Source organism: Natator depressus, chromosome 1, assembly GCF_965152275.1.
Source record: "Natator depressus isolate rNatDep1 chromosome 1, rNatDep2.hap1, whole genome shotgun sequence".
NCBI classification, from domain to species: Eukaryota; Metazoa; Chordata; order Testudines; family Cheloniidae; genus Natator; species Natator depressus.
In genome coordinates, this window is record NC_134234.1 from 252971643 (window position 1) to 253043731 (window position 72089).

Consider the following 72089-nt stretch of genomic DNA (forward strand, 5'->3'; position numbering starts at 1 on the left):
AGCCATTCCAGCTGTAGCTCGCTCGGTTTAAAATGGAGGCAGCTGAAGGAAGGCACTATCACAACCCAGTTTGTTTGAAACAGCCCAGATGTGTTGCCCTACAGGACATATGGCAAAGCCCATCAATTCTCTCCAGCTTTGGTAGGAAGTGAGGGGAAAGCAGTGAAGTTTAAGTCATGAGAGAGGGGGACCTTCTCTCTCGCATGGTCATTTCTGGCCATGGGGGGTTAGAAGATATTGAATTTGTCATTGATTAAAAAGTGAATTTTTAAATACTTGACAAGGGTATGTAGCTATCTACACACTTACATGGCTTTCCTCACCACAGTATCTGAGACAGGATCCCGGAACTGTGCTCTTTTACTTTTTGTATAAATCAGAAGGAGGAAATAAAAACATTGCATATTAGCAGGGCCCTCGGATCTCACGCAGACATCAAAGGGAACATATGGTTCTCCACCCCCACAAAATCTCTCTGGAATATCAAAAGGATGCCATCTCTTCCTCACCCCCACCCCTCCCCAGATTTCACATGAATATCAGAAGGCTCTTATGCCGCTGGATCTCATGCAAAAGAGAGAAACATCTCACAGCTTAGGATCTTATGTGAATATATCAGAGGGAGCCTTGCACACCTGGATCACACATGACTATCAAACAGATAGTCCCCTCATCCTCCCCCAGTCACATACTGCTATCAGAGGTACATTCCCTGTCCCCCTCACTCCTCCACCACGTGAATCCCTTTGATTTCATATGGATATCAGAAAGTGTCCCATACTTCTGGAAGTCATATGGCCCCTGGAAGGCTTCCCATCCTCAACATCTCAAGTTTATAACAGAGAAAAATCAAATCTTTAGTTAAAGGGAGCCTGAGGCATGGATCACAAATGGATCTAGAAGAGGATAGCCCATGGATTTCACAAAGTCACCAGCGTGATTCCTCTAGATCTCAGTGAGCAGATGCAGTCCCCTGAACATCACATGACCATCAGAGGTATCCTCCTTGGAACTCACATGACTGTCATAGGCATACCCCGCTCCACCCCCAAATCTCCATACCAGAGCTTACCAGGAAGCCTGGAAAATGCACCCTGCCTTGACTTCTCCCTGTCTCCGGTGATTGTCAATATACCCTTTGTGCTGAGTTTTATAATCTCTCCAAAGCCCAGGTTCTCGCTGAAATGATTATTCAATAAAGGCGAAGGTAAACATGGGTGACGCTCAAAATTACTTCATCTAATACTTCAAGAGTCCTTTCTTTTCAGCTAAATCCTTCCTATAGAATGTACCATTCTACCAGCCCCAGAAGCCCATTCTGAAGTCACAGACATAGTCACGCATTAACAATCTATAAATAGAACAAGCACTGTTTGTTCAACCAGTTAGACTCTCTAGCACCTTTACAAGGGATTAGCCCTCATAAAGAGTGCACCAATAAGAACAGGTTTGGGCAGGCATTCCGTGACAGGGATGAGAGCAGAATCTATTTGCCACAGTGTTTGCCCAGCCCTATGTAAAATAACAGTGGTTGGAAAGAAATGGAATATACCAAATGCTAGTTTGGCTGAGAAGTAAATGACCAAAGTTGGGCGGTGTTATACTTTGGATGTGATGCTAACTTTTGACACAGCCTTCAGCTTATCTGGCAGTGGTGACAGAAGTTGAAGGTCACATAATGGCTGCGCTGTTTGCCTTCACGGTTGCTTAACAACCAGTACCTAAATTATTGCTTGAGAAAATCTAGCACATGAAAGACGCAGCATAAGCAAAATCCTAACATGGTAAGTAAGCGGATTCTGAACAGCTGCCTAAAGCACTGGGAAGAAGACCATGGTTGAGAGCTCCGTTTCTCTGGCACAATGGAAATTTCTGCCATAAGGGTAAAGCTCATCAGTGCAGGAGGTTCTGAGGGCCATCACAAACCTCACCCTCCTCCACTCCCAGTGCAAGGCGCACGTCTTCAACCTGCCTTCTCTAACATAAACACACAGCAGCACTCACATTTAAAAAAAAAAAATCCTACCACACCAAAACATTTCCCTGCATGTACAATTCTCCCCCTGGGGAGAGGGTGAAACACACGTGACAGACGTGAGTCATGTTGCTTAATGCACCAATAGAAAGCGCTCAGAGGCTACAGTGACGAGGGAGATATAAGAACTGGACTAGAAGAGACATTTTTATTGTGTCTGTACTAGGGCTGTGCAAATAACAGATGTTTTGGATCACTGGCAAGTCCAAAAAACTGAGGTGGAGGGGGGATTCATTTTGGGTCAAACTGAAAATGAAATGTTTTGAGATTTTTGGTGAATCAAAAAGTTGAAAATAAAGTTCATTTCTGGTGAAACAAAATCTTTGGCTTCAACAATCCTGAAACATTTCATTTTGATTTGGAGCATTTGAAAATGTTGCTGATATTTTTAAAGGAAATTTGGAAATGAAAAGTTGTTTCAAACCAAGCAATCAAAACTTTCCATTTCAAAAATATCAAAATGAAATGTTGCAATTTTTTCACGGTTTTTTTTTCTTAACATAAACAATTTGACGAAACTGACATGAGTGCCTAGACGTTTCAGTCACTGAAACTTTTTGCCAAGAAAGAGGTTTGGACAAAATTGTAGCCCAGCTCTACACTGTAAAGCCCCTAGCAGAATGGGGCCCTGATCTTTGATTGGTACCCATCAGTGCGGCTGCAATACAAACAATAACAATGACAGCACAGCACAACGGGTCTGGTGGCTGGAGGGGCTGAATGTCCCCTCCACATCTGGGTGATGCAGCATTGCTCCAGAACATGGAAAGCTTATTTGCTTGCATAACTAAACACATTTATTCACTACCAACCTGAGGCCACATAGTTTAGTCTCCTGAAGACTGAAATGCTCTAGTCTAGCTAAAGTCTTTGGGCTTAATACAGGGGTATCCCGGTGAAATTTAATTGCCCTGTCCTAGATGATTTAATCATGCCTTCTGGCCTTAAACTTTATGACACTATGAAATAATAAGTTAGAGGCGATATGCTCCCTCTTTGATTCTATTATCAATCCCCTGGGCCATTACCTTCGAGGATTCCATTGTTACCATACATAGAGCCTCCATATCATAACAAAAGACAGATGTGTGTTCTCCATACTACTGCAAGGAGAGCTCGTGTTAATCAAATATGTTCTTATTTATGACAGGTTTCAGAGTAGCAGCTGTGTTAGTCTGTATCCGCAAAAAGAAAAGGAGTACTTGTGGCACCTTGGAGACTAACAAATTTATTTGCGCATAAGCCTGATGAAGTGAGCTGTAGCTCACAAAAGCTTATGCTCAAATAAATTTGTTAGTCTCTAAGGTGCCACAAGTACTCCTGTTCTTATTTATATAACTTTGCATTTACCTAACAGCACAAAAACCAGACCCGGCTTCTACCTGCAGCAGGCAGCTCTGTGTTCTGATCAGCATTCAAAGCCCTGCACTACCACGGAAAGGGTGACCCTTTGAACTCTCCAGCTATACCCACCCATACATAACAACAGCAGCTGTGCAGCACAAAAAGGCGCCTGAACTCAAGCAGCAGGTTAAATAAAGTTGTGTGGATTTCTACTAGGTTTTTTCCCCAGTGGAAAACATTTATAAAGTTTTTAGGGGAAAAAAACTCCTCAGCATTACAAAGGGTGAGAATAAATTCAACTTGAACTGAAATTGTTAAAGCCCATCCCCAAACTGTATAATCAACGTCCTAGATTCAATCTATTTGCTCTTCTCTTTCTTCCAATCCCTTTGTTGTTGTTACTATTTATTTATTTACTCACTCACTTCCTTACCTTGGAACAATAGCTCTCTGAGACCATTTCACCTCAAGGACAGGTGATGCCATCTCCAAGGTCAGTCGATGATCATTGTGTCGTAAAATAAAACATCATAAATGTTATCAGTTCAAACCCACAGGGCTGCTTTATTAACATTTCTAATGTACGGGCTCATTGGGATAGCTACAGAGATGACAGGGCCATGTACACAGGAGTTCAGTTATTCCTGGGGCCAGATCCTCAGGTGCTATAAATACCAATGGAGTGATGCCACCTGACGATCTGACCTCTTGTCCTGCCAAAAAAGTGTATTGAACTAAATTGGCTGAGGAGAGGGACCAGTGGGTGGGCCATTTGTTGTCCTGAAATAATCCTAGCTCACACAGCTGTTGTCCTCTGTATTAACAGACCCTTTGAGAAGGCATTTTGTGATGAATCATGCATCCCTGCAATTCCCCACCTTTCTCACACCTCCAAAGATCAGCCCTTTAGGAAGCAAAGAGGGATGTATGCAGCTACAAACCCAGGACAAAGCTTGCCAGAGCCCTGGAAGGAAGCCCTGGGCTTCTCCCAGCAACTACAGGAGGTAGGCAAATCCATTGGAGTGTGCTTTGATCTTTGCTGCTCCAGTTCAGAGAGTCCTTGATAAAGGTGGAGGGAGACCTGGCGCAAAGAACAATATTAAGAGCATGTCTACTTTGCAATTCAACATGCGCAGCTGGCTTGTGTCAGCTGACTCTGCGCGGCAGGGCTCGGGCTACTGGGATTTTTAAAGCAGTATAGAGGTTTGGGCATAGGCTGGAGCCTGGACTCTGGGACCCCATGGGAAGGGAGAGTCCTTCAGCCCGGGGCTCCAGCCCAAGTCTAAATTTACACAGCAATTTTCAGCCCCACAGCCGCAAATAAGCTGACTCAGGGCCACCTGCAGCCATGCCGCAGGTCTTTTATTCCAGTGTAGATGTACCCTAAGGCTACTGAAGCATGAGCCATTGCCCTGTGTCTGATAAAACTGGCAGAGTAGACATCAAAGTGTCACTGACTGCACCAATGGAGCATTTATACTGCATTTGCCCTTTCTCCCGAAACAGAATCCGTTCAAACTGGTTTCCCGTTTACAGGTCAAGAATCCCAGGGGAAAGAGCAAGCACACTCTATATGGGGTAGCAAGACCGGGTCCAGAGATGTAAGGTGCTCTCCCCATCCCCCTGCACAAACACACTCCCACCCCTGCCCACAAAGACAAGACTACCCTGAATCACAAAGCGCTGTTCTAGTTAAACACTGAGCTGAAATGAAACCCCATGCTCAGTGTGCCCAGGCAGAGCTACTGATGGAGCTAGTGTGCTGGACTGGGCAGACGCATTCACCCAACCTTCCAAAAGGCAGGTCAGAAAGACATGGCAACGCCCTTAAGCAAAGTGGTTAACAAGCAAAGACGGCTAGGATGTTAGAGTACTCTCCAGGAGAATGGCTAAGGCACCTTCCTTCGAGGTTTTTAAGGTCAGGCTTGACAAAGCCCTGGCTGGGATGATTTCGTTGGGGATTGGTCCTGCTTTGAGCAGGGGGTTGGACTAGATGACCTCCTGAGGCCTCTTCCAACCCTGATATTCTATGATTCTATGATCTCTTACCTACAGAGGTATCCCATATGAGGTACCCCTTACACTGAAAGAAATCCAAGGGTTCCCTTAACCAGAGAGCTGTCTCATATGAGGAGGGCTAGATTTTCCCTTGCCCAGGAAGAAGTAGGGGCATCTTTTTACAAGAACAGATCCGGTGATACAGTAGAGAGAAGGATGTGCGGGAAGAAAGACAAACACTACCCGTTTTCAACTCCTCCCTTTTTTATCAGTATGCAAGAGTTGCTTGCTCACCCTCCTGTGGAGAAATTTGATAATAAAGTCAGGTCACTAAATATGCTTCAGTGTGACTCACTGCAGCATTCTCAGTCTTTCCACCACCCTTTTCCCTCCTGCCCTCGCTGCTTGCCCAGTCTCCAGAATCCCTGGAAAAAGCAAGTCTTTCATCTTATCAGGCGTGTTTTATTGCCCCCTGGTTACACAGTAATTTTGGTCTTAGCTCCACCAAGGGATCGCATGATGGGAAATCAGCTCAAGGATTGTCAGTTCATTGGACAAATAAGGAAGGGCCTGTGGATACAATTATAGGAGACAGATAAGGAAAGCACAAAAGGGGAACAAGCAGAAAAAGGGAGCCAGACCTGGAAAAATGTAGAAGGCAAGGGGAAATCCCAAGGGGTTTTACCAAGGTTAAAGCAAAAAGGTTCAACCAATTGCTTGTTCTTCCTTAAATAAAGGTTAATGAGAACAAAGAAGTGGGGCAGAGAGGAATAACTGGAACTCTTCAGTGTTATCCAAGGAATTTTCCCCCTGGTTTAGACACCCCAGCTGGAAGGAGGAGACAACTCGTGGGAGGTTCCTCAACCAAGCCTGCTGCAGAGCTAAGAAAAAGGGGAGCACTTTTGTGCAGGCGGATTGACAGGGATTTTTCCTTCTGGCATGACTGGTTTGAAAGGAAGACGCTGAAAAGGCCTATGTGCAAGTTTCAAAGGGTTCTGTGTTTGGAAGAGGAGAAAACCTGACTCAAAGATTGTGGCTGAAGGGGCAGCGGTAAACCTGCGAGTTTCAGGCTGGGGAAGGTCCTTTTCTCTCTGCATCAAACAGTCTAATATTTTTGGAAAGTTTACATTGTGCCCTTCCTGCTAGTAACTGGGCACAAAGGAATGTATTAACTTAGCATTCGGTTATTTTCTCACATCATATTAGTACAAGAAAAAAGATACTGGGACTTCTAACGGATTCTTGCGGAAAAGCAAAAAGGAAGATCATCACCCCACAAACATTATTCACCTAAGTGAAGCGACTCTTTCCTGGGCAGTTTTGCCTTGACTCTGCAGGGAACACTCCTCCTCCTGGGATTACAGTGAGATTGTGCAGAGCCCTTTAAAGCTGCAGTGGTTTGGGCGCTGTTCAGATTTTTTTCCCCATTGTCACTGGTGTTACTTTGCTAGATACTAAGGAGCTATTCTTGGGCTTGAAGTGGGCTCCTGGGATCAGAAAGAGAAGGTGTGGGCTCTCTCACACACCAGTGGTCTCTATTGCTCCCTCTGCCACTGATTTAGTTCAGGAGGGTGCCCGTAAGGAGAGGAATACACCCACTCACCTGTATTGCTCTTGGAGTAAGCAAGCAGCAGAGAGCGCTCCAGTGGTGAGGATTTTTCTTCCCTTTTTCACCCAAAAAGAGATTTGGAGTTGGTCTTCTTTCCTCCTAGTGGGATGAAGATGAGTGACTCTGGGGAATGTGACAGTCGGGGGAAGCCTGTTCTGTCTTTTTCTATTGAGGAGATCTTAAAGAAACCCTCTGCTAGGACCTGCCTAAACAGTACACCAAGGACTAGCCGTAGCCATGCCAAAGCAGCTCCAGCCATGGGATCAGGGCCACAGCTGCAACTTGCCCTGGGTAAGCACCACTTCTACTACTTAATGAAAACTTTCCCTCTTTCCAAGTCTGTTTGGTGTGACCAAGTAGAATTTGTACCAGTTGCGCCCTTTCAGGAATCTGGGAATTCATTGGTCGGGAGAGTATTGGGCCCAGCACATTCGATACACACATATGAATATAATCTTAACTTGAAACCAAAAAGATTTTGAGAATTACTTTGCTTATAGCCATGGCCATCTACTGCCACCCCTTTTGGGGATTCAGTAGGCCACAAAGGCTCCAGAGCCCCAGGGCAGAGAGATGCGCTATTCGAACAGGCAAGAAACAATGACCCAGATCCTCAGAGGTATTTAGGTGCCTGACTCCCATTGATCAGAAGCCTCACCTGATTTCAATGGGAGTTAGGCATGCAAATACCTTTGAGGACCTGGGTCCATGTGACCTGTGCGTAGCAACAGTGTGAAGTCCAAGAACATCTGGAAATTACAACCAAATAAAATATCCTGAGACCGTTCACCTAAAAAAAAATATCCTTATTATTTACTTGACATAAACATCTCCTCCTCCTGTAAAAAAGGCCTGAGGGCCAAATTCAGTCCTAATGCAACCAGGTGCATAGCGAGACCAGAGCCAAATTCTATGCAGATGCCTTGCCATGATAAATTCAACTTCCCAGATTCAAACAGAAACAGGACCAATGGACTGTAAGGAAAAGGTAGCTGAGTGGTGTTGGAAGTCAATTACTAGAACTCAGGAAGAAAGAGCACTTTTTCTTTAAAATCTCTCTTTATCATGGGAGACAGAAGGGCTCCTTCATAAACTCCTGGAGTGAGCTAGTTAGCAGCAAACACGAGCATACTTCCAGTGCTACAGAACAGCGAGTGTGTTGGCCTTCTTAACGCTCATTTCCTTGACTTTGGTCAGTTTGGCATAGAGCTCATCAGAAATTATTTTGTTCCTGCAGAAAATTTCAACTTTTTGTTGCAAAGATTGAAGAGCAATATTTTTGATCAGGTTTTTGACAAAAAGTTGAAATTTTCTGCAGAAAGCAGCCACTTTCCACCAAAATAAATAAATACCCAATTCTCTGTCAAAAAACAACTCATTTTTGACCAGCCATGGTTTAGCCCCATTGACCCGCCTTACAATGGAGTTTAATAATTATCATTTATTATTTGTAATGCAACAGCACACAGAGATACCAGTCATGGGCCAGGACTCTGTTGCACTAAGCACTGTACAGACACGTAGTAAGAGACAGTCCGTGCCCCCAAAGAACTTATAGTCTAAGTAAGAACTGGGCTCCAGCATGATTTCCACTCTTTTGGGTCCAAAGTAGGTTCTAATACGGCTTGGATGGCCAGTATGAACAGGACCAAACCAAGGCAGCACAACTGGCTTAGGTGGGGATTCAGAATGATTTTCACAAAATATGTTCTACCTAGCACACTTTGCCTCTGTCCACGCTGGTTGACCAACTGCGTTGGAATCCAGTTTGGCCGCAGCTGAGTGTAAACCATACTTAGCATGGTTAAACCACACTTAGCACAATGGTTAAACTCAATCGTACACTGGAATTTTGGCTCCTTTTACACAAAAATATCTATCATGTCTGGACCTGGTTAAAACTTGGTCTGCTCTTTCAGGCTGTATCTTTGCGGACAGTGTCTGAGACGTCCTCTGTCATGGCTGTAGCACCAGTGCAGCTCCACCAGTGATGGTGGAAACACTAGTGTCAATCAGCCACCAATTTTTTAATCATTGTCATCGATGGTGGTAAAATCTCAAGTGGCCCATCTCCATTAGCATTCCCACCATCCATACCACTGGCTGTAGTGCAATGGTGGGAGATTTCCTAAGAATTGCCAGCATAGATGAAGCCTCAGCATTGGCAGCACCATACCCTGTTCTAACCATAGTCCTGAATCATGCTAAAGCCTGTTCTTTAGCTCAGTTCTGAAACACGCTTAAAAACCAATGCCGTCCCATCCGTACAGCCGGACTGAACTCCATTTTAACAATGTTGGGCTCTTCTGTGTTGTAAGTGGGACTTGCACTCAGTCCATTTCCACAGTGTAGACTGGACCTTTATGTCTTAACTGTGGCGTCTGGAATTGAGGCAGACGTTGGAGTAACCTAGCTCTGTTTCAATTTGCATCCCTGTTGAGCTTGTCAAATCCTGGTACTAGCTCTGACAAGTCCTTGCACGGGACTCCAAGGATGTCAGGGATTCCATTACTGCATGTCACTACAAACACATTTTCACCCCAAACGGTTCCAGCTGAGAGCCCAGTCAGTTGTTCAACTTGTAAATGATGCGGCCAGCACAGCAAGGCCCTTGACTTGATGAACTGTAATTTGTTTTTCCTTTTTGTTTAAAAAAAAAAAATCGAGCACAAGCGGAGGAAATTGTATCAGCTCAGAAACCAAATGTGGCTGAAGAGAGAGAATGTGATGTCTCTTCAACCCATTACTGAAAAGCAATAATAGAGTCTGCCCATCTGTTGTGTGCTAAATTAATGGCATTACCCATATGTTTATGGCAATATAAAATACATACTTTAAATAATGATACTACTTAATACTTTAGATACACACACAAGCTAATTAATCACTGAAACATGGACAAGCTATGTAAATTATATAGATGTCCCCTCCTCTACACAAACATATCAAGTGGGTTTGTTGTTGTTTCTTGTTCCACTTCATTGCCATCCTTGATCAAGGGGCTTTAAAAGTCAGGACAAAAATGAAGCTTTTGGTTGGCAGGCAGTGACATTGCATGCATGTTAACAACACCAAGGAGATACATGAGTTAATTGCTCTTCCACTTCTCCAGCAGAACCACCAGTTTTTTCTGTGTAAGGTTTAGTTCATAACAGCAGTGACACCCACAGCTGTACATTTCAGGATAATTACTGTGTTTCATCAAAGTCACTCAGCCTTATGCCACATAACACTGGCCTGGGGCATGTTACATAATGACCCAGCCCACTCCTGATTTGAGTTACTGCTGGTCAGGCGGGAACTGCAGTGCACTGAGAAACTTGTGGGAGACTCCAGGACTGGAAGAGCAGTGGGGTTTGCAGGTCAGCATAATGAGTATTTGCAGAGCCGGCCTGCAATGGCAGGAGAGGGGAAGGTCAGGAATCAGTGGCATTAACAGAACCGTGTGAGAGCCTAGGAGTGGAACAGTAAGAAGTGCTGCAGGTCAGAGGGCAGCTGCACAGAGAAAGGAGCTGGAGGGGCAAGCAGGACCAGAATAACACAGCATACAGTAGATCAGAAATAAGGTGCATTAGCAGATCTGATGTGGGAACCCTTCTCTGGGAGAGAAACGGAAGTTGCAGCTCAGGCGTGAAATCCATCGCCAGGGCCTTTTGAAAAGTTTCCACAGCCCCTGCCCACAGCATGCTAGCTCTGTGGGTCTGAGTCAAAGCTCAGTGGAGTTAATGGGAATCTTTCAGTTGACTTCTATGGGATTTGGATCAGGCAACATCTGCTTTTCATCCCTCAGGTTCCTCGGTGCTTAGATTTAATGAATTTACTTTGCAAAAATTCCCACCAGATGGCCTGTTAACTGCAGCATGGGATCCAAAGCACATTAGAATTGGCCATAGCATGTGTTTGAAAGAGTCCTACGGCGTTAAAGATGCAGGACTTTGAAGTAGAAGCCAATTTCATCCTGTTTACCGCGTTTTTGTCTGTAGCTTCTCCCTCCCCATCCTCCCACTGGGCCGGATGGAGTAATCATCACCTTTTGTAGGGGCACCAAATGACACCAGGCATTAGCCCTATGTTCCCCTATGACCCACTCCTCCACTTCCCCAAACAGCTCTGGGTGCCATCTGCAAAGCAGACTCCCACGAGTCAGACAACTTTTCCTGGCCAAGAACGACTGGTGTGTTGGATCCTTTTAATTCAGAAAGAGGGAGCCCTGTTACCTCTTATGGTGGGTGAGCTGATTAGCGGCCTGACTTTTCTACTGCTGACATTCAAAGGAGCTTGATTGCAATAGGCGGGGAAGCAGGCCTGAAATAAAAAGTTTGGCCTATACTTCTGGCAGCAGCATTCCAACATCAGGATCCTTTTTGTCTTGCCAGGACAGTTCGGGCTGGAGAGTTTGGGTCTGGGGAATTAGTAATAGTAGCGGAAACGGTAATATTGGTATCATGCTTGTATTGTTACAGTGCCCAAAGTCCCCAGTAAAAAGAACAGGAGGACTTGTGGCACCTTAGAGACTAACCAATTTATTTGAGCATAAGCTTTCATGAGCTACAGTTCACTTCATCGGATGCATTACTGAATGCATCCGATAAAGTGAGCTGTAGCTCACGAAAGCTTATGCTCAAATAAATTGGTTAGTCTCTAAGGTGCCACAAGTCCTCCTTTTCTTTTTGCGAATACAGACTAACACGGCTGCTACTCTGAAAAAAATCCCCAGTCTGGATCAAGTAACTCACTGCCCCTGTCCTGAGAAACTTGTATATGTTGGTTGTTTTATGTCACCCATAACTGCACTCCACCCAGTTTATTGCAGAGGAGAGGCTAGATTAAGGCATGTAACTGAGTAGCTACCATCTGTTCAACATTGCCAAATCACCCAATCCATAAAAAACACTTTTTTATATAGTTAGATATAGAATCAGGGGGGAAAAAAAGCCACAACCCTCTCGCCACAGTTAGCAATACTGCTGACAAAAATCATTTCCCGACGATATTTCACCACCACTTGCTGTGAGAATGAAAGCCAGGACAGAGAGGCTGTTTTGAGCCAGCTGTCAAGGCCATTTCTCTGCACATGACTAATGCTCCTCTCGGGTTGTGCCAGGCTGAAATGTCACCATCCCTGTAGCAAAAAGCTGCATTTGCCAAAGAAAATTTCTCCCTGGCTCAAATTCATAAATACTTTTTAAAATTCTCTCATGAATATTCCCTACAAAAATTGGCCATTCTGAATGCCGCCGCCACCTCAGCCAGACTGCTCACTCCTTCTAGGAAGTGTGACCAAATAATAGGCACGTCAAAGTCACAGTGGAAGTTTCAGCAGAGGTGGGAACAGAACCCAGGTCTTTTTACTGCCAGCTCCATTCCCTACAGACAAAATATCAGCCTTCTTCCCTCCACCCTTCTTTTCCTAGTAACTTCCTCTCCATTTTCAATCCTACTGCAAAACTACTCTCTTGATTTTTCCAAACTCTCGGTATGCTTAATTCCACCCCATTCTGCCTCTCTGATCTCATAACTGCCTGCTCCCTGCCTGCTCAGTCTTTTCCTTCAGTCTCCACAGGTATAGGTGTTCTTCCACCTGTCTGTCACTCTCTTCCTCTGAGTCTTTCTCCTCTTTGGCCTATGATTATTCTATTGAGGTCCATATATCATGCCCATCTCTGTGGTATCTGAGTACTTCAGTGAAGTGCTTTGTGATCTTTTGTGTGAGAAAGACTTAAAGGATGGGACAGCATATGAAATACAAGTTTACTGTATTATGTTAGTTATAAAATGTTTTAACTGCTCCCCCCTCAAGTGAATCGCTCTCTCTTAGATACTTCTAGTTGGAACAGCTCACAATCTTTAAAGGATTTCTCCTCACAACACCCATGTGAAGTAGAGAAGCGGTATTATCCCCATTTTACAGATGGGAAAGAGAGGCTCTGGATCAGTGGTTCTCAAGTAGGAGTATGTGTACCCTGAGGGGTATGCAGAGGTCTTCCAGGGGGTATATCAACTCATCTAGTTATTTGCCTAGTTTTACAACAGGCTACATAAAAAGCATTAGCGATGTCAGTATAAACTAAAATGTCATACTTGTTTATACTGCTCTATGTACTATACACTGAAATGTAAGTACAATATTTATGTTCCAATTGATTTATTTTATAATGATATGGTAAAAATGAGAAAGTGAGCCATTTTTCAGTAACAGCGTGCTGTGACACTTTTGTAAGCAAGAAGTTTTTAAGTGAGGTGAAACTTGGGAGGTACACAAGACAAATCAGACTCCTGAAAGGGGTACAGTAGTCTGGAAAGGTTGAGAGCCACTGGGCTAGACGACTTGCCCAAGGTCACTAGGAAGTCTTTGGCAGGGCAGAGACTTTGAAGCAGATCTTCTATGTCCTAGGGCCCTAGCCACTGGACCATCCCTCCTGTTTGCATAAAATTACTTTAAAAAATAAGGGGGACAAGGTGGGTGAGGTAATATCCTTTACTGGACCAACTTCTGTTGTTGAGAGAAACAAGCTGTTGAGCAGCACAGAGCTCTTCTTCTTAATTAGTCTATTTAAAAAAAGACTAATTTTAATCACCAATGTCAAGAACTTCAGACTCCTCCAAGGCCCAGAAAGGAATGAAGTAAACATCAACCCACACAGTGCTCCCCCTTCCCTCCCTACCATGTTTGAGAGAAGAAGAGGGACCTTGCACCAGGGTCTAAAGGTCAACACGCTTGGGCTGTATTCGATTGTCTGTAGAAGTCTCTCCAAAGACTTGTGATAATTAGAAAAGATAACATTTGAACAATTGTCCCTTATTGCTAAGAAGCTTTGAGTAATTTCCAAAGCTTTTTCTGACTGTATTTTCTTTGGATCAGTTTCTGCCCTCTGATACTTTTGTGCAACTCACATTGAAGTCATTGTGTCTTGGCCTTTTGTCTCAAGGTAATATAATTATCGCCACTATGTGGGTGATTATCAATAGAACAGAGTAAAATGTGTTCAAAAATGAAACTCCACAAAACCTAAAGCGTTAGGTACTTTGTCAAGGCCAGAAATAAAATACATATTAAAAGCCAAATTTTCTTTCCATGCAAATAGTCAGGTGAAAAGTATATTGCTATGGGAACAGCCTCACCTAGCTAGACCAGATTAAAATTCAGCACAACCTCATTTTACTGTCAGCTCAGATGCTGAGACAGGAAAGGAACAATACCCAGGGGCAGCTTGATAATAGGACAAAATCTTGACCAGAATCCAGAGTTATGGGCTACCAGTAATGTAGGGGGAATGTAAGTTCCAGACTCACGCTCAGTTCAAGGCTGCCAGAGGTGCGTGGATGAGGAGCAGTGAGGTCAAAGACAAAACTTACACAGCTCTACAGCATCCCTTCTAGACCAATGAGGCATGGTGTTGACAGACTGTGCAGGTAGCTACATCCAATCCTTGTAAATCAGGAAGATGCTCATATAATGTGCATTTGGAGTTTCCAAAGAGTTCAGGGCCTGGTGTTCAAGTGCACAGCACCCCCAATTGGAAGCAGATTTTCAAATGAGCCCCGCTCCCATTTAGGTACCTAATTAAGGTTTATTGAAACTACTTGGCATCCAACAGCCCCCTTTATGATCCCAGTTTTTCAAAACAGCACCGCCTCCAGCATGCTGACCTCTTTTGAAAATCTGGCCACCTATTTAGGTTCCTCACTGGGAGCTGAGATCTAGTGACCACCTAGCGCTAACGCAGGGCGCTCTTTTGAAAATCTTGCCCATGGGGCCTGGAAAGTGGAAGGGGTGGAGTATAGTAGAAAAGAGCAGTTGGCTCCTTGGGGCTCAAAGCTTCACCTGAACCTGTATTCACAACGAAAATGTCAATGGAACATGTCATTCTAGCATTGCTCCACAGTTCAGCAGCTACAAGCCCATCCCCACCAATGTCCACCTTGACTAGTTCAGACTTCTCACCTCTCTCCCTGCCCGCATGCTGGTCTGAACTAGGTGCCCATGTTTCTGGCTTTCGCTGCAACAGAAGTGGAGGGTGCCCATCCCTGACACAAAGCACTCATGTACCATGCTCTTCACAGATTCCAGCAGCATGTGGAAATCAGACAATGCCTTACCTTCAGCAAAGATGCTTCGCTCAGCCTCACCCTCTGCACTTGTGGCCAAGGCCAGTGCAATGCGGCCAGTTCACTGCAAAAGACCCACTGCCCTGGGTACAAGCCCAACTGCCTTTCTCAGTGAGGATGAGGTACATGAGCACCTAGGAGGCAAGAGAAAACATGAGGAAGATCAGCTGTGTGATTTCCCAGCAGACTATCCACTCCATGGTGAGTACACTCAGGTCCTACCTCTTGGAAGGGTGCTTGAAATCACAATGGTTATGGTGCCTTACATACAGGGGTCACCATTAAATGTCAGCCATTACTAGCCATCACAATAGTTTTTTCCATAACATCAGCCCCTGTGTGGGTCAGAACCTAGAACCTTTTGTTTCCAAGAGCAGAGCTCTACCACTCAAGCTAAAGGAGCGACCTCAGTGGCCACGGGCAACAGCAAGGAGCAATCTGTGACTCTGCAATAACAGGGTGACCCTGTGCGTTACACATATTTTGTAGGCGGTAGCTGTGTGGAAACATTGACCTTCTTAATAAACAAGTTGCAATTTCCTCCTAGCGCACTAGGTGGTGCGTGACCAGAAAGATGAGATCCACATATAATAGAGAAGGAAGGGCTGGTTCTTGGCAGCAGCAATGAGAAATTCAGGGGTGGTGTGTGGATAGTCTTAAAAAGTCAGTGCAGTGTTTTTAAAATGCCAGTGCAGGGGACTATGCATTTTTTTAGTTCCTGTGTGTGAACAAGTGAAGCCAAGGAAGTTGTAGGACGCGGGATTGTGAGGCTGGCATCGCTGAAAGAAAATTCCACTCGTTTTTCTCGGCCCATATTCTAATGTTTATAAGGTAAATGCTTCTCACTGAATAAACTGTGACCTGCCGTTGAGGAAAGGGCTGGCTCCTGTTGTCATTCCGTTAAACGGGAGCTTTGCCATGGACTGTGGCACACAGCAGAATCAGGCCCACAGTTTGTAGTGAACCCCCTGCCAGAGGAGGCCATTTTGCTGTAATGGGGCGGCGTAGGGAGAGCCCAGTGGTGGAAGCTGTGAGCCAGTTTCTGTCTCACTAGCACTATTTTATGCCCACAGGAAGAACTCACTATGAGTGGTTAAAAATAAACACTTCAGTAGGTTAGAGGGAAAGCTAAATTGCAATGTCTAGATGCTGAGCCGGAGCACAATTTCCGCAAAGCTAATGGGGGGTTCTGGTCCAGCGTTCCAGTCCAGCACCATCTCTAGTTTAGTCACACAAGATGAGCGTTCTTCTGCTGACATTAAACCACTATTAAAGTAGGAAACTGATTGCTGCCAGTGTCAGAAACGGTTAGGGCTAGTCAGATACTTTAGATGAAAGTCGGTGTGGGTTATCCTTGTGGGAATTCCTGATGGAGATTTTAAACTAATGCCTTCTGATCCCAGCTGTAACTGGGTTTTGAAGCAGAGCGGTGGGTCTACTGATCTGCCACTTCCTGGGACTAGTGGTTCCTGCAGCTGCTGATCCTCCTGTAGAAACCCACCACAGGCAGCGAAAGGATTCTAATGGAGGCCACTGGAATGTCTGGTGCACACAAATTAGGCTCGACAGGATCTATTTCACCGGGGATGGCACTACATCAGCCTCAGCAGGTTCGCTTGGGGGGTTGGATTTTGTAGAAAATCCCACTCTAACTGTACACACACCCCCAAAGGTCCCAGGAACTCTTCCTTCACTTAGCTGTATAGTCTTTAAGGAAGAGGGGCTGGTGGCCTTCTCCCATCTTCTCCTGCCCTCAACTATGGTCTAGAAGCTCCCTCTTTAGAGGTGGTGGCTCCCCTATGCAGTAACAGTGTCTCTAGGAAAGGCAGACAGGCAAGGGCCACTAAGTGTAGACCCACCCTCCTTGGAGTCGGATCCAGTGTCCATTGCACTGCCATTGACTTCAACTTCTATTGACGTCAGCGGGCTTTGGAGCAGGCTTTTGATGCAGTAGGTAGGCAGCCACTAGGGATTACCTCACAATGCAGTAGCTGGTACACCCAATAATCCCCAGAGTGTGGTAGGTAGGGAATCCCCAGGGGTTCCCTAGCTACAATGCCAAGGATTCTGAATCATCTCTGCATCTCAACTCATTGCAACAGCACTGGTAGCAGGAATGCAGGGGGGAGGGAGGTCCTCTGGTCCTGCTGCCCTGTGGGAGTGGGCATGCACTTCCTGCCCCACGAAGAGCCTTTGCACTGGGAGACACTAATCCTTACCTGGAACCCCGCCTCAAAGACCCTATTTCCCAGAACTCCCGGATAATCTGGGAAGGATGCCACCAGGCCCCAGAAAGCAACTCTGTGTGTGTGTGCACGCGTGAGAGAGCGATATCAAGCCACTTGTAAAGGTAAGCTGTGGGGCATTGAGGGAGAAAGAGGACAATGGGGTTGTATGATCAGTATCACATTCACAGACTAGAGGCTGATGTCTGCAACAGAACCCTGAACGCATCCTGAGTCTGGAGAGAGCACGTGTTTTGCTATGAACCCCTCGCACCACAGCATTACAAGTGATAAAACTGTCTAGCAAGATGGCCACTGCCAATAAGGGGTTAGAAATACCGTGTCATTTATAATAAATAGAATTATAACCTTATTACAATTTACTTACAGCGACAAGACTGCTGGAGTGAGCAAAACAGATAGAATATTCCTCTATGAGAGCCCAATTCTCCCCACTCTGGAGAAAAGTGATTTCCTATCCATTGATTTCATATCCTGGAGGTTGGGACCAGATATGTCAGAATTACCACACTGACAGCTCTCTTAATTTTGCTAACCACTCAGCTGGATGCCAGTTATAATGTGATTGACTTCGCCGCATTGCTTGCTATGTGACAAATTCAGCAGTGCTTTCTCAGAACAGTTTGCGCTAGTAGCTGAGCTAGTGGAATCTGCTCCGGAAAGTGACAAGATAGGGAAAGGCCCTGCTTTAGAGCTGGGTGTGCGGTGTGTGAATGCTGATAGTAGTGGCTCTTTGTGAGATGATTAATAACTGGCACTGGGCTATGTGCAACTATAAACAGTTATCAAAACAGGCCAGGAGTGCAGTGGTTCTAATACAAAACTTAAATACACGTGGGACAAGTGTTCTGCCGGTGTAAATTAACCCAGCTTCACTGAATAAATTCAAGAAGAACAATCACTCCAAATTTACAGGCCAAATCCTGACCTCCTGCCTCAGTTTTAATTCAGGCTGACCTCAGACAACCCCCCGTTGATTTAAATCAATGCTTTGACTGTGTAAGACCCTTGAGGTTTTGCCCTTAAATAAAGCAGTGTTACAGTTATGGATTTAACCACACTAAAGTCAGGAAATGATTACGTTAAGTTTCCCACACAAACTCAGCCACCACTCAGCTGCTGCCAAAGGCAGGATAGGGGCTGAATAGACCTGGGGGTCTTACCCAGTATGGCAATTGCTGAGTTCCGTACACATACCGGGCTTGGTTCTCCGCTGCCTTGTGCCTTGTGTGACCATTTACATCCACGCAAAACTGCAAGGCAGTGGATGAACAGGCCCAGTGTTGTAATTACTTGTTAGTCTGTGAAATATGTACTGTGGGCCCAATCCTCTGCTGCCACTAAAGAGCACTTAGTGCAGATGTCCAGCAGAGTAAAGATAACTTTAAGCCACCATTACATCCTTACTTCTGGTGCTGTTCTTCACTGGGCTAGACTTCTGGCCCAGGGTAGAGCAGTCTGAAGGTCTCTCTAAGTTGTGCTGGCTACTCATTGCCCCACAGGACTGAAGATGACTGGGGCACAGGGACAACCTGGTCACATTCCTTTCCCCCAGCCATGCCTCTTGCACTGACTATGGATGGGGGATGGCGTAGGAGTTGCTTCAGTGGCTCAACATCACCCAAAGTTCTCCCCTCACCCATGACAGGAGAAAAATTTGGCCCAAAATGGGCAAAGTGATCGAGTTTATGCTACTGTGAGAGCTTTCTCTTCTAATTCCTCATGTGTGTGCGCTGAAATCCATAATCTTAATGTTCAGGGGGAAAACACTGAGGAGATTAGTTCATTCGTTAGTTTGTTCATTCCAAGAGACATTTAAATCTCTCCCAGGAAAACTAGCCCAACAGTGTGAGAGCAGCAGCACCTGGTTCTAGTCTCCTATGTTACATTACAAAAGGGGAACAAGGTTTCTATCTGTCTGTCTACCTTAAGATTTCATACTGCCACCCATCACCAAAGTATCTGAGCACCTCCCATGTAAAATTGATAACAACAGCAAATTGCTTAGTGGGCTTCACGGAGTCTCTGGCACTTCTCCCTTTCCAGGATGATAACTTTACTTGGGGTAGGGTTTTTTGTTTGTTTTTTAAGATGTTGTTTGTTTGTTTGTTTATTTATTTTTGGTCATGCTGTAGTGGGTTCTTATTATTAGTCATGTGTATTACGGCAGTGCCCAAGGACCAACCAAGAATGGGGCCCCACTGTGCTAGGCCCTTCACAAACACAGAGTAGTAGACAGTCCCTGCTCCGAAGAGCTTCCAATCTCAATAGACAAGACAGAGGCAGGGTGTGGGAAGAGGTAGAACACACAGGCAGAGTGAGCAATGTGGTGGTGGCAAATGTCAGCTTAGTGCCATGTTTTTATTTTTGTGGCTTTACTTTGGAGGGGATCAGCTAAAGGGAAAGAAAACTGAAGGGAAGGCAGCTGAGGGGGACAGGGCCCAGGAGAAGAGGGTAAAGGGGGCAGGTGTGGAGTGAAACTGAGGTGGAGAGACTGTGGAGGAGGGGAAGGATTAGAGCAAACAGCCAATCAGCACAGGGCAGAGAAAGTCCACTCAGACCTGTAGAGAGTTTTCAGAATGGCCAAAAGACCAAACCAGGGTCCTTGCTTTGGCTGCTTCTGCCCTTAACCAACCTGCGTCTCTGGCTGGCTCCTTTATAGCTTTCTCCCAAGCCCACATGGGGGTGGGAAGGAGACACCACCTGGATCCTAGTACCTCCACAGTGCGGGGAGGGGCTGCAAAGTTGTGGGTCTGAGGGGGCAGGGGCTGAGAGGGACATTAGGAGTTCCAGCTGGAGTGGAAGGGGTTGTCAATGTTGTGAGTGTCATTCTTATGGTGGAAAGGCCTTTTCAAAGAGAGGGGTTTTGCAGCAGTCCCTAAAGACCATCAGACTCTGGAGTTGCTGGTCTCCTGTACTGTTCCATTGCTGGATCCCCTCGACAAAGTACACTTTGTCCGCAGCTCTCACCCACCTTGTCCGGGGCTTTGTGATCTGCATTGTCCCCGAGGAGGGCAGATTTCATGGTGGTTCATAGATCATAATTTAACCTTTGATGAAGCTGGTGTTTGGTCCATGATTTGCTTTGAAGATTAGGATCACAGCCTTAAACTGACTGGTAGCCACCAGAAGGACTTGTGTACAGGTCTGATCTGCTCACAGCAGCCTAACCATGGAGAAGTTGGGCTAAAAATCTTAACAGATAGATACCCACTGAACAGGTCAGCAGTGATTTTTCATTTGCACAAACATGTTTTATTTTATTTTATTTTTTCACCAAACTTTGCAAAGAGGCTCTGTCATGGGGAGTACAAGTCACATCCTGAGGTTTTGTGGGGGTTGCCACAGGACTGGTAAGTGGATAAAAGGCATGAATGCATAGTTCAAGGATCAAGCATGGAACATGTAAGTGGGGCCTTCACTAGGCATGATCCTTACATGTCACTTTGAATAACTGATCCTGCCATGTTTTGCATCATCTCTGCATGAGCCTTATATGTTGGTTGGAAAGGGGAGCCATTTTTGAGTTACTGGTAAATGATGATAATTCTGACTTTCTTATTTAAACTGAAAAGTATTCTGAATCCTTGTGTAGAGTCACACCCACACTCTTGAATGGATTTCCATCACACATAAAAAATTTGTTTATCGTAGTATATTACTGTAGCACCTACTAACGCCAGTCATGGAACAGGACCTCACTGTATGTGCACGGTGCTGTACAAACACAGAACAAAAAGATGGGCCCCGACCCAAAGAGCTTACATTCTAAGAAATCTCAGTGTCTGCACTGATGTCAGACACAGACAATTTCTTTACCTTACAGCTTGAGCATATTATTCAATTTCCCAAACCTCATCATCTGTAGTTTCTGCCCTTCCTGGATCACACAGTCCAATTTCAGAAATACCTGTGATGTCATAGTTTTTCACTCTAAAACAGGAACTTTATTAAGACATTCTTATATTTAATAAATGTGTAAAGTGCTTGTCCAACCACATCAAAGCATCGGTCAGTAAAACATTGCAAACCATTCTAATCCCAAATAAATATTGTCCAGCCAACATACACTACACTGCTTACCAGAGTCCAAGGATCTGGGACTGGGGTAAAACCAATACCCGACCCCGCTGAACAAAAGGGAGCAATTCTCAATGAACAGGGCAAACAGGGAAGAAAAGAATAAGTGTTTATACATACATTTTGTTGCCACTGTTTAGCTCACTAGTTCGCTGCACACTGATATAATAATTCCTGCGTTATATGTGTTGTTAATGTGTAGCACTCACATATACAGGTAGGAATGTGATATTCATATTTCCATGTGTTGTTGGGTTTACAGCTGGGAGCTGTTGGAAGCTAGTGCTTTTTCTTCTCACTCTTGCAAGGGTAATGCTGCTTTTAACTACTCCTCCTGCCTATTTAATGGAAGGCATTAAGGCTAAATTCTCCCCTCTCGCTTCTCAGCACATGCACGAGCAACTCTCAGTGGTGTCAGTGAGCAGTGAAGCATGCAAACGTGTAGACAGAGCTTCTCAATATCATAAATGTTGTTATGGGTTTTTTTTAACACAGTTTTTAAAAATTGAGACCATTAAGCAAGGATTCGGTACTTCCTTCCTCCAATCCCCATTTTCCTAGCCTGGTACATTTATAACACACATTCTCCAGAGGCTATAGGGCAATAGGCTCCTGGTAATAGGACCTGTGTGATGTGACCATTTGTAGGTTAAGGGTGTTTCTGATAAATTTATCTTGAAGGTCTTCTGTGTTTTTTGTTGGCTTTTTGCAAACTGGTCTGAGAACTTTCCATCACAACACCAGGATCTGTGCTTTTAATACTGCCACTTGGAAATTGAGGGCATGCCTTCTCTCTATTGTTTTTTACAAGAGTTTTAGCCTATAATCCGGCAAGAGCAGAGGCTACATAACAAGTTAATGACAGAATCAGAGTGCAGAGGAGGAAGCAGAGACCCTGACTGAGACAGCAATGTAAGCAAGTGTGCCGGATGTGTAAAGGTTTCCAGGTGCAAGTAATAACAACTAGCAAAAACAAGCTAGTGAAGGATCTGTCTGAGACCTCCCCAGTAACAGACTTAGCTCTCATCCCTGTGTGAACAGTGTGTTTCCTACAGAGCTGGCTGAACCGTGTAAAAACCTGTTTGCCAAACTGGAAACCATTATTTGATTTGGCTGTTGTTATCCCTTTATTAGCCATTGTTTGTGACCATCCTCAGGACTAACGTTTGACTTACACAGATGTTCACAGAAAGCAAAGTTCAAGCCTGTAGCTGATATTTATTGAAGCAAGAAAGGAAATTATTGGTATAACAAACCAAAATTCTCTCTGGCTGAAAGTAGTTTACAACCATTTTGGTCATCCAATTGGGGCACAGAAACAATACCATGTGACGGAGGCAACCAGTCACAAAGCTCAGGTAATGACATCCGCCTGTGGACTGAATACTCGCTCCAAGCATTTCACAAACAATCCAGTACTCCAGCATGTTTGTAGGAATTAGCGACGCCATGATCTCTTTGCAGCCAAGCAGAAGATAAGGGCTAAAGTCATCACAGGCTAGATTCTGATGTTAGGCACAGCCCTGAGCAAAGAGTGGTGTGTGATTTGCATGACCCCAAGAGTAGCCCCTCTGAGTCACAACTCCTCCCCTGACTCCTCTTTTCCCCCTGGTGGTAGTTACTTACAGCTGGCCTATACCAGCAGCACATTGTGACACTCCTACAGTGGCTAGCCAGTAAGGAGGTGGAGCCAACCTTCCATCCACTGTTCCTACCCACCTGCTCCAGGGAAGAACTAAAAAGGCACATAGCCCTACTCATCTGAGAACCGGAGGTCTAGGTTGCTGTGTCATGGGGCAAGAGGAGTTCCTACTCCCGTGTATGGGTGTGTAGTCCAAGTCACAACCTAGCCCCTAGGAAATTGTTTGCAATGAATAATTTGACCAACTCTAATTTCTTAGGACCCATGTGATCAGCAGTTTAGCCAGATGACCTCGGGCAAGTCTCTTCACATCTCTGTCCCTCCAGAGCCCATATCAGGAAAACAGGGCTCATGATACTAATTGCCTTTGTAAAGCTCTTAGAGATCTCCTGAGGAGAAGCACCATATGAGAGTCAGTTATTATTATTTAGCACTGTTTTGCTGATTTTGAAGGAAGGAAGTGGAGATGTGAAGTGAGTGGCTTTTCCGTCTAGCACATTACCACATGCCCCTGTGTGCATTTATATACATACACACATATATATCTTTATGGCAGGTGTTTGGTGGACAGCACTTGAAATCGCTCCTCTGTCTAAATAAACAGAACCCAACCGTCAACAAACTCCAGTAAAAAAAGTTCTCTAACAGTTCCTCAAGTTTCTGTGACTTCTCCGAAACGAAGCTGCCACTATTTTGCCCAAAGCAAACAGGCTATCAATTACCATTAAAATTCTTGATGGTAATTGATTTGATCACTTTAGTCTTCAAAATTTCCTCCCCGCCCTCCCCCCCCAACCCACTGCTTTTTGCTGCAGTGGCAGCTCAGCAAGGCCTGTTCCAAAACATGGTCCACATTTAATTGTCTCTCATTATGGGGGGAAAGGGCTCATTATTCTGCTTGCCTAAAGATGTGTCTGACCTGGTATTTTTAGCTTCCCTGCTCACATGGCTTAGGGTCCCCACCTATCAGTTTTTCAGCCACATTATCTGGTAATTAAGCATTGTGCTCAGTGCCAGGGTGAAGACAACTTTATCCAGAGTGATTTGGATGGAGGGAAGGGAAATCAAACCTTTAAAAGCTCCTGTGTACTGCTGCTCCATTTCTGCAATGCCTCAACAGATAGCAGCAGGATGCTAAATGCTTCACTTCACTAGCAGAAGGCTCTACCAAGAGCAATTTGTACATACCCAATTAGAATCAGTCTCCCTGCTTTAGCCAGTCCCTTTTAATAAGGGATAAGGAAGCACTTTAATAAAGATTAGCCATGCTGCCGTATGTCTACCTAAAAACCGCAGCACAAGCTCTTTGAGATCAGTAAGCAGTTTCTTTAAGTCAGAGGGGAGCCCCCACAGACATCTCTCCGTACCCAGACAGACAAATTTGGTTTTAACACCGTCAGTGAAGCGCAACATAATAACTGGCTCTTTTAAAGAAGAGTGATCACTTCCACCCTGGTGTTGGCTGACATTAACCAAGTGTCACCATGACAAACATCGTTGAAAGTGACTTGAAGGACCAGACTGGACATCCTGTATCAAAACAGATTAAAAAGAGAGGAGAAAAAGAGAGGGGAAGTCTTTTTAAAGGATTTTAAAAACAAGAATAACAAGACAGCGATGCTCAGTATGAAATCTCTTTTCTAAGACACCAGACATCCAGCCAGCTCAGGTACACAGAGAAAAATTGGTTCAAAATAACTATAACTAAACCCACCCCTTCTTTTATAACTATTTCCAAACTGTCACAAAGCAGGGCGAGTACTGGGCCCTGATTCTTTTGTACGCTAAGGCCTCTTTACAGTAGGCAGTGTAAAGGGATCATTTCCGTGTCGGCTATGTCTACACAAGCACTTCTGTCGGTAAAAAGTGCCAGGTGAAAAAACCACAGCCCTGACTGACATAAGTTTCACTGACAAAAGCGCTGGTGTGGACAGCGCTATGACAGCGGGAAACGCTCTCCTGCCGACATAGCTACCACTGGTCATTCTAGGTGGTTTAATTATTCTGATGGGGAGCTCAGCTCTCTCCCATCAGCAGAGCGGCTACATGGGAGATCTTACAGAGTGCCACTGTAAGGTCTGTAGTGTAGACAAAGCCAGAGGTGAAAGTAAGCCGGTACGCCCTGGTTCAGCGTACCGGCAAGAGCCGGTGCACCGTACTGGGGCAGCCCGGCTTCTCCAGGGGGCAGTTTAAAGGGCCTGGGGCTCCAGCCACTAGGCCCTTTAAATTGCCTCCAGAGTCCCGCTGCTGGAGCACTGAGGTAGCGGCTGCAAGGCTCCGGCAGCTATTTAAAGGGCCCGGGGCTCCCCTGCTTCTACCGCATTCTTAAAAGCAGAATGGTGTAAAGGGGCCTTAGTATAAATGAGACTCAGGCCCTTTGAGTTGTGAGCAGGACTAGCCTAAAGGGACTGGGGTCCTAGGAAAGGAATTTTTGGGTGGCCTTGTGGTTTGGGGCGAAGCTTTAGATGTGATATATCTTGATTTTAGTAAGGCTTTTGACACAGTCCCATAGAATGTTTTCATAGGCAAACTAAGGAAATATGGTCTAGATGAAACTACGAAACTACATAAGGTGGATGCACAACTTGTTGAAAGACCATACTCAAAGAGCAGTTATCAATGGTTTGCTGTCAAATGGGGGATATGTATCTGGTAGGGTCTCACAAGGGTCTGTCCTGGGTTCAGTATCATTCAATATTTTCATTAATGACTTGGATAATGGAGTGGAGAGTACATTTATAAAGCTTGCAGATCACACCAAGCTGGGAGGGGTTGCATGTGAAACCCACACACTGTCTGAGTTTGATGTTCTGTCCCATCTAGTGGCACTGAGACCACTTAGGGAGAGTTAAATGAGTCTGCTCTACAGCCTTAGCTAAGAGCCAGAGCTCATTCACTGGCTCTAGAGGTCCCGGGTTCCACCACCAGTCGTTGATGTTACAAAAGCACTTTGGAGGGCGGGATTAGAATTCAAAAGAATCCTTGACAAATTGGAGAATTGCTCTGAAATCAACAAGATGAAATTCAATCAAGACAAAGTACTACAGTTAGGAAGGAAAAAACAAATGTAAACTACAAAATGGGGACCTCTTCAAATATGTTAAGGGCTGTTATAAAGAGGACAATTATCAATTGTTCTCTGTGTCCTCTGAAGATAGGACAAGAAATAATCAGCTTAATCTGCAGCAAGGGAGATTAAGGTTAGCTATTAGTAAAGGCTTTCTAACTAAAAGGCCAGGTAAGCTCTGAAGTAGGCTTCCAAGGGAGATTGTGGAATCCCCAGCCTTGGAAGTTTTTAACAACAGGTTGGACAAATGCTTGTCAGGGATGGTCTAGGTTAACTTGGTCCTGCCTCAGTGCAGGGGGCTGGACTTGATGACCTCTCGAGGTCCCTTCTAGCCCTGAATTTCTGTGACTCTATATTATCAGCAGAGATGAAGTGGGAATTGGGATCTAAATTTCCACAAAGTTCCTCTGATGTTCTGGTTTTATCCCAAATCCAGTTATAAACAAACAGATTCTCAGCAGGTGTCAATTGGTGTGTTCTCATTTATTTTAATTCAACTACATTGATTTACACTAGCTCATGACTTGGCCCTTTCAGTGTTAACCATATGTTCATTTAAAGACAGCTATATCTCTGCAGCATCTCCGAATGCTGACATATCTACCTGCCTGCGTTTTGTGGGGTTGGTTTCAGCAGACAATGAACTTTTGACTGAACGCCTTTCTCAGGACACGCTGCCCACTTGAATATCACCGGCTTCCAGGGGCACCCCCAGAAATTTTTCACATGCTATGAATCATGCTCACTTTAACTTAGCATGGCGTCTACCCGTATGCTTTTTTATCTTACACTAGGCAAAACCCTAGCAAACCCCCCTCAGGTCTTCCCCCTTCAGGTCTCCCCGCCACCCCTCTCCCGGCCGGCTCTCCTCTGTGGGTGCTTATTGCAGCTCCCCATATTTGTAGCAGGTCTTGATGCTGTGGCTGAGTGAGTGCTGCGGGTGGAGCAGAGGGGACATAGGCTGCTGGAAGCAGGACAAGGCCAGGCAGGCCCCTGGGGGAGCCTGGTGCAGGAGCCAGCCGCATGGTAGCAGTAGCAAGAAGCAGCACTGGCCTCCTGACTGCCCACTCAGGTTTGGCTCCGCGGCCCTCCACCATGACTGGGGGTGTTGGGGGCAAATCTGAGTGAGTGGCTTTGCGACCTGGTACATGAGGGGGCGCCACACTCGTCAATTTTGGCCTCACCGCCCCGCATCATGATGGAGGGCAACGGGGCCAAACCTGAGTGGGTAGTGGGGTGGCCAGTGCTGCTGCTCCTCACCACTGCCATTGGGCTGGCTCCTGCACCAGGACCTGAACCACACCAGTCAGAACTCCATTTGGGCCACCTCCATGAATAGGGTTGCAGGCCTAATAGGTTTCCTGTGCCTCTCTCTGGCCCTGCCAGTGGAAAACACCGTGCATAACGTGCATAGGGCTGCAGGCACCACTGCCAGCTTTTACATATAGAAATAGCTCAAGAAAACTCATATGTATTCTTATTTCCCCAGAGACTTTGGAAACAAATTTGTAAAGTCAATGTTACACTTCCAAAATGCTCTGTCTTATATCTTCGTCCCACATTCTTTATTAGACTAATTTTTAATGCTGTTGTTTGCCATGGGATCTCTAAGCTAAGGTCCCAAAGCAAAAAAAATCTAATGAAACTACAGTCAGAGAAAGTTTCATCTTGCAGGGGAGAATGTTAATGTACAGTCCCAGATTTTTTAAAAAATAGATCTTGTTTGAAAACATAAATAGAATGACTGGTTAGATTTAATTAAAAATGCAGTCTTCTAGCTCTCCTAGTGGCAAAGTCCTTGATTAGTTCATGGCATTCTATTTCGCCAGCAATTTCACTTCCAGTTGAAATCAAAGCCTGACCACTCATTCTCTACGTGATCCATAGTTGACCTCAGGTTATTTTATTTTATTTAATTTGATGAGTTTCAGCTTTGAGAAACTGCTCTCAGCTGAAGTGACACTCCCAGGCACTGTGTGTATGTTCCCCCGTGCAATACACATATTGGAAAACAGTTCGCCAAGCCCTTTCAAGAGGGATACCAGAATGGAGGGTTAGGGCTCTTAGAATAATGCTGGAAAGATTTTTTCAGCTCATCACAAAGCCCAACATCATGTATTTCAGAGGAACTGACATACAACACCATAAGCTCAAGAAAGCCTTCTGTTTCTGAAGGACATACTGCTCCTGCAGGGCTGGCCTTACCATGAGGCGAACTGAGGTGGCCACCTCAGGTGCCAGACTGTGGGGGGCACCACTAGGACCCAGAGTGTAGAAAATTGTGTCTGCTGCTGGTGCATATGTATTCTCTCTGCTCTAGATGCACAGAGATGGTGGAGTGCTGGGCTGGAGGAAGGAGGGCACAAGAGACATAACAGGCAGGCAGGAGAAAAGGTGAGAGGGAATAACAGAAAGCAGCAGGGGCTGCAGGGGGAGAGAGGCGGAGGAGCCTCTTATGTACCTCTCTAGCACCCCCAGGAACCTAGACTGATTAACACCAGCTTCTCAGGGAGCTTCCTGTTTCCTGCAGCTTCCCTGAACCCACTTGAGGAGAACAAGCAGTCAACTGAAGTAGCAGGATCCAGTTAGGCCCTTAAGATGCTGATATCTTCCCTCACTCAGGCCCAGTTACCAGCCTGCTTATTTCTCCCCTTCAACTGAGTGTTGAGAGCCACACTAGCTGGCACAGAACAGCAGTCATGAGTGAAAGAAGAAAACGCCCCTCTGGGGCAGCATTGAGAAAAAGAAAGAAAGCAAAGGAAGCTTTTCTATCTAAGCGGGAAGGAGCTCTCCTGAGATACATAGACACAAATGTTCATGGTGAGGCTTCAGGCCCCAGTGAGGATGAGAGTGGTGAGGAGATGCCTGATCTTCCAGTTAGTCAGAGTGCAGGTGACCTGGCAGCTACTGCAGCAGCCATATCTCCATCTCAAATGGATGTAACCATGCACATTCCTGAAGAAAAGTGTAGATCAGAGAAGAGTGTGGTGGAGGCGCAAGAAACAGCTGCTGCTGAGTTTAGTTCCTTAAGTCTAGATGATCCAGGACTGTGGACCTACTTGAGCAGTAGCCTGAGGAACTTCCTTGTACTGCATGGGCCACAGCAAGTGAAAAACTTCATGTTCCCCAAAGACAATTAAAATTGAAGTTTCCATCCAACACAGTAAACTGATGTGAAATCCCCAATGGTGACAAAGTGGAGAGGCCATGGCTTATGTACTCAAAAACCCAGAATGCTGCATACTGCTTTTGTTGCAAACTCTTCCAGTCTAATGTTCCAGCCACATTGGGTTCTACAGGAACAAAGGACTGGAAAAATCTGGCTAGAAATCTGGAATGCCATGAGAAGGCAGCAAATCACCAGAGAGCATTCCATAGGTGGAAAGAGCTTGAGATGAGACTAAGGTTAAAGGCCACCACAGATGATCAGCATCAAGAGAAGATTGCATCAGAGTCTTTTTACTGGCAAAATGTTCTGAAAAGGCTCATTGCCATTGTGAGAATGCTTGCTACCCAAAACCTAGCACTGTGTGGCACTTCAGATTAGCTGTATGTGCCAAACAATGGAAACTTCCTTAAAATTGTGGAGTTGATGGCTGAGTTTGATGCTGTACTCCAGGAGCATCTAAGAAGAGTCACCATCCAAGAAATGTACACACACCACTACCTTGGAAAAAAACATTCAAAATGAGATCATACAGTTACTGGCAACAAAAGTCAAACAGAAGATTGTGGCAGATCTGAAGTCATCAAGATGTTACTCTGTTCTTCTGGACTGCACACCTGACATCAGCCATACGGAACAAATGACTTTAATGGTGCGTTTTGTAACAACAACAGAACATAGTGAAAATGTCCCTGCAATGGTGACTGTCAGAGAGCATTTTCTAGAATTTATTGACATTGATGATACTACAGGAGCTGGTATGACAAATGTGCTTCTTAAAAAGCTGGAAGATACAGGAATTGTGATAGCTGACATGAGAGGTAGGGCTACGATAATGGTGCCAACATGAGAGGAAAGAACAGAGGAGTGCAGACACAGAGTTAAACCTTCGAGCTTTTTTTGTCCCACGCAGTTCTCATTCATTGAACTTGGTGGTCAGTGATGCAGCATCAGCTTCTAGTGAGGCTGCTGAATTTTTTAATGTAATTCAAAGCATCTATGTATTTTTCACTGCATCAACTCATCAATGGCAAATTTTGAAGCAACATCTGGGAACATCCTCTCTGACACTGAAACCACTGACTGCCACATGATGGGAAAGTCGAGTGGAGGCGATAAAGCCTGTCAAACACCAAATTGGGAAGATAGATGATGCCATAGTTGCCATTATGGAGGATAATGCTATGACAGGAACTGTTCGTGGGAGAACCGTAGCAGAGGGAAATGGAATCACCAGAAATATACATAACTTCAAATTTCTGTGTGGCTTAGTGTTGTGGCATGACATACTGTTTGAAATAAATGTTGTAAGCAAGAGACTCCAAGGTGTTGACCTTGATATATCTGGAGCAAAGGAACAACTGGACAAAGCAAAGTCATACCTACAGTCTTACCGGTCAGATGAGGGATTTCAAAACATTCCGAAGGGTGCACAGAAGTTGGTAGAGGAACTTCACACTGAAGCTATTTTCCCACCCATTCAAGAATACAAGAGTCACCGAAGAAGACGACATTTTGATTACGAGGCACGGGATAATCCCATAAGAGACCCCAAACAACAATTCAAAGTTGAATTCTTTAACCAGGTGCTAGATTGTGCAATACAGTCAGTTGAAGAACGTTTCATGCAGCTCAAGGAACACAGCAGTATAGTTGGGATTTTGTAGGATATTCCAAAACTCCTCACTATACCTGAAGAAGACCTACACCAGCAATGCAGGGCACTAGAGACAGGGTTGACACATGATGACATGTGCGATATTGATGCGAGTGATTTAAGTGATGAACTGAAAGCCCCTTCAAGATACATTTCAGCAGGATCAACTCCAAAGGCTGTCCTGGAACATATGTACACAAATAAGATGACCACCCTCTTTCCAAATGCTTTTGTTGCTCTGTGCATACTTCTAACACTTCCTGTAACAGTTGCCAGTAGAGAACGCAGCTTCTCCAAGTTGAAGTTAATAAAAATTCATCTACGCTCCACAGTGACACAGGAGAGGCTGGTCGGCCTTGCCACCATCTCAATAGAGCATGAGCCGGCCCAGACTGTGGACCTTCAGGAAGCAGTTCAAATCTTTGCAACCAAGAAGGCACAGAAAGCACCACTTTGATTATTCAAACAGATAAAATGCCAGCGTTTACCATGCAGACAAGAAAAGTTACATTTACTGTTCGGGCGTTTGAAAGTTAAGTGTTACTTAAAAATTTTGAACAAGGCATTTTAAGTTTTAGTTCTCCTTATTGGGGTAGGTAGCAGAGCACTACCATGAGAGAAGTAGAACAGGAAGAAGGTAGAATTCAGACCTTTCAAAGTTTTGGCCCAAGCAAAGGGGTATGGGGGCGTCATTTGAGCTCCCCGCCTCAGGTGCCAAAATGTTGTGGGCCGGCCCTGTGCTGCTGGACACTTCGCCGTCTGCTGACGTGACCGAGAACATTGAAATGGACACTGCAGGGGGGCACTTTCATCTGCTTAAATGCTGGCATTGTTTGAGAATACTGAAACATCCCAGGCAGTGGGCCAGATCCTCAGCTAGTCTAAACTGACATAGCTCCACTAATTTGGCCACACCGATTTCCACCTGTTCTGGTTATGGCCCAGCATTCTCCAGATCGTTCCTATTCCCACATTTTCTTTTTCCTGTGAATGAAACCTTAAGTTCCAACCAATCTTATAGATTCTGGAACAGTACTGCCCTCTATAGCTGATCCTCCTCTGTAGGCTTGGCATTGTTCCTTTGGATGTTTTTGAGAAGTTCATGTAGATGCCTGATTCTTGTGTCCAGATCAGCTGAGGAACTCCTACCCAGTTAACGCTGCACCTGATGCCATGCTAGACAGCCACAGTACTCAGCACCTGGAAGTTTTTTAAGCTGACATCCAGGACTAGAGGCTTCATGCTTCACCAATTCCAGTTTCTTGTCATAATGTTACTGACTCAAATGTGTGTGAACATATTATCCTCTAAGGGGCAGTTCACAGAGAAGAAACATAAATAGAAAGCCTATCGCTACTAGGTCAGCTAATATGGCCATTCTCTTTTAGCTCTAGTAGTAGAGGCGTGTGGGGTTTGAGGGCTGAAGGTTCTAGCCCTGGTTCCACATTATGGGGTATAAGTGATGACCGTGATGTCTATCCATAAGCTCTTTAAGCAAGGACTATCATTTACTGTATGTTTGTATGGTGCCTAGCACTGTGGGGCTCTGAGCTGGCTGTTGTCTAGGTGCTATCACAATGTAAATGTTAAATGACAATATCAGTAGCATGTGGATTCATTACAGAGTGAGAAAGCATCACCGGCTTGGCAGAATATTGCCAATACTGTCACTCTTGCTTTTCTGCTGTATTTCACACAAGGGTTTGACGGCCAGCCAGGTTCATGGAGTTGTGTGGTGAAAAGCCTCCAATGAGAATCCAAGAACTAAGTTCAAACTGTGACATCCACATGGAATATAAAATGCCTAGAGATTCATATTCTCAGCACAAAACGCCCATATTTTTTCCCTCTTCATGCTTGAACCATTGCTGTTATATCCCTTTTAGCAACTATTTTCCATGGAGACTCCAAGCTGATGCAATGCTATAATCAGGGCTTCTGTGAGATCTTGACTACTGCTACCTGCAACATATGTGCACAAAAGTGTTTCTCGTTTCAGATCACTGCCCCAATAGTGTCAAGAAGACTCAGTGTAAATGACATTTGCTCCTTGGGGCTAATGTCAGGGATGCAGTCTAATGAGCGGTGGCTTGATATGCTAGCGAAAAGTCCAATCATTTGGATTTAATTCTTTGAGACAGGAGCTGTATTAGTTCATTCTGAATGAGATACAGAGTTCATGACAACTGATGCTTCTCATATATTCTTGCATAACTGGATCCATTTTTAAAGTACCTGAGATGTGCCAAAAAAACTGCCATGTTTCATGTGGAATAATTCACTTACCAGTCTCCAAAAACTATATCCCATTAGCCTTTCAAAAATCCCCTCATATCCCATTAGCCTTTCTGCCAGGGTATGGTCTCAGAACTGATTAGTCATTGGTTTTCTATGTCAGCATGGTGACAAGGCAGTACACAGGATTCCAGTTGAGACCATTTCTGTGCAATTTTTTTTCTGTAGCTCAGAGAACAATTATGTTAGTTAGGAAGCTGTGTCACATCTTTCCAAATGTTTTAGCCCCAAAGAGGTAAGTTTTGTTTTAACAGTCAAATCTTCAGCCAAAGCAGAAAAAGTAACTGTTTTTGAGAGAATGCAGTAGCCCTCTCCAGATAACTTTTCCCATTAGGAGGAGTTTGCTTATAATTAAATTGGCAGTTGTCACCAGACCATGGAAGATCAAAAGCTACTATTCAGATAGGTTGTTTTCTTCAGCAACATGCATTATACCAGTGCTCTCACTGCCAATCACCTCAGGTCAGAGTAGCAAGATCATCATAAAAAGAAAAGGAGTACTTGTGGCACCTTAGAGACTAACCAATTTATTTGAGCATGAGCTTTCGTGAGCTACAGCTCACTTCATCGGATGCATACTGTAGCTCACGAAAGCTCATGCTCAAATAAATTGGTTAGTCTCTAAGGTGCCACAAGTACTCCTTTTCTTTTGCGAATACAGACTAACACGGCTGTTACTCTGAAAGATCATCATAGTCACTCGTGAGATTAGAAATGGTATGTTCTTATCATGCTTCAATTTTACAAGTTCAGAAAAAAAACATGAATCGCAATACTTGGGGTGTATCTTCTCAAGCTGATCTGATCGGTCAACAGCATCCTATTTAGGTGGAGAGTTCTCCATTTGTGAATCACAGGTCCAACTGCACATACTGCAAATCAGCTGGCTCAAAACTGACTGTTGCAGACCCCTGGTCCTGCTGCCGCTGCTCTATGCAGGGCTTGCCTCCTTGCACCATGTTAGAGCAGCCTGAGGGTTACTCTAACTTACGCCACAAACAAACACTTCCTGAGGCTGTTATGCAGGCTTTAAGACAACTTTGTGCTGGCAGTTTGGCACATAGTAGCCACACCATAACAGAGTATCTGACCATGTAACTTGGCATTTGACCATGAGTCTGACTTACCATTACAATGTCTAGAAACAGATATGGCTGTGTTCTGAAGAACTGTTCACTACGTGGCTTTCCGTGAGGTGACTTTTTAAAAATTCAGCAAACACCCTGCTCATTATTAGTTGCAAGACTTCTATTTAGCGGTATGTAATGCTGAAAGAATGGTATAGAAAGAGCAGGAACAAGTGATCCAAGCTGGAGGGGTCTGCTTGCACCGCCAACAGGAGATCATACGTAGACTCTGGACAGAATTCTGATCTTACTGGTGTAAATAAGGAGTGATTCCATTGAACTCAATGGAGTTACACTGGTGCAAAACTAGTATAAAGTCAGAATCAAGCCGAGTGGCCATCCACGTGACCTGTTACTTCTAAAAACATATAAACATGCATACAATCGAGCTTGTAAGACAAATATTCCAACTGGTGGTTATTATTATTATTATTTATCATAGATATTTCAGTAGCCCCTAGAGGCCAGAGCCCCGTTGCGTTAGGTACTGTACAAAAACATTACAGATGTTTCCCTGCCCAAAATAGCTTAATCTAAGTTTAAAAACAAATGGCAACAGGAAACTAGGTCAGACAAACCAAGGGAACACAAATTAGCAATGAAACTGACGAAGCAGTAGACATAGCAGTCACAGCAGCCTCATTGTGTGCAGTGGTTTTGTGTAGTAGACAAACAGAGGAACTAAGCTGAGACCAGCAAAAAAACTTCACCCAGGACCTTAAAACAAGATTTAAACACAGTTCACCAAAGGCAACTGGCTACTGCATTCGTGCATTGTGCCACTTTTCTTCAGCCTGACTCAAGATCTCCTGGTCAACAGAGAAATTAATTTAAGTCAGGGGAGAACTTTGAATGCTTGCTTCAAATTAAATAAGTAGGTGAACCTGTATGCTCAGCCTCCCTTAATGGGAGTATTCTATTTTCAGAGCAGAAGGCCATAGATAATTACAGCAAGATGAGTCTGACTGGTAAATTTAGGGTTGGAAGACCATCTGGGTAACAGAGAGATTGTGATTGGGTTTTATGATGGGCACAAGGACAGGTGAAAAGGCTGCTGCGTGAATGAATCATTCAGTCATTTTATATCAATATATACTACAAGCATGTTATAGACGAGCGCTATGTGACATAGATGGTTATAAGCACATTATTAGAAAGTAGTGTAGAGATGGTTATAAACAACCTGTTGGACTCTGTAACAACTGATTAACAATTTTAAAACATCTACGGTAATAATGTATTAACCCTTTATAAACTATTTATAAATGTACCCTTCTAATACAGCGTGACTGATCTTTCACTGCTTGTACAGATGAGAGGAAAGGGAAGCGGAGAATTCGGACGACATTCACAGCAGAGCAGCTCCAGGAGCTAGAGAAGATTTTCCAGGTCACTCACTATCCAGACATTCACATCCGCAACCAACTGGCAGCAAAGATCAACCTCCCCGAAGCCAGGGTCCAGGTACAGTCTGTGCCCCTAAAATGCTAGATGCATCACACCAACCCAAACACACACACACTGCAGCCATATCTTCTATAGAAGGTACATTTATAAATTGTTTATTATTTATTATTAATTATTATTATTATTATTATTCCTGGCTCTTATACAGTACTTTTTCATCTTTAGATTTCAAAATGTTTTACAATAGAGCTCAGTATCATTATCCCCATTTTACAGATGGGAGGGGAAAGTATCTTTCACCCTGGGTGGGATTAACCAAATGGTTAATAAATAACAGATGTAATAAGCAGCATATCACAGACATAAGTAATGTGTTATAAATGGCAATAAGCAACCTGCTGGACTCTATAACAACTGACTGGCCACTTATTAAAATATCTACTCATCATTTATCGATCCTTTACAAACTACTTATGTACATTCAATATGAATTGTGACCCACATTCCTGTTCCCCGCCATCTCAAAAATTAGCCCAAATGGAAACACAGTCTATTACCTTTGGTAGTTCTTTGTTTGATACCATATGTGGGCCACATTCACAGGGGGCATAAATCAGCATATCTTCGCTGGACTTTAATGGAGCTGATTTATGCCAGCTGAGGATCTGACGCCATAACCTTACTGCATGTGAGATCTATTACATTTCAAATATATGAGCGTGCAGCAGATTTGGATGCTGTTTACAGGACACTAGAGGGGAATGCCACGTACTTTATAACTGAAACATGCTTAGCCCAATTCTGAATGTAAATCTTCCGGCTGCGGGGTAATCTACTCAGCAGGATGCTGGTTCTGGGATCTCCTACTGCGTGGAAAGGGTTTCCATGCTATGAGGCATCAGTATAACTAAATCCCAGTATAATACGTGACGTTTAACACAGAGGACAGAGGACTGGGACTAATTTTCAACAAGCTATAGTTTTATTGCCTAATGTTTAGATGACAAGAAGGCATTAGAATGGAACGGCCATAGCACAGCCATCGGCAGGGGCAGTTTACTCACAATGCCCGACCAATATATAAAGCACAAGAAGGGGGACTATTTAGTGTCTGCTGTAGACCACCAAATCACACTAGAGAACAGGACGACCGGCTGAACTACCTAGCTAGAACGTGTAGGGAAACAGCTGCATTATCATGGCGTACTTCAACCTGAGTGGCACATAATGGAGCTTTCGTGCTGCCAACACTAAAACATTCTTAGAATTTCTGATAATTATAGATGACAGTTTCCTAACTCAAGCACTGGTGCACTTGCATCCATTATATAAATGAGATTATAAGTTTGGTGGATAACAGTACCAGTGAGGTGCTTAGACTTCCGGAAGGTATTTGATTTGGCATTGCACATTTTTATTAAGATACTAGAACGATGTAAAATCAACGTGGCACCTAGTCTATGGATTAAAAGCTGGCTAATTGACAGGTCTAAAAATGTAATTGTACAATCATCTCTGAGCCGGTGTTTCACGTGGAGTCCTGCAGGGTCCTGCGCTTTTTATCAATGACCCAAAAAGAAAACAGAAAATCACTGCTGATAAAGTTTGCAGATGACAAAATGACCAGGGGAGTAGTAAATACTGTAGGGGACAGGTCACTGATACAGAGCGATTTGGATCGCTTGGTAAACTGGGTGCAAGGAAACAATATGTGTTTTAATACAGCTAAATGTAAATGTATGCAGCTAGGAACAAAGAATATAGGCTGGGGTGGGCAAACTTTTTGGCTTGAGGGCCACATCGGGGTATGGAAATTGTATGGAGGGCCATGAATGCTCATGAAATTGGGGATAGGGGTGCGGGAGGGGGTGAGGGCTCTGTGGTGGGGCTGGGGATGAGCGGTTTGGGGTGGAGGAAGGGGCTCCAGGCTGGGACTGAGGGGTTCAGAGGGCAGGAGGGGGATCAGGGATGGGGCAGGCTGTTGGGGCATGGGTGGGTGAGGGCTCTGGCTGGAGGTGCGGGCTCTGGGGTGGGGCTGGGAATGAGGGGCTTGGGGTACAAGAGGGGGCTCTGGGCTGGGATCGAGGCGTTCAGAGGGTGGGAGGGGGATCAGGGCTGTGGCAGAGGATTGGAGCACAGGGCAGGCTCAGGGGTGCAGGCTCCAGGCAGCACTTACCGCAAGTAGCTCCCGGAAGCATGTCCCCCCTCCGGCTCCAAGGTGCGGCCAGGTGGCTCTGCGTGCTGCCCCGTCCGCAGGCACCACCCTTGCAGCTCCCATTGACTGGGAACCGTGGTCAATGGGAGCTGTGGGGGCAGCGCCTGTGGACAGGGCAGCGCACAGAGCCGCCTGGCCACGCCTCCACATACTATGTAGGAGCCAGAGGGGGGTCATGCCGGCTGCTACCTTTGACCAAGCAGTGCAACCAATGATACACCTCTGTAGTGGTTAGTCTGTAAAAATTTAGCTATGTCTCTGGAACTAGCCAGAAAGATCAAGTCACCTGGCAGACAGATGTTCCTTGGAGAAAAGTAGGAGTTTTTTAGCTAGGGCAGGTTTTATGGGTAAAATTTTCAAAAGCACTTGAGTGACTTAAGCTCAAGTCCCAGTGAGACACAGACTCCTTAAATCATTCTAGTGCTTTCAAAAATTTTCCCTGGTAGTATAGAAAGAAGTGTCATCAATATAGTTCAGTTGGTAACACTTTCACCATGAGCCAGTAGATCATCCAACTGAACCCTCCACCAGGCCTTTCATCGTTATGTCCACTGCTGAAACTGCTCTCCCATGCTGGGGAAGGGAGCAGTGTTGTATTAGGGGCTATGCCCTTCAGGAAATGCATTAAAATAAGGATATGTCTCAATATGTCTCTGATTGCTGTTTATAGATTCCCTTATCACTTTCTCAAAAGGATAATGGAAAGCCCCCCGTATCCTGGCTGACAGACCTCACTCAATATGAGCTATTGCTGATCAAACAATGGTTGCCATGTTTGTCCAAACAAAGATGCTACACAGCCTGTCCATTAGCTATAGTATGAAAGGTGTATTGTGAAAACAAATTATTTTCTGTAGGTTGGGCCATTGGCCATACAGGCCTCTCCACCCTGGACGCTTGTCACTCTCCATCAAGTCTTTAAAGAGTATCAGAAATAGCTCTTTGAAACAGATGTGAACCTTTCTTGTGACCTGTCTTATTCCTGCCATGCCTTCATTTGCCTCCCCTCCTTCCTCTCCTGCAACCAGATCTGGTTCCAGAACCAGCGAGCAAAGTGGAGGAAACATGAAAAATTTGGCTATTTCGGTGGCCTCCAGCATCTGACTGAAGCCGATTTCATTCCGGCTCCAAAGTTGGAAATCACAGTGAGTATGGAAGGCCATGTGTAAAGGAAGTGAGCAAGATGGAGAGACTCACCCTTTTCAGTATCACGCCCTTGTACAGGTGTTACCCGAGGGTGGGGGAAGAAAAGAAAGAAGACCCCAGAAGAATCCCAGTTTTTCTCAGAGAGAGACATTGTGCCATTCTTCCTGAAACTAAGTCTATTTAGTGCATATTTGGGGAGGTGTCTCTCTGCTGAAATCTTGTTCCCCCTTTTATTTCCAAGCCCTTTCCCCAAAAAGCCTGCATTGGACAAACCTGTCCTTCCAGCTGTATTTTAATTAGACACATGGAGATCAATCAAGAGTAATACAATGCACTTCATCCCTTCAGGGGCTGAATATGTTGTCTCTGGGGCCCTCACCGTTTTTATATCAGTTTTTGAGCAACCATTTGAGAGGAGGAACACCTTGTAGAAGCCATAGGTTAGAAGAGAACTAGATAAGGACTTCGGTGTAGGCAACCATACCACCTCATTTCTGTACAAAATCCTTGCTATGTTCACCCCTTGCTATGTTAATCTGTGCTTGTTTGCCCTGGTACTGTTTCTTAGATTGGACAGCATTATCCAGGTTGGTACACACGATATCTCTCTCCTATTTCAGGAGTGGGTGAGGTTCTGTGGCCTGCAATGTGGAGGTCAGACTAGATGATCAAGATGGTCCCTTCTGACATTAAAGTCTACGGTCCTTAGTTTTCATTGCTAAACTCTGGGAAAATTCATTAGGTGATTCCTGGGCTGCTCGTAAATTACATCTAACTGAAGGTCTGCATTGACTTTTTTTTAAGAATTCTCTTCTGTTTTTTTCCCCACTTATGACAGGGTTCCAGCCCGATACCCAGAAACATCTGTGCTGCAGGCCCCCCCATTGAGTATTTCTCACCAGCCCAAGGGTATCTGACGTCAGCCTGGCTGCCCAACACATTGCCTTTTGCACCCACACACTTGGACCCGCTGCCCTTCCCTAAATGTTATCTGTTCTTTGACTACCTCCCTCCATATGGCATTCCTCTGCCCCAGAAGACTGAATGGAACAGTATTTGTGCCAGTTCCACATAAAAGAGGAGGAGCAGGAGTGGGAGACTCTGGAGGCATCCTTTGGTCATTTCTGACAGATCATATTCATGGGCAGGTAGGGTTCTCTTTGGAACAGGGCTGCTCAGCCTTTGGATGGCATGTGGTGCGAAGCCAGCTTGGCATAGCAGTAATATTGTAGTGGAAAGCCAAAGCCAAGCTAACACCATAGAGCACCGCTGAACCTTGGAAAGTGCTCTATTATCATCCTTAAGAAGAGTGTACTTTGAAACAATATGACTTTCCAGAGGTCATGTACCTAATGGGATAGTGCACTAAGCAGTCCTGGTGAAGAGCTGAAGCTTTCTCCAGTCCTGAGAAAACACCGGATGATCTTGTTGCAGGGATGATCTGAGGCATTGAGATTTTAGCAGGTGGAATTCCTGTGCTGAGCAGGACCGGCTCTAGGCACCCTCAAAGCAAGCACGTGCGTGGGGCGGCACATTTCCAGGGGCGGCGTTCCGGCCATCCTTTTTTTTCGGGGCAGTTGCGCTCTCGGAGCTGCGCCACTTAGACGGGGAAAGGGCGCTGCGCCCCCGGCCACAGCGGAAAGGGGAAGCCCCAGCCCAGGGATGCTGAGCTGCTAGGGCCCAGCCTCGACCTGGGGAGGAGAGGGCGAGACCTGCCGGGGAGCCGGGGCTGCACCGCCTCATCTGCGCACTGGCTGCTGCGCTGCCTTGTGCCACCCCTTATATCAGGGCGTCTCTGCGCGGCCGGGTGGAGGAGGGGGTAAAGCCCCTGCAGGCGCTGGGAGAAGGTGACATCACTCCCTCCGATTCCAGCGCCGCCTGCGCACCCCAGCCCCACCTGAGCTTGGGGCGGAAAAAAACCTAGAGCCGGCCCTGGTGCTGAGGCGCATGTCGTGATGGTCACTACAAAAACCATGGCTATTCCACTGACCAAAACGGCTGACCGCAGCAGATGTGAGTCTCTTTCCTCGCAGATTTCACATTGGTCCTGTTTCTCTGGGTTGAAGAAGATTTTGGTCAAAGATCAACCTTAACTTGTTTTCTCTGGAATGGAAGGGTTTGATTTGCTTGTTGTATTTTGACTTGAATAAAAGAGGATGAATACAACTTGTGCTTGACTATAACAGTCTGAGAGGGATATCCATATTGAGTTGAATATTTGATAGCATAGCCTCTGGGGTTGAGAGATTTCTGTAGATGGTTAATTAAAATGTTTAAGAGGAAACCTCTCTTTTTTCACCTGAATTAAGAAAGCACTAAAATCCCATCAAGAACAACACTTAAAAAGACACAGGCTAATTGGTTAATCTACTAGACAGAATAGCATGGTTGTAGGCAATGTTTTTTGTAGCTCCCAGGATAGTAGAGAGACAAGGTGGGTGAGATAATATTTTTTACTGAACCAACTTCTGTTGTTGAGAGAGATGAGTTTTTGATCTTATACAAAGCTTTAGGATATCCTGGGCCCAACAAGACTCCAACAACATTGCATATTACATATTCATACACACTGTACATAATATAACTATACATCTAAGATATGGCTGGTTTTCATGCTTATTAGGTGTATCCTCCTGCTTCCATTAAAATCAATGGCAAAACTTCCACTAGCAAATCAGTGGTGCAGGGTGCAGGACTCCCTGAACTCCCTGCCAGATTAATAGATAGCAACATTGTGATAGGGTGGATGTAAGCAGAGTCAGGATGGGCTCCACCCTGACATCTGGTGGTGAGGTGTGGCAAGTAGTGGAAAAGAACTTCAGGGGCTGATCTCAATTTGCATAGGCACACCCACCCCGCCTAGAATGAGGCCATAACTGCCCAAATGGTCACTTTGGCTGTTGTGGGATCCCCAGTGTCTCTGTTATTGGGGCGGGAAGAGTAAATTGTTATTACCCTGATTATGGGAACTGTGCTTGGAACTGTACTTGGCCTTTTGTTATGATGGAGGGACTCACCATCAACTGAGTAGCACTCGCTAGGCAAGGGACATGGGTTCCAAAACTCTGTGAAGGGAGAGAGACTTGAGACAGGTATTAGTACCTGGTGGTGTGGGCCCCTTTGTGAGGGCCTGAAGCACCAATTGCACCTCTGTCTCTCTCCACTGTGGAATGTCAGAGCTAATTTTGGGTCTATTAAGAGTCTTGCTACAGGTACTGTGCTGCATTCACTTTGGCCTTATGGTGCACCAGCACTAAGGCCCCCACTACTATGAGCTGAAATCACTGAGAGCTGAAATCACTGAGCACTGTGTCAAGTAGTGGGGAGCCGGAAGATCTAGAGTGCAGTGGTGCTGTTCGTGAGACGGCGAGCTGTGCAGAGCGGAGCCGTTCGCGAGACGGCTAGCTGAGCAGAGCTGTTCGTGGGACGGCGAGCTGTGCAGAGTGGAGCCGTTCGTGAGACAGCGGTGTGTTCGTGAGACGGCGAGCTGAGCAGAGCTGTTCGTGAGACGACGAGCTGTGCAGAGGGAGCCGGTCGTGGTGGAGCGGAGCCGTTCGTGAGACAGCGGTGTGTTCGTGAGACGGCGAGCTGAGCCGAGCTGTTCGTGAGACAGCGAGCTGTGCCGAGCGGAGCCGGTCGTGGTGGAGCGGAGCCGTTCGTGAGACAGCGAGCTGAGCAGAGCTGTTCGTGAGACGGCGAGCTGTGCAGAGCGGAGCCGGTCGTGGTGGAGCGGAGCCGGTCGTGGTGGAGCGGAGCCGGTCGCGAGACGGCAAGCTGAGCAGAGCTGTTCGTGAGACGGCGAGCTGTGCAGAGTGGAGCCGGTTGTGGTGGAGCGGAGCCGTTCGTGAGACAGCGTAGCAGAGCAGAGCCCTGTGGGGCAGTCAGCTTCAGGACACGTAAGGTACCCCTTACCTCTTTCCCCCACACACAGGCACATTTTAGCCAGACTGGGGAGTAACACTCTGCAGATGAACTTTTGAACTCTGGGGCTGGACTTTTTGGATTTTGGGTGATTTGAGGATTGCTGGACTCAAGAGACATTTGGGGTTCTGGGACTCAAGAACCCGAGGGAAAGGATGTGGCCCAATTTTCTGGGGTGGGTCTTTGCTCATGGTTTGGTTAATGAACACTAGTTGTGGTGTTTTCCCAATTTAATGCTGATGTCGTTTACCTCATGTAATTAAAGATTCTCTACTACACCGAGACTCCGTGCTTGCGAGAGGGGAAGTATTGCCTCTTCGAGGCGCCCAGGGGGTGTGTAAGATTTTCCCAGGTCACTGGGTGGGGGCTCGAGCCAGTTTTGTATTTGCTTTGATGAGAGGGAACCCCTGTGTACTGAACCCGGCCCTTGCTGCTATCAACTTGGCCTGGCAGAAGGGTTACATGTATAGGCCCCACACAGATGAGGAAGGGGCCAGAGCGGCCCTGGCAGCGGGGGCTAGCCCCACCCCTCTCATCTGTCAATCACAGATGATAGAGAGGAGGCTCGTAAAAGGGAGGAAACTGCAGTCAGCGGGGAGGAGGAAAGGAGCAGGATTGCTCTAAGCAGCAGACTGCAGAAGCGACTCCTGACACTGCAGAGGCAACTCTTAGGCAGGAGACCTTAACCCCGGCCCTGAGGAGAATACAGCAGACTCCCAGGGTAAGACAGACAGGCTGAGCCTATCTCAGAGACCCAGCCAGAGCAATTTCCCTAGACCTATTATATTGGGGCTGGATTGATGGCAGGACTGTAGACTTGCCACCTTGCCCCTTTCTGCTGGGACCAAAGGGAGAGAGTATTTCTGAAGACATGGGGGTCTGTGACTTCCATTTTGATCCCCCAGCGGGAGAGATTTACAGAGGCCCAGCAAGAGAAAAATACACACACACACACACACCCTTGCAAATAGTAAGGAAGTGGGGCTGGTGTTACGACCATCCAGTGTAGATAACTGGGTGTGGCTAGGTTTGCCCACCCCCGAGGGAGGAACCACAAAGAACTCTGTTACAGCCATCTTCAGTGCTGTGGCTACCATAAGGGTTACACCCTGGAGGTGGAAAATACTGATTGGCCAGAGTTCTGACCTCACTCCCAGAACTATCACTCACTAGTGACACTATTCAAAATGGCAGCTAAGAAGTAATGGGAGCCATTAACCCATAGGTTTGCTGGGTATTTTGTAGCATGCTCATGGGCTTGCAGATAAGTTGGTCATCCCAAGCAGAGCGTTTATTTGAGAAATGCCTGTGAATAGCTAGATGCCGCGAGCATTTCCGTTTTCTTCTGTCCATTGACTGGTGACCACATACTAGATCACATTTAATCAGAAGCATTCTGGGTCTAGTAGCTAGGCTCACTATGTGGGCTGAGACTGAAATTGAGATCTGTAAGCCAGCAGGCCCACTCACTGGCAAGTGCATCAACAACACTCCCAGAAGCAGCAGGGCTTCTGTCGTTTCTCTTCAGCACTGAGTTTTATTTCTCCAAATCAAACCAGTTCAACATAAATAAAGCAAGATCCAGTCCAGGTACCTGCTCTGGCTCCTGCAGGTCTCACTCTCAGTTGAGCTTCTTGTTGGCCTTTTATTTTAAAGACCAGGTGGCCTGCAGGCTATCATCTGATCCCTGCCCTCAGGTCCATCACCCGGGAGGCAACCAATTAGTCATAAGTAGGATTCTCTTTAAGGGACATCCTGTGACAGGATCTTTGTAGTCTATAGGTAATATTTCTACCACATAAGCCTTTTCCTGGTCAAGCCAAAAGTGACTAGATTCTATGGAGGGGATTCCTTTTTTAAAATTGTCATGAAATAGGGTTTAGTGCAGGGGTGGGCAAACTTTTTGGCTTGAGGGCCACATCACGGTATGGAAATTGTATGGCGGGCCATGAATGCTCACAAAATTGGGGATGGGGTATGGGAGGGGGTGAGGGCTCCGGCTGGGGGTGAGGGCTATGGGGTGGGGCCAGAAATGAGAAGTTCAGGGTGCGGGAGGGGGTTCTGGGTTGGGGTATGGGGGGATGAGGGCTCTGGGGTGGAGCAGGGCGTTGGGGTATGGAGGAGGGGTGTGAGGGCTCTGGCTGGGGGTGCGGGCTCTAGGGTGGGGCCTGGGATGAGGAGCTTGGGGTACAGGAGGGGACTCTTGGCTGGGATCAAGGGGTTTGGAGGGGGGGAAGGGGATCAGGGCTGTGGCAGGGGATTAGGGCTCAGGGGTGCAGGCTCTGGGCGGCGCTTACCGCAAGCAGCTCCCAGAAGCATGTCCCCACTCCAGCTCTGAGGCACAGCCAGGCAGCTCTGCGCGCTCCCCCATCTGCAGGTGCCACCCCTGCAGCTCCCATTGGCTGTGGTTCCCAGCCAATGGGAGCTGCGGGGGCGGTGTCTGCAGACAGGGCGCCTGTAGACAGGGCAGCACGCAGAGTCACCTGGCCACGCCTCTGTGTACTACATAGGAGCCGGAGTGGGGTCATGCCGGCTGCTTCCTGGGAGCTCCCCGCCTGGAGCGCCAGAGTGGGGCAAACCCCCACCCCGCTTCCTGGCAGGAGCCGAGGGCCGGATTAAATGGTCTGACGGCCTGGATGTGGCCTGTAGTTTGGCCACCCCTGGTTTAGTGTCTAGTAATGGAATCAGGTAGGGGACTGCTCTTTCTAGGAGGCTACAGTGTGGGGGGGCTGAATGGAGGAGGCTTGCCTATGACACCGCCCCAAGCACTGGCCTTCCTGTTTCCATCCCCTGGGCCTCCGCCTCCTCCTACTATGAAACTCTCCCCTTCCCCTACAGCCCTTACCTATCTTCAAAGTAAAAGGGAAAGAGGCCCAGTTGTGTCCTGTCTGTGCTCAGCCCCGATATGGCACTTTCCCTTGAACGGCTGTGCACTCTGGTGTTTTCGGAACAGGCCAGGTTGTGTGAAACTGGAACTTTGGGGTGCTTCGGACTCCATGGAATGTCTCAGGCTTGTAATGCTGCACTGGACCTAAATGCACCTTGACTCTGGCTGTCAGGGAGCTGTCAGGGGAAGGAGGTGTTTGAGGCAGGATGGCAACCACCATTCGGGGGAGATCAGCAAGCTGTCTAATTATAATGCAACCATTGTTTAGTCCTAATTTCAGAGTAATTGTCTGAGGCATTCCTATTAATAATAATTAATGGCTAATTAATGTGTCATTTGCATTCATATAACAACTTTTGTGCGAAGATCTAAAAGTCTTTTACCAAGATGGGTGGTTGGTTTTATCCCTGTTTTGCATATAGGAAAACTAAGGCACAGAGTGTTTCAATGACTTGCCTCATTCAGTCAGTGGCTGGGAATCAGGAGCCAGGTCTCCTGATTCCCAGTCCCTTTGTCTCACCATGCTGCCTCACAGTAAACTCATCCGGCTGATTGCCCTGAAGCTGTCCTACACTTATGTCAGCTGGAAATTACTCTTTGAAATATCTCAGCCATCTCAACCCACTTCTAGGATAAAATATGGCTAAAAAATCTACCCAAAGGGCCTGGTAGAGAACATGGACTCGAAACTGACAACAATAACATCTGTTCTCTTAGCAGTTCTGATTAACTTCTCCAAGGCAATGACAATGAGAGATGACAGGGATGAAGCTGCAGACATGATACAGTTGGACTTCCGGAAAGGTTTTTGCTGCAGTACTAGATACCAGGTTACATTATTCTAATAGCGTCACAGAAATGAGTGATGGAAAGGGCCCAGAGGTTACCTCATCCAGGCCCCTGGGAATGCAGAACCATTACCTGTTGCATATTCTTCAGAGTTCTGTCCCACCTGGTTTTAAAATGATCCCACCACCTACATAGGGAGACTCTTCCTCAATCTAATCGTTTTCAGAATTAGGCAGCTTTTCCTGATATTCAGCCTAAATGTTCCATTTGTCAGTTTCATCTTTTTAATCCTATTTAAAACCCTTTGCACCCTGAACAATTCCTGTCCCGCCTATTCCATCCTTGCATTGAATAACACCTGCCTCTGGGAACAGACTCATTGGTTCAATGGGGCTGCTCATTTACAGCAAAAGTAAGGCAGAATCATGCCTTTGGTGTTTACATTCCACAGATACTTGAAAGTTATCATGTTCTCCTGATTTGTTGTTTAACTAATCTGTATATCTAGTTCCCTTAATCTTTGCTCATAAATCCATCTGGTGCATAGCCTATTGAAGGCGACATTTGCAATTGGATTAAAAACTATTGGACTGCTGACCAAGGTCAGAGAACAGCAGTAAATAAGCACAAATCAGGAGGGAGGGGCCAATCCAAAGCACACATAGGGTGGTAAATAGGCAGGAAGATGAATGGGCTGAGCAGATTGTGGCAGGGTTTGGTTTGGGGGCCAGCTTTGTTGACACATTGGTCACTTAGAGGAGGGAGTGCACTGTAAGCTTGCAGAGAACGTGGAAAGGGCATGCCAGTATCAGAAAAGGAAGACTGGACTTAAAAAGGGACCCAGATAAAAACAGAGCCCGTCTGTGTCAAAGGGTATGTCTCCACTACCTGCCGGACCGGTGGACAGCGATCGATCCAGCGGGGGTTGATTTATCGCATCTAGACTAGACACGATAGATCAACCCCCGCACGCTCTCCCATCACTCCAGTACGCCACTGCCGCGAGAGGCGCAGGCGGAGTCGACGGGGGAGCGGCAGCAGTCGACTCACCGCAGTGAAGACACCACGGTAAGTCGATCTCAGGACGTCGACTTCAGCTATGTTATTCACGTAGCTGAAGTTGCGTAACTTAGATCGATTCCTCTCCCCGCCTTAGCCCCGCAGTGTAGACCAGGCCTTTGTTATACAATTTAAGGTGGAAAGCATGCTGTCTCTCAAACTGAAATTCACAGCAGTGGGCTGAGCAGGAAGGCATGTGTGCAGTGATGGTTTTCAGTCTATGGGTGAAACTTTTTGCACAGCTGGAGTTTTTAGAGCCCAAGCCAAAGAGCATTGTGGTTTCCAGAGGGCTTGTTTATTTCCATTTTTGTTCACTCTACTACCCACAAACATGATCAGGATGCTGCGGAGGCTTCTGCCTCCTTCCTAAACCCCTATGTACTCACTGAAGCCTTGAGCCAAATGGAGCTACAATTTACAGCAGCTGAGGACGTCATCCCTTGCACTTTATACAGCACTGCCTGCTTTCTGCTACCACTGAAGAGCACTCTCCCAGTCTCTTTCCTGGTGTGTGCTCTGACCTGCAATGCATGAGTCGGTGTATACTATCATTCTAGGCCCTAGCCTAGAGGCTAGACTGGAACAAAGGAGACCTGGGCTCTATACCCACTTCTGTCGAAGTCACTTTCCCTCTCTGTGTCTAGTTTCCCATCTGTAAAATGGTGTCATCATGATATTGACCTCCCTTTGTAAACCACTTTGGGAACTGCTGCTAAGGAATGCTCTATAAGAGATAGATGTTATTATTCCCTTACGTTTCTCCTCCACGCTGAATTCCTCAGTCTGTACAGCAGGTCATGGTGTTTGCTGGCTCCGTTCCTTTTTGTCTCCATTGGCCAATTTTTGTGCTATCAGAAAATTATACCACCTTCAAACACAATTTATAGACAAGGAGCCAGATTATGCCCTGCCTATACTCCCCATGGAGGTCATCAGTGCTGAATGCATGCAAATGAGGGCCTGATCCAAAGGTTACTGAAGCCAATGGGATTGTTTAATGGGCTTTGATCAGTCCCTGGGAGCAGAATTTGGCAAAGGCAAGCAACTAGTTCCAATACAGCCTCCTGCAGCACTTCCTCCATCCTGTGTCACCTGACTTCCCTTTTTCTGATGCTCTTTGTCCCTCACTCACTTTTTAACCCATTTCCATATGATGTCAAACTTCCTTCCCTTTGATTTTTGCTGAAACTGGTCATTTCCAGTGTCTGTCCAAGGATAGCCATCCAGCCTAGTGTCATCTCAAGTGACCAGCATTCTAAACTAGCCTCTGTGGAACTCTTGAAACCCAGCAGAACTAGGGTGACCAGATGTTGGGATTTTATAGGGACAGTCCTGATTTTGGGAGCTTTTTCTTATATAGGCACCTATTACCCCCCACCCCCTATCCCTATTTTTTACACTTGCTATCTGGTCACCCTAAGGAGAACATAAGAGGTGGGGAAGGGGAATGGCTTTCATTCTACCTCTTCAGAGTCAGTAGTTTCTGAAAAGAGCAAAGTCCGGAGTTGTTTCATTTCTATGATCAAAAAATGAACTTAGAGTCAAATCTACAGGAGATTTTAGATTAAATGCTTTAAAAAGAAAAAACCAAATCAATTTCTTTATCATCTCAGATAAATCCCAGGTCTCAACATAGCCAAGAATTCATCATTATGATCCTTGTTTTCATAAATGTTCCAGGGATAGAATGCCCCCTATGGATTAGCTTGCATTGGCCCCTCCTGAGACCAGCATTTCAGTGGTCCATGCTGGGATACTTGAACTATCCTGTGGCCTATGAAAAGAATTGGACAGATGATCGGACAGGGTCTTCATGCCAGGAATCCACAGTGACTGACCCTGACTGCTGCATTGCCATGCGAGCTAATAATTTCATTCATTATTGCTTCCAGTGCCTTTGCCACACAGCTGATGTCAAGTTTATGGCAGCAGTTCCCTGAATCCTTCCTTATTGTTGGATTAAATATAGGCACTGCTATTTGCAGCCCTCTTGACCTGGGGCTTTGATAGTTTCTGGAGGTTTTGAACAGTTCTATTAGCTCTAATGGCCATTTCATCTGCTCTAGTACAATAGGAAGAGCCAATTTAACAGTTCTCCCTCTTTCTCACCAGGAAACACGTTTCTATGTCTGGGATGTTACCTGCTGCTTCATGTGTGTCTGCTGAGGCAAGGAAATCGTTTGGGACCCTCAGTAATAGCAACCTTGCTGTCACCAATTTTCTAGTCTGGGCCCTCAGCAGCCCTGCAGTGCTCTCGCCTGTCTTTGGTTTACCACACGCATTAACAGAGCAGCTGCTGCTTTTCCTTGACTTACTTTGCTTGTCCAATATCTTCTGCTGCTTTCAAATTCAGGGTGGGATTGTGGCCATCCTGCATGCGCACACAATGGAGTAAGGGGATGAAAGCCACCCCTTTCTTCCCCTGCAATGGTTACCCATATCACCAGTAGCTATGCAGAAGGGAGAACAACCTCCGTGAAGCTGCTATGATCACCTGTGGGAGGGGAAGAAGTGGCATATGGGGGAGGAAGAGGCAGAGCCGTGGCACTCTCATCCCCAGCATGCTGGCCAGTGCAGCAGGGGCTGTACGCTGTACCAGATGTGAGACGGGGCTTGGGTACCTCCCCCTGCTGGGGCACAAGGAAACCAGTATGTAGATTGTGAGTCCTCAAATCACAGTCTGTGTCCTAGTCTGCTCTTGGAGCAGCACAACTCCCCGCTGCCCCAGAGCCTCTCATAAAGCCACAGTTGAACCCTTACTGGTGGGATTTAATTATAAACGGCAGGTAGTTTGACACTTCCCGTTATCAGATCCCCTTTCAGTTGCTTATGACTTTGTCAAACTTTAACTGTTCAGGCTGAAATTTTCCATGCCAGGTGTCTGCCTCAAGCTGCATTTATATTTTGGAAAATTTCAGCCAAAATGATTTAGCTGTTTCCAAGAAGGTTATTTGCCTGCATAAAAAAAGTCTGGTGACCTTTTCTTTGAAAAAATTTAGCACTCCCCAGGGATGGAACAATGACTGAAACCTAGAAGGAAGCAGTCTTTGCGTCAGCGATGTGCCTTTTTCTGGCCTCATGAAAATCTGCCCAAATTTGGCCAAATTATAAGCCTGTGAAAAATCATAGTTTGTACCTCTGAGTAGAGACTTCCTAGATGTTAGCAGCTAAAATCCACAAAAATTCTGTCCAGAAGGGGCAGGCTCCAGCCTGGGGCTGAGCAGGATTTCTCCTGGCAATTGCAGCTCTGGGCTGCTGCAGGATATGCCAGGCTGAGAGTGTGTAGGTAAAGATTGTATCATAATGCATATGCACAAGGAGGCCAAATTAAGGTTGCACAGGCAACCTTCATGCTGGCATTCCTAACTTTCGAGTGCTTGACTTTGCAACCTTAGTGGTCTTTTAATGTAATTTGTGTGTATGTGTGTAAAAGGCAGTGAAAGAGCATGGAAATGAATCCTGAGCCAGCAAGGTGCTGAGTGCCCTCAACTGTCATTGACTCAGATGCAGAGGATTGGGCTGGCTGGTTCAGAAGGTATTTTCCAATGCTATCTGCAGTTCTATGACTGGTTCTTCATAAATATTTTTCCTTAAAGGGACCCTTCATGTTCTTTTGGGCAAAAGTTGATCCTGTTAGTAAAACTGCCTATTTTTGTAGAAATCTGGGAAGTTTTTCGAACGGTTAAATACTTAATTGCTTCTTTTAACTCAATCCTTCCACTGCCGAATGATAAAAGTAGGGGCAAGGGGGAAAAACTTGGAATGCAGTGTAGGTTCTGCACACAAGCCCATTAGAGAGCAAATGGTACGGTAGCTGATTGGGTGCATGAAGAGACCTGTTTATGGTTAGGCTCCATGGTGTGAGTCTCTGCTTTTTAGAGCTGGAAGAATCCATTTTAAAGAATGCACCCTACTAGACTGGACTTGGCCTGCACTGCATGGGAGATGGTGCTGATTCTGCTTCCCTTCCTCGAGCTGAATAGTGGCTTACTTCACATGTAGAGTGACTGCATGTAAAGGGACTGCTCGTGGAGTAAGGTATCACTCAGTGTGAGGAAGGACAGCAGAATGGGAGCCTTCATTTATAAAATGATTTAAGCAATGTTTTTCAATCACACATTGGAACGCCTTGTTCCTCCATGGGTTTTTTTTGTGCTAGTACGCTGTGTATTTAGTTGGCTCATGTAAACAATTGAACATGCCCTTGTTTCCCCATGGCAGCCTCTCTCTCCCCGCTGCATTTCTTGTTGGCCATGCCCATTCTCAATCATCATAGGCCAGAAACTGAGATAGACTGTGATGGCTCTCTCCATGATTTCCCCACTTCTCTTTAGGTTCTCAGTTGCAGCCTCTTCCACTCCCAGGTTGCTGAATAGTGAGTCTCTTTCTGCTCTATTCCTACTCACATCCAAGCACATGTAGGTGCTGGTCCTCAATGACAAAACATCCATTGGCTTCAGTGGGAGCAGCTCTGGACCTACTGAGAGAGAAAAGCAACCCTAGTGCCTGCTCACTAAACAGAGCTACAGCCTCTGGCCCTGATCCTACACTGAGAACATTGTGGGAGCACCCATGTAGGATAAGAGCCTTAATGTCCCTCCATCCAATTTATTGTGGCCTAGAATTAAAGTTGCTGCAGAACACTCCAGACTTTTGATTTTGAGCCCTGCACCCTGGTGGCTTTTTAAAAAACAGGCTCAAGACAGCAAGGAAATAGCTCTGGCTTCTCCTCAAATACTGAGGTTTACAGGAATCACTTGCCCCCAGTTTACTCTCAGTAACGTTCAGATCTTTTCATGAAGAAGTCTAATTGATTTGGGGCCTTTTCACACTGCTCACTTGCGCCTAGGGTTGCCACCTCTGAGGTACAAAAAACCAGGACATCCAGAAATGTCCTGAGCTCATAAAACTGAACAGCTGGCCTTGTGTACGGAGCACCCTGAGAGATGTCCAGGGACAGCTACCTCAAAAAAAGAGAGAATGCTGGCAAAACGTGGACAGGTGATATCCTACTTGACTAGTCCTTTCCTACTTCATTGTCTTTTCTGGCGAGGTGGTTTCATTTACAATGGATTTCTCTAATAGGTTTATGTGACAACACTTTGAGCTATGATTTGCTATTAAAAATAAAACAGTGATTACTGAAAACTAGAGAGAGGCCCAAACTAAGCCTTAAATCAAAAACCCCACCAATTCCATATCTCTACAATGGTCAAATAATCACATCTAGGGGCCAGGTTTGTCCTTGACAAGGCTGCTTTGCACCACTGGCAGCACATAGGAGCCTTCAAAGTGGCTAGCTGGGGATTTCCCTGACGTGAGGGAAATCCCTAGTTGGCATAAACCAGCCCCCATGTCAGGGAGGGCAGCAGGACCTTGGAGTAGCACCATGCTCTGGACATTCCTGTCAACGGACCTTTGGTGGCACTGAAGTCTATCGTAAGTTAGAGCATCGCTGAGGCTGCTCTAACTTGTGCTAAGGGCTGAAGTGACAGCCATAGATATATGGGAAGCTCAAAGTTGACATACAGCCATCTTTGCCCCCACTTCCAGTCCCTCTCATGTTCTACACCCAGCAGAGCTCAGCCAGCCCTGAGGATTGATTCGAGGAGCTGTGTGGATGATCCAAGCCTATCAAGGGCTAGGGTGCCACAAAGTCACTGTAGTCAGCCCATGGGAGAAGGGAGCACTGCGCCCTGTTCTCAGGCAGCTTCCACTGGCCAACACGCAGCACAGCAGTGTCATGTTCCAGAGAGAGGCTCACTCACCATGACATAAAGGAGGAGTGAAGGAGGGGAATCTTAGAAGAACTCCTTCCTCCATCTCCCCAAAACATCACATCATTTTCAAATCAAACATACCTCTCTAATTCAGTGCTTTAGGTTTAATACAACACTGGATTATAAATGCCAAGTGATGATTAAAAACATATGCAAAGATTAGCCATTGCATAATAAAGCAGCATCCCTGCTTATTAGAAACGCGAAACGACATAAAGGCTAATGCTGCAGCAGCAACGATATTAGATACCGTGCCCATTACAAGTCAGGACTTAATTCTTTTAATAGCTGACTATTAGAGAATGACACAGCTTTTACTCCTTAATGCTTTTAATTATCATCTGGTATTTATTTAACACCCACGGCTGATCTCAATAGACTGAAATGGAAAGTGAATGAAAGGGTTTTCTGCGTTTTGGTTACAATACGCAACTCCTACTGACTTCAACTGGAGTTGCGCAGACACACCCAGGGGTGCAATTTGGTCCCTTTGCATGTAGCAGCAACTTCCCTTTTATCTGTCTTCCCACCTAGACCTTACCCCCACCTCTGTCTCCTCGCTGTACTTTCTACATGATGTTTGGGCTTCTCTTCTCTGCAGACCTGTCCACCTCAGTTGTTTGGTATGATTGTTTGTTTGTTAAAGAAACAAAGTGAATTTCGTGCTCTTAAAACTGATGGATTGTTAGAAATAGCTAGTGCTTGTCACAGTAATGTCCAGTGCTGTGCAAGCTCCCTGCACACAAGTCATTTCAAACCTGACTTACAACACCCCTTGTCCTCTCAGCCCAGGGCCTCTTCCAGCAGATCGATAGCCCAGGATACTAAATTGGCTAGTGCAGCAGTTCTCAAACTGTGATCCATGCAGAGCCTGGTGATCATTTAGAAAGAAATGGCAGGTCATATGGTTCTGGTTCCTCTTCATTATTCCCAGCTATAACATGGCATTAAAAGACAGCTAAAAGCACATCAAATATTTCCCTAACATTACTTTGCCATTTGAGCAATGCCTGCTACATGCAGTTCCTTGAATGAAGGGGGAGCTGGTCTATATTATTATTCCTATTTATTTGCATTGCTGTAGTGCCTAGAAACTCTAGTCAGAGCCCAGGACCCCACTGTGCTAGGCCAGTACAATCAGAAGAAAAAGACAAACCCTGCTCCTGAGAGCTAACAATTTAAGTATATATAATTGCGACTAGTAGGTGTGACAGTAACCACTATACATCTGAGTCCCTTATTACTCTATTAAGATGTAGTTTGAGAACCCCTGGTGTTGTGGTTTTATGATGCAGACAAGCACCTCTTGGTACTAGACTGAAACGTGCCAGACTTGCAACACTTTTGACCTAAGCTGCAGTAGAGCTCGGGTCTCCATCCATCCCACTCACAATCTCTTCATTGTTGCAATTTCCCATGAGGAAACAGACTGTGATTATATGAAGTGAAATTCCACGCTTCAGGCTGAATTCTGTATGCAGAGGCTTATGCCAGACACAGAAAAAAAACAAAGTTTTAATCATGGCATGTCAGCCTCATCAAGGAAAGGAAGTGTATAAAGTGGGCATCTGCATCTAGCCCGATCTAGGAGGTCAGACTAGATGATCTGGTAGTCCCTTCTGGCCTTAAACTCTGTGACTCTACTTTCAGCTGATAGAGCTGGACGGGCACTCAAGGCACCTGGGCTATATTCCCAGCCCTGCTACTGATCTGTTGCATGACCCTCTGTTTCCCATTCTTTGTCTAGTCTATATAGATATAAACTCTTTGAGGCAGGAGCTATACTACTTCTTTGGACAGTGCATAGCATAAGGCCCCCGATTTCAGGTGAGACTTCTAGAGCTTACTGTGAGATCCATAACTGATATTAATAATATCTGTCGTCTTCTGAGACCGCTATTACCATTGTATCTCCCCTACAGCATGCTCTACAACAGTCGTTTTCAACCTGAGGTCAGCAGACTATGTCTAAGAGGTCCACAAAAGGTTGTCGTTACCATAGAACAGGGGTGGGCAAACTTTTTGACCTGAGGGCGACATTGAGGTTCCTAAACTGTACGGAGGGCTGGGTAGGGAAGGCTGTGCCTCCCCAAACAGCCTGCTTCCCCCATCTGCCCCCTCCCACTTCCCACCCCCTGACTGCCCCCCTCAGAACTCCAGACCCATCCAACCTCCCCCCTGCTCCTTGTCCCCTGACCACCCCCTCCCAGGATCCCCCACCCCTAAACACCCCCCCAGGATCCCACCCCCATTCAACCCCCCCTGCTCCCTGTCCCCTGACTGACCCTACCCCATTACACCCCCGCTCCCTGACAGGCCCCACAGGACTCCCACACCTATCCAACCCCCCCTGGTCCCCGTCCCCTGGTTGCCCCCCCCAGAACCTCCGCCCCATCTAACCGCCTCCTGCTTCCTGTCCCCTGACTGCCCCCAGGACCCTCTGCCCCTTAGGCAACCCCCCTGCTCCCCGCCCCCTTACCATGCTTCTCGGAGCACCAGGACTGGCAGCCACACCGCCTGGCCAGAGCCAGCCACACCGCCGCACAATCTAGAGCACCGGGGCAGGCCGGCAGCTCTTGCAGCCACGCTGGCCGGCAGGAGCTCACAGCCCCACTGCCCAGCGTGCTGGCAGCATGGCGAATTGAGGCTGCAGGGGAGAGAGGACAGAACAGAAGCGGCCGGGGGCTAGCCTCCCCGGCCAGGAGTTCAAGGGCCAGGCAGGAGGGGCCCGCGGGCCGCAGTTTGCTCATCTCTGCCGTAGAACGCAGACTATATCTAAGATTTCCAAAGGGGTCCACACCTTCATTCGAAATTTTATAGGGATCCGCAAAAGAAAAAAGGTTGAAAATCACTGATCTATCAGTAAACTTGGCCAAATTCTATTATTATTTTTTTATTATTTCAATTTTTATCTATTCAAATTTTCAGCGTTGCAGGAAATTATGGGGTTTAAGCATTTTTTTTCTCCTTTGATTTATTCAGATTTTCACACCGTTTGCAAGAAATTACGGGGTGGTGATGTCAGACAATAATTATATGATGATAGTAAATATGGAGGTTCAAAACCAAAGCTTTATAAGTGATAAAAACACAAATTGTCAACATCACGTCAAAATATACAAAGTACATATCCTTAAATCAAGTTCTAATAAGTTCTTAAACAGCATTTTTCTTACTTTGCCTAGCTGTAAATTTTGATTATTGTAGATGGACATATTTTTTGTTGGTTTGTGTGTCTATGGTGAAATCGACATCTGCTGACATTTACTGATAAAAAATCTAATCATTCCAAGCCTATATATAAGAGCTAGAGTGCTGTAGAATTAGTTGGTCAGGCCCACAGAACAGCTGCCACCAAACTACGCATGGGGAAAGAGGACAAAAATAAACAAAATAAAACAGATTAGAATGGCTTAATTAAAAGATAAACACACACCAAACCAAAGCAATCAATGGCAGTTCAACGCTGATTGAATTTTGTCATCAACAGTGCTGCTGTTGTTCTCTTTTCTTCCCCAGCCTGAGGGCTCCGGAGGGGGAATTTTCCTGATCAGATTTCACATTTAGTTGAATTAGTTTGGCAATTTTGTTAAAAACTTTAAAGATTAGATCAGAATCTTCAGTTCCAGCCAGGCTCTCATACCAATCCATTTTCAGCCGGATTGTCAAGCAGAGCACCAGAGGTTATCAACATCACTCACTTGCCACTGTTCTCAGAGGGTAAATCCAGCATGCATCTCGGATGCAGGGAAAGAAGACTCAAGAGTCCTAGAGAGTGTACTTTAATTCTAATGCTATGGCACTGGCTAATTAGCAACTTTAACAGATCTCACCTCAAGCCCCTTTCTGTTTCTTTCTCCAAGCATGCAATAAGAGTGGAGTCTGCAGGATGGGGCGGGGAGGGCAGTTGTTGAAGGGCTATAAAACCTCAAAGAACAAAAACAACTACAATAAATAATAATAAGGTTTAGCCTTTACACAGAGGAGCACTACATGTTGCAAACAGGCACTAATTAACAAAAAGGTACTCAAGTGGGATGCGCCTAGGGACCTTTTGCTGGCCCTTGCACAGAGGTGGAATTTCACCGTTACTGAAAGAAGGGTCTCAGCAGTTCCTGAATATCATGATTCCTTTGCAAAATATGTATTTCCTGTAGGTTCTGCTTTATGAAAGCTCTTTTAACTATACAGGGGTTTTTGGTTGTAATATTTCTCTTGTACATATCACGTAAAGCTGCAAGCATGCTGTTTGCCACAAAAGGAATAATCCCACTTGCAAGCCCAGGGCAAAAGCCCCTCTAATTGCTGTTATTCTCAAAAGTTTTTCCTCTGTGCTTGAAATTTGTTGTTGTTTTTTCCCCACACCCTTGGAAAATCCTTGCATTGAAACCAGGCGAGTCCATTTTTCATAGATATCACAGCATTTTCCAAATGCCTTAAAATCACAGTATTTTACCAATGCCATAAAATTGCACTGAATGTTACCAATGCCACAAATGCTGAGTGAAAAATGTTCAAAGTGCAGCTTCATCTCTTTTAAATAGCTGTGACAGCCCTTCCACAATACAAAGCGTTCTAACGCTTCTCTTACTACACACACCAATGTAAAGCGCAGATAATGACACCAACAAATGCTCCATGCTGGTGCTTAGAAGAGTAGCTATAAAATAAAAATAAAATAAAATAGCACACCATGCTAAAAAGCAGGACTTCAGCCAGTGGCTTAATACAAAATATGTGTTTACCGTACAAACATACTGGGCTGCAAAATACAGCTAATAAAATAACTAATTTGCCTGCCTAGTGCTTTCAGCATTACGCACAGTCTGCATCTGGGCACAGGTCCAAGAAGCAGTGAAAAGAGTTTTTGAATACTATCAAAGAAACAGTGATTCCCGCAATCGGAGCTTTTCAGATCCTTGTTGGTTTATTTGGTTCATCTTTGTTTCTTCTCTTCCCCTGAAGAAGAAGAGCTGCCTTAAAAAATCTGAAAATTTTGAAACTCGAAGGCCCAACCCCTCAAAGCTATTCGGGCACCCAATTCCCATGGAGGAATTTGAGGATCTGGACCTAAACTCTTTGTGAGTGTTCTTGATGTGCCAAAAACAACAGACTCATACACAAAAATCCTAATTTCTCATTGGATGTGGACCTCTTGATACAGCTCAAAAATGCCAGACGGAACATTTGGACCTTCCCAGAGAAAGATGTGGCACAGAGTGAAACTCACTGTTCATGCTCATTGTCATCCCAGAGTAAGTATGCATGACAGTTCTACCCCTTTTAGCTCCTCTCCTTAGGGAGGATAAATTTCACCTCTGTTCAGGCAGCAGTTCAAGGCCAATGCACTATGTAAGTCCCACTTAAGCAAGTCATATTTTGAGAGCTTCAGTGGTGCCTTAAGTGGTGTCTTGCGCTTGCCCTCTGGATAGAGTTGAATTTTGCCTTGTCTGGTACAAAGGCAGGCAGAAAGCTCTCTGACAGTTCATAGATCGATGGAAGACCTGATAAAGGAGGACATGGTCTTCTTTCCATGGATGGCTCCTTCAGGATCTAGCTTCTCCCCCACACGATTGGTCACTCACGTGTTTCCCACCAGGGAGTCTGCAGCCGGAAGGTCAAAGGAAGAGCTTAGAAGAGGGGCAGCTTCTCCAAAAAGGACAGGAACCCAAAGGGATAATGTGCGCCTGGTGTATGAGCATTTCAGGACTCCCAAAACATCCCAGTTGGGGGTAACTGGGTACACTCTATTCTATTAGCCTCTTCCTGGGATAGGCTTATGTGTTTGTTTTCAATAGACTTCCCTGGGGTACTCTTGGACTTCCTTGGTGCCTTGTCCCTTTATTTGTGGAATTCTTTTGCAAAGGAGCAGAGCTCCACCTGGGACATGCTAGGGGAAGTTCTTGGCACCACTCAAATTCTCAGACACCAGCTCTCCTCAGCAGAAGTGGAGCACGGACATACCAGGAAAGGTTATAATATATTTATGTGCTGACTCTTTTTGCACTGTGCAAATGCTGGGTTCTTCCCTCCCCCTGCTCTTCCAAGCAATCCTGCTTCACCCAGAGCTGGCACAAATGACTTTGTTTAGCGGAGAGCATGGGTTACCAAGCCACTCGCCGAGAGGGAGATTAAGATGTATTGGGACCCTGGGCACAAAGAACATTTGGGCCCTCTACACTCCAGGGAGCCCATGGATGCCAGAACCAGAGGGCCAGAGGAGTCATGCCTGCTCACTTTTTAACATGGGCGTAGTAGCCTTGTGCAGGCATGGAGCAGTGGCAGCAGGGGCTGTGCTTCGGGGGGTGATCAGCAGCTCTGCCATGAAGTGAAGCCCCTTCTAGCAGTGCCAGCCTCTTCCCAGTAGGGGGCTGAGGTGGGCCTTAGACCCCCTGCTCCTCTTCTCTCCCTGAGGCCCTGGCTAGACTGGAAGCCAGAGCTGGGCCGTGGTAAGACACACCCAGGGAGCCTGGGACACTGTGGGGAGCCCTGGACCCTCCACCTGCACTGGGCAGTGTGCCCGGGGGGATATGGACCAGGGACTGCTCGCGGGCACCCTGGCACCCCGACCAGGGCAGGTGGAGAATCAGGAGCTCCGCACAGCAGCCTGGGCTCCCTGGATGGCTCTTACCACAGCTCGGCTCCAGCTTCTGGCCTGGCCAGGGGGCAGGCCCTCGAGGGGGGGAGAGAAGGAGCAGGGGGCAGAGCCCCAGGAAGAAGAGCAGGGGCAGGGGCACCGTTCTGACACTGGTGCCCCGCCAGTTTCTGGAGACCCCAAATTGGCCGAGGCTCCATGGGCCGATGTGTTATTCCACCAGTGCACTCCCCCTGTCTCCTGATTGGGTCACTGCTCATGCGCATTGACCAGTTGGCTCAAAAATGCCACTCCAGGCTCCAAAGGAGTAGATTCTGCTCAATTATCTCCATCAAGGGCTCTCTCTCCTAATCAAAGTATTTAAGTATCTGGGACCCATTGATCCATTTGCAGGTTTCTACAGAGCCTCCTGCGAGTCAGCGATTTTCCAGCTGTAAATGTGCCTCTGGCCTTTCAAGCATAGGTCACTGGGGAGTATTAAGGAGTTAACAAGGATCAGGGGGAGTCACAAAGACAGAAGAAAGGCAGTTCATGACTTGGGAAATCTAAAGTAAAAGCAAGGAAATGCCTATGCTGGTCTTGCTGAGGCAGGCTTTTTTTATCTGCTTGGGTGTATTTTTTTCCCCTGGTTTTAAAACACAGACACTTTGACAGATGCTTCCTATATATTTCCATCTCGTGGTGTCTTAAATCTTGCTATAAAAGCAGCGAAGAGTCCTTTCAAGGGATGCTCTCTTTCACTTTCACACCCTGGTCACCTGGAAATCTGAGGGGAGGCAGCAGCATTCTCCACTAGTTTTGTGATTAAAATGATTTATCTTGCCATGGCCTGAAGCAGTTGTGAAGCATCACAATGAGCCACAAGCCAGCAGCCCGCACGAAACGTGAAGGGTAGAGCTGTGTGCAAAACCCAGCCCACAAGGAAGTTCCCGCAAAGCATGTTTGTCTTTCCGTTCACGCGGGTTGGTGTTACAGTTGTGTTTTGAGACTGGAACAAACCAGAAAGAAACTCAAAGCATGACACAGATGAAACTAACATGCTGGGGGGAGACCATGTAAATACAGTTCTGTGATCTCACAGTCTCCTTATTGGTGAGCCAGCACAGGCAGACCCAGTCCCTTGAATAAGGCCACCAGGCATGCATTTCACAAATGAACCACAGCTGGTTTATTACTGGGATGGAGGGTACAGAGGCAGCTCCCCTGCTGCAGCTGGGGTTTCGCAGTTACATACAGTTCCCCCTTCCTCCAAAAGGCAGGGAGAATAAACACTCCCTAGAACTTCCTCTCCGAATTACTTCCTGATCTGGGAGTGGGAGGGGGATTCTTCACATATGTGTGGTGCCACACACACAGCACAGTACCCTGTCCCTTACAGTAGAGTTACCAGTGCATGCAAAACCAGCACATAGCCCATTGGATTCCACAGAAATGATGTAATTCATCACTCATTTGTGAAGTGATGGAATGAACCCACCCCACTGCCTCCCAGCCCCCCTCCTCCACATGACCTCCTTTGATTTTGCTAATTTTGGAGGCTCTGTGATGTTCTGGAGGTTCAGAGTTCATTAAACTGATTGGTTGAGGTCTATGCATACAGCAGGCATTGCTGGGTTTTATCACTGCAGTGCTACACAAACACGAGGGGAACTTGGAAGCCAGGCACTTTGTCACCTTGAGATTTCACTTCTGTGCAGCGGGGGCAGAATTAGCCTAACAAATAGCTTACCACATTTGGGGGGGAGGGTTGGAAGAGTGTTGGCTTCCTTGTCAGAGTCCGGGGAGCCTGGTCTCCTAGCAGATTTTAACTATGGTTGTCTGAAACTGAGCTCAACTTAGTAATACAGATGACACGAAACTGGGAGGAGTGGTAGATACGCTGGAAGGTAGGGTTAGGATACAGAGGGACCTAGACAAACTAGAGGATTGGGCCAAAAGAAATCTGATGAGGTTCAATAAGGACAAGTGCAGAGTCCTGCACTTAGGATGGAAGAATCCCATGCACTGCTACAGACTAGGGACTGAGCAGCTAGGCAGCAGTTCTGCAGAAAAGGACCTAGGGGTTACAGTGGACGAGAAGCTGGATATGAGTCAACAGTGTGCCCTTGTTGCCAAGAAGGCTAACGGCATTTTGGGCTATATAAGTAGGAGCATTGCCAGCAGATTGAGGGACGTGATCATTCCCTTCTATTCAGCATTGGTGAGTCCTCATCTGGAGTAATGTGTCCAGTTTTGGGCCCCACACTACAAGAAGGATGTGGAAAAATTGGAATGAGTCCAGCGAAGAGCAACAAAAATGATTAGGGAGCTGGAGCACATGATTTATGAGGAGAGGCTGAGGGAACTGGGATTACTCTTCTGCAGAAGAGAAGAATGAGGGGGGATTGGATAGCTGCTTTCAACTACCTGAAAGGGGGTTCCAAAGAGGATGGATTGAGAGTGTTCTCAGTGATGGCAGATGACAGAATGAGGAGCAATGGTCTCAAGTTGAAGTGGGGGAGGTTTAGGTTGGATATTAGGAAAACCTTTTTCACTAGGAGGGTAGTGAAGCACTGGAATGGGTTACCTAGGGAGGTGGTGGAATCTCCTTCCTTAGAGGTTTTTAAGGTCAGGCTTGACAAAGCCCTGGCTGGGATGATTTAGTTGGGGATTGGTCCTGCTTTGAGCAGGGGGTTGGACTAGATGACCTCCTGAGGTCCCTTCCAACCCTGATATTCTATGATTCCGTGATTCTATGAATACGCTTGCAGCTAAACCACATTCAGCATCGGGCCAGTTGCACCCATTGCTAATGCCTGTTGTCACTAATGTGTAATTTTGCTGGTAGGCAAGCCCTTAACAGCACTGTGCCCAACAACTTTGTATACACCATAGTAAATGATGAGAAAGAGCCAATATCTACACCCCCAGCCTTCCAGCATTTGATGGGAATAGTTCAAAGGCTGCTGCTTGCTCTCTCTTGCCTGGTTTGCCTCCTATCATTAATTACTCTTATTATTTATTGACACAGCACCACATGCATGGAGTTTTCCAGACAAAAATAACCCTGCCCTGAAGATAAAGGCCCAATCCTTTAAACTGTCTGTGCAAAGAACACCCAGGGACTTCACTGAGGGTCCCTCACCCAGAGGGTTTGCACAGTAAGGCCCTGGGTTAGTTTACAAAGGCTTAAGCACAAACTGGCTTAAAAGCCTTTGCAAGGGAGTAAGGAGCTGTAGGCTGCCCCTTTTCTCCCTGTGTATGCTACCCCCAGTGTGGGTGACAATCCGGGAGAGAGTAGTCGCACAACTCCCACTCCTGCACAGGTAGGCTTGAATCCTCCCTCCTAGTCCACCATTATTTATTTTTATTACAAGAGCGTCAAGGAGTCTCCATCTCGGGGCCGAGACCCCACTGTGCCATGTGCTGTACGAACACAGAACAAACCAATGGCCCCTGTGCCAAAGAGCTTCCAGGCTCAGTATAAGACCAGAGACCACAGGTGGCTAGAGACAGGTGGAGGAGTACACTGAACAATGAAGCAATACTGGTCAGTGTGAGCTGGGGGGAAGAAGAAGCTATTCCAGGCATAGGGCTGGCACAATTTACTTCCCCCAGGGAGCAAAGGGGAAGTAGAAATCACACTGTAATTCAGCCACAAGCCAGCCCCTCCTCTGCTCATTGGGCAGCATAACTCTGCCTGATTATCACTACAAAAGGTTTTTTTCTCCGGTTGATAATAGCTCACCTTAATTGATCACACTCGTTATAGTGTGTATGTCAATACCCATTGTTTCATGTTCTCTGTGTGTGTATATATATATATATATATATATCTTCCTACTGTATTTTCCACTGCATACATCCGATGAAGTGGGTTTTAGCCCACGAAAGCTCATGCTCAAATAAATTTGTTAGTCTCTAAGGTGCCACAAGTACTCCTTGTGCTTTTTGCTGATACAGTCTAACACGGCTACCACTCTGAAATCTGCTCTGCTCGTTACTCAGGTCAGATTGCAAGATGCCAGCCTGGTCCTTTCTAAGAACATCCACTGCGAGTGGGGTGCATATCACAAGCCTAATCACTGGGAAAGAAACAATGCCTCCCATTTGCAGGGAGAGGTGGGAAGAAGAGAAAGAGGCTTGCAGGAAAGGAAGTGAATCATCCAGAATGATTTCTAATTAGAGGGAGCAATTTAGCGGTGACCTTTAGTGCACAGTTAACATTATGCTGTGGTTAAGGCTCATTGGCAGTGCTGCGTTATCAAGCAATAAAAGTTTTAAAATGCAAATGTGTTTTGTGCGTAGTATGGGGTATGTAGGGGGCATGCTGTACCTCTGCTCCAATGCTCCCCAATCTCGCTGGGCAACTACCCCCACTGCCAACTCCAAACTGCCCCACCCTGATTCCACTCCTTGGCACTTCCCCAGGCAATAGGCATATCACAGACCAGGCTGGCTGGCCGGCCAACTGTCTTGGCACATACTTTATCAACCACCTGTGCCCTGACCGCTGTATGACCCCTGCTGCTACAGCATGAGCCTACAAGGGCTGGGAGGGAACAACCCTGCTATTTCTGGGAGACAATCAAGTCATTTAGCAGTAATTAGAATCCTAACCAATTTAAATCATTTACAGCTCCCAGGCAATTATGCGATGGCTCTTATCAACCCCAGAGTCCTAAGATGTTATTTGAAGGAGGCCATAAACCATGAATGGGTGTTGGCAGGACCGAAAATGGGGGGTGGAGTTGAGTGAGGAAACCTGGTGCTCCCTAATGACAGGCAAAGTTTAAACCTGAAAGGCCCTTCCCTAAGCTTCCACCTCAAGAGGGAGAGGGAGAGATCCACCACCACAACATAGCCTGTCTAAGGGAAAAGAAATTTTCATTGCTGTAAGTAATCTTAATCTATGTTGCAGTGTCTATTTGCAAATGATCCCATAATATCACCCCTCATCAGCTATTCCCCACCATTTCTGCTGATCAAGAGGGTAATCTCATATTCTTAGGATGGATGAAATCAGTGCCTCAGAAATCCTTTAAATCTAGAGTGGACAAAGTACTGGAGTGGAGAATGTGTTGTAAAGGAACCAACCTTTGGGGCCAGTGCTGAGACTAATGACAAGATGTATTTTAACACTGTAGCACTTTTCCCTTTTTAATTTCTATAGCTCTGTGGAAAACTGAAAGATTGTCTCAACTCCCCTAATGCAGCAACTGGCAATTATTTTAAATTACCCAAGAAACACCCCTCGGTGTGCCCATTCATATTTTGTTAGGCTTCCTTTTCCAAAAAATCATACATGTGTCTTTAAAGTTATACATCTCAAAGAATTAAATCTAAAACCTAATTAAAACATGTCTTCAAAAAAGGATGGTCGCTGGTTGGCTGTAAGAATATCCCTAGTCACATTAGATAGGATACAAAATATAAGGGATATAAACCCTCATGCTTCAGGACATAGACAACCACTAATTGACAGGCATAGGAAGGAACTTGCCCTGTGGGTCGATTATTCCATTATTGCCCATTTAGGGGATTCTTAAAACTTCCTCTGATCTTTACTGGTCACTGCTAGAGATAGGACACTGGACTGGAGAAGAAGGATGACACAGTGGTTAGAGTTGTAACCTGAGGCTTAAAAGACCTGGGGTCAACTTCCTGTGTGGCCTTTGGCAAGTCATTTAGATAAAACACATCCTCAGCCTTAGCAAGGGACTAGACTAGATTACCCTTGCAATCCTTTCTAACCTTGTGATTGTGATTTAGGGTTGGTCTATACTGGGAACTTATATCGGCATAGGTGTGTCTCACAGGGGTATGTAAAATCCACACCCTGATGTAACTAACCTCTGGTGTAAACAGTGCTTGGCAGGTAGGAGAATTCTTCTAGCTACCAGCCCTGGAGGAGGTGGTTTGCCTACGCCAACTGGAGAACCCCCTCCCATTGGTGGGGCTAGTGTCTACACTGAAGCATTAGAGTGTGGCGCAGCTGTGCTGCTCTAGCGATTTAAGTGTAGACATACCCTCAGTCTCTCTAAAATGAGGAGAATAGCACTGCCCTGCCTTGTAGGGATGTTGTGAGGAGAAATACATTAAAGACTGTGAGGAGCTCAGATACTACAGAGATGGGGCCTGATAAGTATCTAAGATAAATAACTTGTATTACTGGTCTGACCTGGCATAGTAATTCATGTTACTAACTGCAAAGACCCTCACAATCATGGGCATGAATTGTACACCTGAGCACATTAAAATCTCCTTTACCTACATGTGTCGTTCCAGAGTCCGTGTGGATGCTAAAGATCCCTGGGTACTTTACATACTAAGAGAGAGTCCCAATGTCACAGATATTGTTTCCAATTTCAGTATCCAGGTTCTAACGTACAAGGTGAGTTGGGAGCTATTGCCGAGCTTAAGGGCAGACCTCTCTGCCTGCACAGCCTCTGCCCTTCCAGCAGCTCACTCGTTGTTTTTGTGAAGAGCTTTAGGGAGCAGGAGTATGTATAAAAGATGGTAAGAGGTGTATAAAAGCTGTTTAATGCTAATCAGTTTGATTCTGCACTAAATTTGTTATACAAACATTTGCCTTGTGTGCTCTAGTTACTGTGCTCAATGGCATACCTTGCTTCCTGGGTAGTGTTCATCAAACAGCAGGAACTTTATTGTCATGACTGCTGTTCGATCAGGGCTGACCCTAGGACTGAATGAGATGAGGCAGCCTGGAGGAATCGGGCTATTCAGGGATCCCAGGCAAATGCAAACTTTGCTGAAAGCTAACATCTTATTGCCAGGAGCACATACAGCATGGCACTCCTTTTCTTCTTCGGGTGGGGGCGGGGGGGTGTCTCTGGGCTTCTGGCTTCATTCAGGAATCCAGTCACAACCTGGAAGAAAAAACAGGCCCAGAGCAAAGGCAACAGTGTGAGAGAGAGAGTGAAACAGGGCTGACAGGCCAACTGCAAGTGAGCAACAGGAGGTGAATGGTCCTGGAGACAGATTCCTGATTCAAAGTAATAAGAATTTGACAGGAAGGATGAAGATGTGAGGCCAAGGTTTCAGTGCAGCTTCATCTATTTACAGCAGAGGACTGGTCCTTTGGCCTTTGCCTAGGAAACTGTCATCCCTAGGTTAACGCTGCTCATGCCATTCACAACTTACCCTAAATGGAGAGGGATTTTAGTTATGTATTTCCTCATCCAAAGACTCTGTCTGATGCTGGGTAATGCTGACAAAGCATGTAGGGGGATCCTGTCACAATCAGAAAAATTTCCCACTGCCATAGTCATAGCCTTGGTCTACGCTACCGACTTATGTCGGTGTAACCACTTTGCTCAGGGGTGTAGAGAGACAAAGGGCAAGTCTACACAACCAGACTAAGTTGATCTAAGTTACGTCAACATACAGCCACCACAGTAATTGAATCCGTTTTACACATCCACACTATGCTCCTGGTGTCAGCGGTGTGTGTCCTCACCAGGAGTGCTTGCACTGATTTAATTGCCAGTGTGGGGCATTGTGGGACTGTTTCTGAAAGGCAGCAATAAGCTAAGCAATGCAGCATCTATGCTGCCACTGTGTCAACCTAACTGCATCAACTTAAGCGCTTGGCTTCTCACAAAGTTAGAGTGAAATCTGTGTAGTGGGCGAGTTACATTGGTGGGAGCTACAAATTAGTGTAGACTCTTACAGAGTTAGGCCAACATAAGGCATCTTACGTTGACCTAACTCCAGTGCTTAATTTGTGCAAGGGCTGAGCCCCAATACCTCTAGGCTTGGCAGCTCATAGTCCCAGCACCTGTGGGCTTGCTGTGTCAGTTATGAAAGCAAAAAAAATTGCTTGAGCCCCAGCACCTAATTGCTTGAGCCCTGGCACCTCTTTCATTACAAATTAAACACCCATCTAACTCCGTAGACCAGGCTGTAGTTATATCAACCTAACACCTGGTGTAGACCGCATTCTGTCAACAGGAGGACTTCTCCCATTGAATAGCTACTGCCTTTCGGGGAGGCAGAGAAGCACGCCTGTCGGCGTAGATAGCATCTTCACTAAGCTGTGCCTCTGTAAGTGTAGACAAGCCCTTAGGCTAGTTCAGACAAAGCCAAACCTCCAGTCATAGGAGGCCCCCACATCATGGGGTCCCATCATATCTGCTGTCAGTAGGAAATCTAAAAGCCTGCGATTTTTGTCTTCCAAATAGCAGAGAAAATAATGGACAGGATAAAAAGGGAGTGACAGCTAAGAGAGAAATCTCAGGGGTTTTTATTTTCCCATTGTGGGCAGGTGTGAAGAAGACCTATAGAAAAAGGGTCAGAACAGCTTCACTGTTACAAAGCCAGCTAATTTCCAGGTGGCTGAAATCCAGGTTTGCCGTGACCACAAGGGAGTGCTGTGCAATGGAAGATGGAGACTTTTGGTGAGAGTAGGGTGGAGGGTTTCATAGATTCCAAGACCAGAAGGGACCATTGTGATCACCTAGTTTGACCTTCTGGATAGCACTGGCCGTAGGACTTCCCCGAATTAATTCCTCGAGCAGATGTCTTAGAAAAGCATCCAATCTTGATTTAAAAATTTCCAGTGATGGAGACTCTACCACAAACATAGGTACATTTTTCCAGTGGTAAATTACTCTTTGTCAAAAAAGTATGCCTTATTCCCAGTCTGAATTTGTCTAGCTTCAGCTTCCAACCATTCGATTGTGTTAATCTTTCTCTGCTAGAGTGAAGAGCCTATTATTAAATATTTGTTCCCCAGGTAGGTACTTACAGACTGTAGTCAAGGCATCCCTTAACCTTCTCTTTGTTAAGAGAAATAGATTGAGCTCCTTGAGTCTATCACTATAAAGTATGTTTTCTAATCCTTTAATCATTCTCATGACTGAGCTGCACTCAGGAATGGAGCTGGGCAAAGTATTTTCAGCAAATAGTTTATTTGCCAAAAAATGCAGTTGACTGAAATCTTATGACTTCAAGTCAAGTGCAACATAGTCCTGGACCAAAAAAAATGAGGAGGGGGAAGAAATTCTGAAAAAGCCACACGTTTGTTTTTCAAAACAAAATGTTTCAACTTTTCAAAATGTTCTGTTTTTAAATTCACTTAGATTGAGCTCTTTAAAAGGGACAAAAACCACCCATAAATGTTTCATTTAGAATGAAACAGCTAGTTCAAGCCGAAATGAATTTTTATCATTCTTCGTTTTGGTGAGGGGAACCACTCCCCCCCCCCCCCCCACTGATGTTTTGGGTTGACCCAAAATGACTTTTGTTTCTGTTTTTGGTTCAGCCACCAAACCAGAAAATCATGTATACACTCTGCTTCCTCAGGAGAGCTATCTGCAGTGCTTAACGGTCATGGAGCCACAGAGTCTATGCCCCGGCGTGTAACCAGTCTCCTGGGAATGACCCCTTTAGTGTGCCAGGATTCTCAGTTCCACGAGGCAGGCCTGTGGCTTCCACCACTCTGACTGGGCCTTCAGTGCCAGTCAACTCTTTATTAGTCACCTGACATTCAGAATCAGAAAGTCCTTAGGTTAGCAAAGCAAGGCAGAAGTTAAGCCAGAGTCCATCGTGGTCAAACCAAGCCCTGGTGGGTGAGCCAGCCAAGCTATGATGGACTCCATCTCTGGCTCTCCCCATTTTCTCCAGGCTCCTGAGTCCCCGCCAAAAATCTTCCTCCTTCCAATCACCTGACACCTTATTCCCCAGCTTAGTTCCCAAGTCCCGTCTGCTGGGGTTTTTTGCTGTTGTTGGTTGGTCACTCGTCAGGACATCTTTGTCTTCCTGGACTGTCTGTTGATTTGGGTCGGTTTGTGCCAGTTCTTTAATGACTATATTAATTCCCCCCAGACAGCAAGGTAGTCCATATACTCTGCAGCACTGTTCCAGGAGCAGTGTTTGCACCCACTGGGTAGCAATGTAATGTAGCAAGGGAAACTGAGGCATACCTAGGATTCATTGAAATATTACAGAAAATTCTCATTTCATCACAAAAACAACTGTACTGAACCTATGAATTTATCAACCAATCTGCATATACACGTGTATTATAGGTGGGGCTGGTAATTCCACATTTTATTAAGGTTGTCTGACACTTCCCATTATAAGACTCTTTTTGGTTGCTTATAAATTTATGAAACTCTGTTTGGGCTGAAATTTTCCATGCCAGGTTTCTCCTGGAGGCTGAATCTTTCTGGAAAATTTCAGCCAAAGTGGTTTGTCTGTTTCCAAGAACAAAGCTACGGGGGGGGGAAACGTGTTTTTTCCCTTGTGTTGGAAAAAGTCTTGAGACCTTTTGATTTAAAATGTTCTAGCATCCCCATGCTTTGGAGCTGGGACTTTGAGAGTTGGCAGGAAGGTGGCATTTGTATCAAGGATTTGGCAGGTGTCCAATGGGAGGGCAAATAGTATGTGATCATTGTCATTAAAGACTGCATATGTAGAAGGGAGCAAATTAAGGGTGCACTGGCACCCTTAAGTCTGGATTTCCTAGCTTTTGAGTGCTTGACTTTGCCATTTTTAACAATGTTATTTTTAACATTGTTTTTTATGTGGTAATCTTTTAGAAGAGGCTTCTGGCAGCTGAGAGGTAGGGGCAGTTTAAAAGACTCTTGCCAAGAACTCATTCTCTTTTCCTTATCTATGCCCCCAGTGTGACCCAGGTCCTCGTCCTAGCATCTCTAGCCCTGTCCCTCAGGTATGGCTCAACAGAGAAAAGCATTTCCAGTCAGGAGATCAGGCCAAAGTAAGAAATGACATGGAGCTTAAGGGGAAAGGAGGGAATGCACTGTGGGGAAAGGGAGAAATAGGCAGCGAGGATGAAGATCAGTTACATATTTACCTGCCTTTGCGGCTAAAACCTCCATAGATTAATTTTTTTAAAAAATTAAGAGGTTGGTATGGCAGGTATTTTAAAAAGAAAATCCTCCCCCACCACAAACCCTTTAAACACAATGAGCATAGGGTTACCTTATACTTTAAAAGGTGATGAGATCCCAACAATGGACCATTGTGAGTAGATGTATGACTGTGATACCATCAAAGTCCTAGCCAATCAATCAGAATGCAGCTTTCCGCAATCACTGTCCCTAGCCACACTCTGAGGCAGAGCAATATGTGGGGAACAATCATACGCATATATGAGCAGAAAGATTAATTGAATTTTGTTAACAAATTAACTTTTGTGATGTCTGTTGGAGCTCAGTAGGGATTCAGGGATGCTGAACACATCACGGTAATGAAATGTCAGTCTCTTTCAAGGATGAGGTGTGAAATGTGTTATTGGTATAGGTCAAATATATGAGCTATTCTTAGAAAGATGATACTGGGCTGGATGGACCACGGATGTCTCTTGGTAAAGTAATTCTTGTACTCCCAGAGAAAGGATAGATTGCTCAATAGAGGTTTGGTAAGATGTAGCCGTGGTCCCTTCAGAAACACAGTTCTGATTTTCTGTAAATCTAGATCATAAAGGGGATTGAAGTGTAACCCTTCTGCCCGTCAGAGTTGGCAGCAACAAGGGCCTGGTTCAATATCTAGGGGATCCATTCCAATAACACAATGCAAACCGGCTCGAGCCCCCACCCAGTGACCTGGGACAAATATATACCACTCCCGCTGGGTGCCTCCAAGAGGCAATACTTCCCCTCTCGCAAGCACATAGTCTGAGTGTAGCAAAAAGCCTTTTAATAACAGAGAAACAATGTGGCATTATGTTGGGGAAACACCACCAACAGGATTCATAACACAACCCATGAGCCAAAAAAAACCCACCCCAAGCAAATTGGGGCATGCCCCTTTCCCTTTGGTTCTTGGGTCCAGCAACCCCAAATCACCCAAAGTCCCAAAAGTCCAATGACCCAAAAGTCTCTGTCCCTGGTCAGGGCAGCCCCAGAGTTCAAAAGTTTATCTGCGGAGCTTTACCTCCCAACCTGGGT

The 72089-nt window shown here is 45.8% G+C and overlaps 1 protein-coding gene across 1 annotated transcript; it reads left to right on the forward strand.

Moving 5' to 3' along the window:
* Positions 1 to 7093: 7093 nt before the first annotated feature.
* On the forward strand, positions 7094 to 40218 carry ISX (intestine specific homeobox). Its single transcript, XM_074949884.1, has 5 exons — positions 7094 to 7277; positions 15051 to 15296; positions 35688 to 35839; positions 39026 to 39142; positions 39982 to 40218. The coding sequence occupies exons 1-5, from the start codon at positions 7094 to 7096 to the stop codon at positions 40216 to 40218; spliced, it is 936 nt and encodes a 311-aa protein (XP_074805985.1).
* Positions 40219 to 72089: the final 31871 nt, after the last annotated feature.

Bases quoted from the DNA above. Each gene is read 5' to 3' on its own strand.
- ISX (XM_074949884.1), top strand. From the start codon at position 7,094: ATGAAGATGAGTGACTCTGGGGAATGTGACAGTCGGGGGAAGCCTGTT. The intron at 15,297-35,687 runs GTGAGTACACTC...CTGCTTGTACAG, and splicing joins AGCAGACTATCCACTCCATG to ATGAGAGGAAAGGGAAGCGG. The intron at 39,143-39,981 runs GTGAGTATGGAA...CACTTATGACAG, and splicing joins CTCCAAAGTTGGAAATCACA to GGTTCCAGCCCGATACCCAG.